Raw genomic sequence first — 72089 nt, forward strand, 5'->3', positions numbered from 1 at the left:
TGTAAAATACAAACATGTCCTTGGATCTGGTTCTTTTTGAGTTGATACTTATTATTACTTTTCCACTCACTAATATTGTACCTGATGATTTTTTCCATTTGTTTCTCATAGTAACCCTAAGAAAATCAGTATCCCCATTTTACAAATGAGAAAATTGAGGTAGAGTTTAAATGACTTATCTATTCACATGACTCAGAAGGGCTGGATGAGAAATTCCTGTCTAGTTAAAGTTGATCGACAGCATTTAACTCTTACTATGTATTGATTTGTCTTATAACAAATTCCTTCTAACTAAATCTATTTATACATGCTAAAAAAGTACTGCAGGTTTCAATGGTTTAAAAGGTGAGGGGGATGCTGGAGAGATGGCTCAGTGGTTAAAAGCACTTTTCCAGAGGTCCTGAGTTCAATTTCCAGCAACCACATAGTGATTCACAACCATCTGTAATGAGATCTGATGCCCTCTTCTGGTGTGTCTGAAGACAGCAACAGTATACTTACATACATGCATATAAACATACATACATACATACATAACTCTTTTTCAAAAAAAAAATGAATGGGTTTAGAGTCAGAGAGACATACATACTTAGTTGGTTAGTTAGTTAATTTGTTGTATATTTATGTGTGAAAGAGGGATGAGGGAAGAGATGGAGATAGAAGGGGACAGAGAGGAGAGAAAGAGAGAGAGAGAGAGAGAGAGAGAGAGAGAGAGAGAGAGAGAGAGAGAGAGAGAGAGAGAGAAAACATGCACTTCTGGAGGTCAAAGGACAACTTTGTTAAGTCAATCTCTTTTGCTTCTGTAATAGGCTAGCTGTCCCTTAAGCTTTCCAGTTGGTTCTCGTGTCTTTGCCTGCTATGTTTAAGTAGGAGAGCTACAATGTAAATCCCTCCTTTTACACATACACACATGAAAGGTAAGAACAAAGAAAATTAAAAGTCCAATCAACTAATAGAATAAAAGGCAATACAAGATCTCTATGACTGCAACAATTAGTCAATTTTGAGTTAACGGGTTCTCTGGAAGCCTATCAAAGAGTAGGTAAGGTTCTTCCATCTTTCTCAAACCCCATGTACCACACTTACTTTTCTATCTCACATTGCCACTTCCAAACTAACCTTCCCCCTTTCCTGCTCCATTCTTGTCTTTTAAGAGGCATACAATATACGTATATCAATGTTCCCTTCACTGAGTCTGTGTGTTGAGCACTGACCCATTTCTTTCCTATAGACTATATTCTAAGGTACTGTAACTGTCACACATCCTTGCATTATCTAAAAAGACTTCAGTGTTTGTGTGAGTAACCCACTTCCTATGTTCAACTGATGGTATCTAGATATTTTTTTAATACAGTGAATAAATCCCCGAACTGATGCAGCCACACACTCCTCTGGCCACATCTGAGCATCACCATGAGGCAAAATTGCTTTAGTTATTAAACATTGATTTACAAATCTCACTAAAGACAATGTGCCTCTAGCTCGCTTGTTACTTTCTCTGACCTGAGGTCATTCACATCCTCTCTTTATCTCAGGGTACAACTTGTCTTTTGTTTTACTTCCTTCTCTATCTAGTCTGAACGACTTGGGACTCACTTCAATTAGGCTTTTCCCTGAAATCTCAACAACCATTTGCTTTCATCCTGAAACATACATCCCCTAACAAAAACCTGACACTTTATGTTCTGCTGTACTGAAAAGTTGAAGTGCTAAGGTACTTGTGGAGGGGGCTGTCACTTCACAAACATTCAAGCTGACCACCCCCACCCCCAAGCCCTACCAAATAGGACTTCAGTGTTGCTCAGAAATTTTGGACAACACCTTCTTTCTTTATTCTTAGGAACAAGTAAAGATCCTTTTTTCTAATCCCTCACCACTACCTCCCTCTCTCTTTGAGCAGATGACATCATCTCCTACTCACCAGAGAAAAAACCAAGGTCACTAGGCAGAAACTTCCACAACTTCCGGACTCCAGCTCTACAGATTTATCTGTATCTGTAGCTGTTCTTTAAATCCTTTTCCCCTCGAGACTCACTGGGAAAAGGTATTTCTCCTACTCAACACTTGGATTCCTTGACAACCTTGCTGTGGTGTTTCCCATTTAACATATGAATTAAAGTATTTTCAGTCTAAAGAAAACCACAACAATAGGATCAAAAAAAAAAAAAAAAAAAAAGCCCAGTCCCCATTTTCTCCACTAATTTGCTCTGCCTTTGCTTTCCTTCACAGACTGACCTATGACCAACAATAGGCTGCCTCTGTGTCCTCAAAGGGATTCAGTCCTCAATATCCTTTCATTTAACTTTTGTTCTAAACATTGCTACCACAAAGCCACTGGTCACTCGAAGTTTCCAAATTCACTGGACTATTTTGTCCTTTTCCTTTTGTTTTTCTTAATTGTTTTTCATTCATTTAGTTATTTATTCACTTTATATCCGGATCGCAGCTCTCCCCTCCTCCTGGTCTCACACACACACACACACACACACACACACACACACATACAGCCCCTCCCCCATCCTTCCCTCTCTTTCTCAGCTGAGAAGGAGGAGACCCCTGGATCACCCACCCTGACACATCAAGTCACTGTAGGACTAGGCACATCCTCCTATTTTACTCAGAAGACTCCTTCACTCATTAGTAATTCACAATCAATCAAGACATTTCCTCTTCCTTGTGATGCCCTCCCTCTCTGCCTAGTAAGTGATTGGAATTCTTCATGGGCTCCTTCTAGTATGGATCCTTTACTCATTTTTCATTCAGTGATCCTCATTTGATAAGGATCCTGTCTAACTTTTTTCCTCATTAATTTACTTATTTATTCACTTTATAGCCTGATCTCAGCTCCACTCCCTCCTCTCCTTGCACCCTCTCTATGTAGCCCCTTTTCCCATCCATCTCCTCTTCTCCCCAGAGAAGGGGAGTCCCCCCTTCCATAGATACCAACCCACCCTGGGACATCAAGTCCCAGAAGAACCAAGTGCATCCTCTCCCACTGAGGTCAGACAAACCAGACCTGCTATGGGAAAGGGATGTAAATTTTGTTTGCAGAGCTCCAGACACAGTAGTTCACAATGTACTGCACACACCTACATCTCAAAGTGTCTAAACAGACAATTTCCTCACTGCCTCTATCTCAAAGTCACTCTTTGTCTTCTAGTACAGCCATTAGCGAAATCATGTACCCAATGACCCAAGGAAAAAATAAAAATCATGATATCATCCTGGTCATCTTTCCCCTTCCCTTCTAACTTTACGAACATATCTAATCTGTTTCCTCCTCTTCGTTCCCTGTATAGAAGTCAAGACCTGAATGTTTGTCATCTTGACTAATAAAAGCACCATAAATATTCTGCTCACTTCCTTTTCTCTTTTGTAAACCATTCCCTATAGAGCATTCAAAATAATCTCACTCAAGGCCAAATATGGTTGTTATTTAACAGCTTCAACTCCTCAGCATCCATGGGTAAGGTACAGAGCAACCTCAAATCCCTTCAAGCAGGAATGCAAAGCTTGCCGGCCAATGTTTTTCATCTGTTTCCCATAACGTGCAGCCATTTATAGGCATGCAGGAAATTCTTTCAGAGTTGGATTTGAAAAGAGACACAATCACTTTACCAAGTGAATTCCTTGCAAGGAGTCTTAACACTGTGATGAGCAGTTTTCTAGGAAATCATGTGATCAATCACATCATTCCTGGATCACAAAGTCATCTGAATTTTTAGCAACTGAATGAATACAACCAAGAAGCAAGGGTCTGGAGTTTTAAAGCTGTGGTGGAAGTTAGATACATTTCATGCTTCTTTCTTTAACTATCCTTAGAGATCCTTGTGTATCATAGTGAAATGACTGGCATTTTTCCTTTCTGGGCGATATGAGCAGTAACATTTTTAAAAAGCTGAAATTAGATTTGATGTAAATAACCTCAAGAAAGGTTTGACTATCTGATTTTGAATGTACTAATTTTTAAAATGCAGTCAATATGAATAAATGCATTTTGGTTTTGGAAATAAAAATCTGTATTATAGTCATATATACACTTGTATTTCAAAATTGAGATTTGTCCACTAGCTCTGTGGCCTGAAGCAAATGATTTAACATCATCTGTGAATTTCAATTTTCTACAAAAGAGATATGCTAATATTGTATCACTTTCATTATAGGCATCTTACGATGATTAACAGATTCAAACATATATGTAAGGAACCTTTAAGCACATAATAAAGAATCTAGTCTCCATACCTTTGCTTATCTTATACTATACTATGAGCACCCTCTCTATGTAGCCCCTTTTCCCACCCCTCTCCTCTTCTCCTCAGAGAAGGGGAGCCCCCCTTCCATAGATACCAACCCACCCTGGGACATCAAGTCCCAGAAGAACCAAGTGCATCCTCTCCTATATTATCTTATATTATACTACTATCTTATCTTATATTATCTTATACTATACTACTATCTAATAAAACTTAACAACATTTTTCTGAAAAAAAAAAAACAGAGAAAGAACTCATGGAAAGACAACACATTCTTGCACAGAAAAAAAGCAATAAATTAAATTGAATATAAATCTAAGTTGTTAAGACACAGAAAAAGGGAACAAGCTCACAACCTGTTGTGTTTTAAAACTCTTACATGTTCTTTCCAATGTGAATGTGAATACAAAGAGAGTAAGAATTGTTAAAGAAGCTTACTCAGTCCACAAATTCTCTGTCAACAGTTTGCTTCTGGGGCTGAAGAGATGTCTTAGTAATTGAAAGTGTATCCAGCTTTTACAGAGGACACAGGTTCGTTTCCCAACACCCATGGTGGCTCACAACCATTTATAACTCTAGTTCCAGGGGATCTGAAGTCTTCTGTCCTCTTCAGGCAACAGACATTCATATGGGACACATTTACACATGCAAATATTCATACACATTAAATACAAATAAGGGAAACACTTTTTAACAAATTTGATACCTAAAAGTTTGATGTACAAGATCATGTAAGATGGCTCTGGAGACGCACTTGATATACCATAGTATTACTCCACTCAGATGGATAATGGTGGGCATTACTATGAAGGCACACATCCTGTGAGTGCCATAGCACAAGAGATGGAGGACTTGTGAAAGTTTGACATTAAAGTTCCCATTTCCACTTTCTTTTTCTTTGCCAGGCCACACACAAACTGCAAACAACCAGTCTAGTCATGAAGTTCTCTAGACCAGAGTTACTAGAAAAAGGAAGCCTGTTCTATTTTAGATCTGTTTGGTCCCTGTAATCATACCAGTGGGTGATGGTGGGCTTGGGAAAATATGAAAGCTCCTTGGGGCTATGAGAGGAAAGAAGAGGAGGTAACCACACATGGAAATCGGCAAACAGAGAGGCTCATCCAAACTGCATAGTTACCTTCCACATCCAATCTGTTTTCTGTGTATTATGAAATGTCTGTTTCTAAGAGGCAAGCTTTTGCATTCAGAAAACATAAATTGGAAAATTGAAAGTAACAAATAAAACTAATCTGGCTTGCTGAGAAGATAAAAATCATTATTTTCCTACCTCTTCATTCAGAAGCATACTAGTAGAAGAAATAATATTCAAATAACATATTGAGTGATCCTTAGACTTGACAAGTGAAGTGATGTATATATGGTCTGGTTTTTTTGGTAGCTTTCTGACTATAATCAGGTACTTCTTAGAAGAAGGAGGAGGAGGAAAAAGAGAAAAGAGAAGGAGGAGGTAGAGGAGGAAGAAGAAAAGAAGACTTATTCATTCCATGGGAATGTGATCAATTCACATAACACACATTTTTTTTAAAGAAATCACTGTCCTCCAAAAGATCCAACAAGCAGCTGAAAGAGTCAGATGCAGATATTTGCACCCAACCAATGGACAGAAGCTGCTGGCCCCTGTGGTTGAATTAGGGAAAAGCTGGAAGAAGCTGAGGAGGTGGCAGACACTGTAGGAGGACCAGCAGTCTTAATTAACCTGAACCCCCCCCCCCGAGATCTTTCAGACACCTAGACACCAACCAAGCAGCATACACTAGCTGATATGAGGCCCCCAACACATATACAGCAGAGGATTTCTGGGTCTGGGTTTAGCCTCAAGAGACTGGAGGCCCCAGGGAGTTTAGAGGTCAGGTAGGGTGTGGGGGTGGTGGTGGGCCATCCTCATGGATTCAAGGGTCAGGGAGGAGGTATGGGATGTGAAACAGTTGGAGGGTGGAACAGGAGGGGAGTAAAGTCTGGAGTTTAAAACAAACAAACAAACAAACAAACAAAAGACTAAAAAATCAGACAGATTTCCTTTTCCATATCTTACTTTTACAGTGGTTCTCAACCTTTCTAATGCTGAGACCCTTTAATACAGTTCCTCATGTTGTGGTGATCACCCACCACAAAATTATTTTCATTGCTACTTTGTAACTGTAATTGTGCTACTGACCACTGCACTATTACAAGTCATATTATTGGCCTCAAATACTTGGTGTAAAACAGATCATATGTAATCTTTCCCTAGACAGTGTCTAGGGAAAAGAAACTGAACAGTAAATTCCTAAGTAAAACAATTCCCCCAAAGTTAGATTAGATAAATAAACAAACAAATGGAGGGGTTTTTCCCTGAACACAGTAGCTTTCATTCACATATAGGCATTATGTAGGATGGATGATGTATCCATTTGTATCCTCCACTCAGCTATGTGCTTTGACTATTTCATGACTAGTCATGGCTGGCTCCTTTCCTAGCTCGTTGACAAGAATGACATGCGGTTGACAGAGTTTATTTGTGTGATCTCTTTCTGTTTCACTGGGTGTTTTGGAAGCTAAGCTTAGGTTTTTCTGGTGGCATGACTGGAATGTTAAAGATGATAAAGAGTGATAAGAGAAATCAAAGGGTTATTGCTAAGTGAAGACAAAACAAAACACAATAGTGGGGAAAGGCTCTGCATTCATTTCTTGCCACTCTTTTACACTATATCCTTATGCACTTCAGTGATATACAGTAATCGCACATACCAGTAGGATACAGTGTTATAGTTAAATTCATGTGCATAACATGTAGTGATCAGATCAGAGTAGTTGGCATATTTATTACCTTAAACATTTGATGTTTCATTTTGGTGAATCCATTCAAACTTTTTCTTTTCATGGACCTTTGTAATTTATTTGTTTTATTTCTTTGAATGCATGCCTTCATTCATTTTTATACAGACTATTTATTTCAGGGCGTATTGTGTACTTTGCCCATGTTTACCCAATAGACCCCCTTTTTGTCTCCTTCCAGGACTGTACTTCCTTCTGCTAATCTACACACACACACACACACACACACACAGAGTAATGTACATGCACAAACATGGTTTTGTGTGCCTATATAAAATGTAAGACTCACAGATGAGAGTAGGTATGTGATATTTGTTGTTATGTGTCAAGATTAATTTCCCTTGCAAGGAGCAGGATGCCCAACATTAATCCCAGCACTCAGGAGCAGAATTAAGCAGGGCTCTCTGAATTCAAGGCCAACATGCTCTATATAGTGAATTTCAAGTCAGCCCAAGCTACAAGGTGAAACCCTTTTCCCAAAAAGAAGGAAAGAGAGATGGGAGAAAGGAAGAAAGGAGGAAAAAAGGAAAAAGAAAAAGAAAAAAGTATTTCACTTAATATGCTAACTTACAATTACATCATTCTCCAACATAAAGAATGAAGGACATAATTTTGTTCTTCTTTGTGTGTGAATAAAATTCCACTGTATATATGGAATAGTGTTTCAACAAACATAAATGTGCAAGTATCTCTGTGGCATCAAGTTATTATCATATGGATGGTTTTATGTTTATATCTCAGTTGTTTCTGAAATGGATTTTCAGGTCTTATGACAAAATAATGGATACAATCAGAGCTATCAATGACAAATTTTAAAGTTCTATCGCAGAAATTAGGGTAAGTGGATAAAATTCCTCTAAATAGGTAAATGAATGCAATTTAAGGTTACTGTATAGAAAGACAAAAATGAAAGTTTGAACATTATACTGAATTTGCCCAGTAGCTGAAAGTACAAGAATGTTTCAAGAAATAGACGAAACGCCTTATGAAATGGGGCATTCCATTTTGTGATAAGCATGGACTGAGGCTATAGTAGGGGATATTTACTGCATGTGTGACTAAATTTCTAATTAATTTCTTGGCTGTGAAAAATATGACTTGATTCTTCTTGCAGCCTACGCACTAATCAGTGAGACACAGTAGGTACCAATGATAGTGGTCTCTATACATGAAAGAGAAAGATATGTTTTAAGAATCAATATCTAATAAGTTAACCCTTTTCCCCATAAAGAAACCTGAACCTTTAAAAGAGAAGGGTCCTGTTTAGATCCATTTACCTATGAACTGCAAACTTCAAATCAATTTTTCTTATCTAATTTTCTATATTTACTTGCATAACTGCTTGGTATGTTTCCAACTCATCACTGATCAATATAATAATCTGATTGGGTAGAGATTATTTATTTTTCCCTTTTAAACTAAATAATTATTTATAGGTATGGAGTATAACTGTGCCATAGAAAGTCTGTGAAAGTCTAATCAGAAGACAATTTGTAAGCGTCAGTTCTCTCTTTCCAACATATAGCATCTGGAGATCGAATTCAGGCTATTGGGTTTGGTAGCAAGCATCCTAAACAGTCAGCCATCTTGGAAGTCTGATATTGCTATGTATTTTTTCACTTTTAATGAATAACTGGTATTCTAGAAATGTCAGGTTATTTAACAAAAAACATTAAGAAGATTATGTTTGGGCTGGAGAGAAGGCTCAGTGGTTAACAGCACTGACTGTTCTTCCAGAGGTTCTGAGTCCAATTCGCAGCTATCGATGGGGGCTCACAACCATCTGTAATGGGATCTGAAGCCCTCTTCTGGTGTGTCTGAAGACAGCTACAGTGTACTTACATATAAATTACATAAAAATAAATCTGAAGAAGAAGAAGAAGAAGAAGAAGAAGAAGAAGAAGAAGAAGAAGAAGAAGAAGAAGAAGATAATGTTTGAACCTGCATCTGAGTCCAACGTAAATTCTCTTCCTACTGTTTTGTTGTCCCTACATGCTAGTGAATTACAGAGTGTAACTGTCCAGTGAACTGTAGTTTTTAAATTCCCCTGGTTGTTTCCAGAGGGAATATGATCGTCTTTATCTCCATCCAGAAGAAACACCCTTAGAGTTTAATGCTTCTTTTCACCAGATCAATAAAACCCCTTCTCATAAACCATAGCCTGGGCCTTGGAAAGCCTTCTCATAGAGTGAATTTCTCACCACAAAGGCATTCCTCATGAAGGGATCTGTTAAATCCAAGAACAATGCCTAAAATTTGTCCTTTAAGAAAATATATGCACTATTGGCAATCTAGGATACAAAGTCCACAAGCTGGCAGCAATACTTCCAGGAAACTTTTGATAACTATGCTATTTGCAGAAACAAGGCAAGGGAACTTGAGAGACATTGAGACTCTTCATGTTTCTATTCCTTTCATGGTTCAGTTCTCTTGTCTAGTTCCTCGGCTCAGGTGCAACTAGGCATTTTCTGAACACTCAAGAAGTGACACATTTCCACAGTTAGTCCTACACAGATACTTACTGCACATGAAGCACAGATTTGCAGCTATTTTCATTTGCTTTTCCCTGAGGCAACCAATAGATAAATAGGAAGCAAGCATGAAGTATTTACACAAGGGGAGGAATTCAGAAGCAGACTCTGCAGAGAGTGAAAGCAGCAGTTACTTTCCACAGGCCTTAACCACTTATGAAGCCTCCGTGAATGGTTCAGAAAATGATCTCCAGAGAAAAGTAGAAGAAATAGATTATTGTATAACTTGTAGCCATTAATCTATCCCTTCTCCAAAACTTCTGCTTCACTACACCAGTGGACAAGAGCACCACTGAGTGATATTCTCACCTACACTTGGCTTTACTTGCTAAAGTAGCATCCTAACCTAAAGCTGCAGGAGCCCAGGAGTATCCCTTCTTCAGGATATATCAGAGTCAGCTCCAAGGTCAGAGTTGGGGCAAGCTTATATTCCACAGCTCTTGTAACCTTATAAATAGATACACAGGATGGTATCAATGGTGGCCTTGTTCCTGGGCAATGTAGAGACCTGTGTCTCTCCTAGGACAAAAAAAATAGTATCCAATAAATAAAATAATTAATAAATTTTTAAAAAAGAATAGAGTCCATCATGGAGAAGGCAGCCTGAGACCCCATTACAGTAGAAGCAGAAGAGGAAAGTGTAAGTTCAAAATATAGCCAAAGGCTACATACATGTACACATACACAGACTCAGGAAATATATACATACATATGTACATATATGCATAGATAAAGAAAAATAAAATAAAATAATTTTTAAAACATATTGACAATCGGCACTCACTCAAAGAAGTATGTATATATATGCATAGATAATGAAAAATAAAATAATTTTAAAAACATATTGACAATCAGCACTCAAAGAAGTACAATAAAAGTTACTTAATAGACCATAGGCTGGAAAATTGATTCAGAAATTATAGTCAATGACCCCTGAGTTCCTTGAAGTACATATCTTACAACATGGAACTTCGGTCTCATCTTTTCACAAAATAACCATTTATTGAGCACCCATTATTTACTTGATGAATTACGTCACAAAAAAAATCCATGTTCAATAGGAGAGGCAGAAAGACTTCTCATAATACAGTTATAGACATATAACTAAGAGTACAGAACAGCCAAGTAGTTCTACCTGAGCATAATGAAAAATACCTAATATCTGAACTTGGCTTTAAATGATAGTTATATATGACAAGTCTGACTAGATTCAAGGCCCTCTCCAACACAGAGAAACCATGTCTTACACTCTTAGGTGAGCAAGAACCAGAGACTAGATAGGCCATGGGCTTAAAGGATAACCAAATACTACTGTTCAGCCAAAAGAACATAGCAATAAACTGACTCCTAACTCAGGGACCATTGACTATAGTTTCTGAATCAATTTTCCAGCCTATGGTCTATTAAGTGACTTTTATTGTACTTCTTTGAGTGAACAACATTCTGATTTACTCATAGGTCAGTGCCTCACTCAGCCATCACCAGAGAAGCTTCCTCTTATAGTAGATGCCAAGTAACACAGAGACCCACAAGTGGACCATGTGCAGAGAGTAAGAGACCTTGGAATACTCACTTCTAAATGGGATGTCTCCATCAAAACCCTCCCCTTAGGGCCCAGGGAACTATGTGGAAAAGAAAATAGAGAAATCTGTAAGAGCCAGAGGGAATAAATGACACAAAGAAAAGAGTATCTTCCAGACAAATAAAGATGGACGGGCATATGAACTCACAAAGTGTAGCAGTATGCACAGGACCTAATGTGACAGGTTAATGCCAGATAGGGTTGCAGCACTGACACAGCAAAGTGGACACAAGCTCCACTAACAAAGAAGCTGTGTGCAACTAATATCCATCTGAAAAGGAAAAATTAGTTTTCTCCAATGGAGTCTCACTGAATATATAAAACACCTTTACGAGTAGGCCCTATGGCCAAAAGAATATGTCCATTACAACATGAACTTAGTGGTATTTTTATAGATATTTTTTAAGTCTCATATTGCTTTGTTTGGCCTTTTTTTTAATCTTACTGGTTCTTTGCTTGTTTATACTAGGGTTTTATTTTTTTAATTTTTTTATATGTGTTGGGTGTGTGTGTGTAGGGGTGTTTCTTATTCTTTTTCTTTGTTTTTTTTCTTCTTTCTTTGTATTTTTTTAGTTACCACTTTCTTTTTGTTTTCTTTTTTTTTCTAAAGACAGACAAATAAGGCAGAGACAACTTGGATAGCGGGGAAGATGGAGAGGATCTGGGAGAAGAAGGGAAAGCTGAAACTGATCAGGAAAAAGAACATGATTTTCAATTAAAAATGACTTTAAAATTAAATAAATACTTAACAATGAATGTTCACAACTTTGTTAAATAGATACTGCTAAGAATTTGACAGAAAGCAGAAACTGATCAGGAAAAAAAACATGATTTTCAATAAAAAAATGACTTTAAAATTAAATAAATACTTAACAATGAATGTTCACAACTTTGCTAAATAGATACTGCTAAGAATTTGACAGAGCACATCAGTGTGTTTTCTGTTAGTATCATGTAAAACCTGGTGCTGGGTATTTTCTCAGACAAGAGGATTATTTAGTTCACAGTTTGGGAGACAGAAAGTCCTAAGAGCACAGAGGTTCTGATAAGGATCCCCTTTGTTATCACTTGTGGCAGTTAGCATAATGGTGGAAAGCCATGCAAAAGTTAGCAATTACCTGATAATTTTGAAAGCCAGATGAAAGTGGGGTAGAGTGAGGACCAGGCCTGTTCAGTTAATAACAACCCTTACATGATAGGTGACTCAGAAGAGCTAGCTTAATATTTCTAGTCTCTCTCTCTCTCTCTCTCTCTCTCTCTCTCTTGGCACAACTCTAACTGGCCTCCGACTAGTCTTCATCTTCTAAGAGTCTACCATTTCAACACTGCCACTCTGAAGATCAGACTTCAACCAGATAGACTCTTGGGGCATAAAGTATAGCAAGGGTTACTCTATTCTATTGTTGATTTCCACTTTGACAGTGCATACAACATTTCATATAATATTTTGGCTTTCTAGAAAGGAAAAAAAGTTTCCTACTTCTAATATAGGAAATCAATCCTCACACCTTGTTTTCCTAAAAAAAAAAAAAAGTATTTCTTACAATCATTTATGGCTGATATAGCATTTCTACTTGCAACAAACTCTTTCAAATATTGTTGACAATCCATTAAAAATTACTTCTCAAAGACATATTGTACACATGCTTCTCATACAGATAGTCTACATAATTATAAATTATGATGTGTAAGTCTAGGAATACAATGTATACTAAACACTCACATATGCACAATACGTGGGCAGCAATTTTCATGATGACTGTCAAAAACATGCTTGAACACTACATAATTTGGAGCACAGAAAGCCTTAAATTTGATAGTTAAATTGGGGTTTGAACTTTTTTAGAGTCAACAAAAACAAGTATGTAAACCAATTCTGATGCTTTTGTACTCTATAATTTCATTTTAAGAAGTATTAATTTAATTTCTTTATAATTTACCATCTGGTAATTCAGTGAAGATGGCTATTTTTTTTATTAGCTTTAATTGCTGAGCCTTGTTCTTCAACTCAGTCAAAGAGTTTTGTAGTCATGCTTTTTAACCACTCACTGTAGCTCAACCCCAGCTTGCAGCTTAGCAGACACATGCCATTTGTCACAGAGGGCTGGGAATGGCAGAGTAAGCAGTTCATAGAAATCCATCTCAGTTTGAGAACAGCTAATCCCCAGGCATGCTCGGCTTTAGGGGGAGGTGTGTCAGGCACTCCCCATAACAAAACTTAAACATGAAGCCAGAAATGGCCCAGAACAAACTGAAGCTGTGTAAAATATACCTGCAAGTGTTTTGGCTCAACAAGAACTGGGCGAATTATCAGTGGTGCCAAAAGTCTTCATGACAAATCAGATAACACTACTGATCTCTGAATTTTCATGTTTCTCTTCTTGAAAGTAATCTGGATACAAACTGGAAGAGTGGTCAGAAAACTAGGTCGTTTCCAGTTAGTGCTAAAGAGATAAGCACCTTCAGTCAAGAGACAGCTAGAGAGAAGAGAGGACCCCAAGAACATGCTCATCTGATTAACCAAGAAACAACTTGTGTGTCCTTCAAGCTCTGGCCAGCTCACAATTCACGTTTGTTCGAAAACAGGCAGCTATACATTTTCCATATAAATTCCAATGAGGCACTGTTCATTTGCATCCCCTCCCTCACTACAAGCCATGCCAGTTCCTCTGAGGTTAGCTGACCAGCAGCTGCGAAGAGACCTTTTCGCCATGAATGCATAATTGGTCATTGATGAATGAACAGGCACTCACTCAGTCTACCTGACCTAGGGGAAAAAAAATCCCTGACCATCATTCCAGATGTCCATGTTGGTCAACACAATCTCCATATAATTTATAAGGTATTAAATATCAAAAATAATGGATCTTTTCAGTTAGCATCTTGGCAGATGATGATAGCAGTGCATTTTATTTGAGAAGCCAGCACAGACTTCTCACAGTAAAACTGCAAACAGAAAACTGTGAGCATTGGCCCCAGATTCTCCTAGAAAAAGGCTGCCATTATACTCCATTACAGTTGAGGCTATGTATGTGCCTCCTGGATGGCATCCAATTACATGGCACTTTCCCCTCCCTTCTTGCTTGCTTTTACTTTTTTCCCCTTCCTTTTTAGTAAAAACATGTTCTCTGAATGGCTAGACAGTGGTTTATAGTAAAGAAATAGCTTGCAAATCGACTAGAGGAATGTGTGCTAAAAGGAACGAGAGCTTTTCAGAATTACCAGTAACAAGATCCTTCTTTGTAGTCAACTTTATGTGCTATGTGACATGCCATATGGACTGAAGGTTCCAGTCTAATATATAACTCCAAGTGTCAGCAAGTGCCAGGGAGGACAAATTAAATGCAGGGAAACTTCGAAAGGAAAGGTGGAGTTATTTGCTTGGGATCTGAATACAGCTTAAGAGTTTTAAATACACTTAAAACCTGTCCTTCTTTGAGCTCTTCCTTTAACTTCTAATTTGAGAACTGCTGAATTCTGCAGAAAAATGCCAAGAAAGATAGATTAGTGAATACAATTTATCTAGGAGCTACAGTTGCCAACTGGAGTGTAAAGCAGATACTATTCTCTTCAACATTCATGTTCTTAGGCATAAAGGAGTTGGAAATGATGTTGCAGTCAGAAGAAGAAGAAAAAAAGAAGAGTCAAGGAATAAATTGAAAGGCAGTAGAGTGTGCATCAAGGCTTCTAACATCACAGAGACCTGACTTCTAGAATTTCTGATTTTATTCCTCTCAAAAGTATGACTTAAACACTGCTTGTATTGGATAATGTACAAAAAACAAAAAACTTGGTTTCCATCATGGAGCTGACAGTTAATTAGGGAAGTTGCTTAAGCAACCAATGAAAAAGAATCAGAGATGAAAGAAAAGGTATCATGGAGCACTAAGAAGAAAATGAAAATAGTGTTACATTTTACTCAGGGTGTCTACCAAGCAAGCATATCTGAAAAGGTGGCATTTGAACCTGAATGATGAGAGGTAGCCACAAGTAGACCTGGTAGGAAAGTATTCCATACAAAGGGAACAGAAAATACAACAGGACTAAACCAAGAATGAACTTCATTCTAATGATCAGCAAGACAATTAGTGTATGTGGGCTTTGAGGTGAAGGCAGTAGCGTAGTAACATACACAGTGGACCAAGGGGAAAATTCTAGATCATTGGGTTCTTCTTTTAATTATGGAGTATACTTCATACCAGTACTAGTTTACAAGTTGTCAGAGTTTCAGCACATTTCTTAACTCCCAGTGTCTTCTGTTCCTCTACTTATAGAGAGAATAAAAGTACCAACTTCACATAACTCTCCACAGTTGGTGGCTTCTGGCAGAGGTGAGGGTGCAGAAAGACTCTGTTGTCTTTAAGGGGCTGGACACTGGAAGTGTGGCCATGCCTACTAAGTGAATATATAGGCAACATAAACTGGACTTAGTGTATTCTCTCTCTCTCTCTCTCTCTCTCTCTCTCTCTCTCTCTCTCTCTCTCTCTCTCTCTCTCTCTCTCTCTCTCATAACAGTGGGAGAAATGGATCTGAGAGTACTGGGAAGTGAGTGTGATCAGAATACATTATGTAAAATGCCCAAATAGTCAATAAACATGTTATGCTGGTGGGGGAAGTACCCACTTAGTCATTCTTTAGTAACGTTTAAAGCAAAGAAGGTATTTTAAGACAGAACCTAATGTATGTGTGCATTCAATAAATCTTAGCTGTTGTTATTTTCTGTTAGAAAGAAAGAAGACTCTACGCATGCCTTGCTGAGGCTTAGAATCCAAAGGCTCCTAAGTATGAACTAACCAGTACCCCTAGAGCTCCCTGGGACTAAACCACCAAAGAAAACACATAGTGGGACTCGTGTCTCTAGCTGCATATGTAGCAGAGGATGGCCTAGTTGGTCATTAATGGGAGGAGAGTCCCTTGGTCCTGTGAAGGTTCTATGCCCCAGTATAGGGGAATGCCAGGGCCAAGAAGCAGGAGTGGGTAGGTTGGGGTGCAGGGAAAGGGGGAGGGGATAGGGGATTTTGGAGGCGAAACTAGGAAAGGGGAAAACATTTGAAATGTAAGTAAAAAAGAAAATATTTAATAATTTTTTTTTAAAAAAGGGCTCCTAAGGTCCTGCTCTTATTGAAGTCCTGTTCTTGCAGTTTATTAACTGTACTACATGGCAAGATACTTAGGCTTCCTAAACCTTAATTTTTCATAAATAGCAACAATATGATGAATACATTCAGAATTCTATATATGCTACTTTCAGACATATATGAACACTTTTAAATGTATGTATTAATATTGTTGTTATTATTCAAACTCTTTCTGGTCTCTCTGTAAGTCAGAGTAAGCATCCAACTTGTGAAATGTTTTCAAAAGAGGATGGAGAGACTTTTATTCCTCTTATTCATGGCTACATTTCTACCATTAAAAACTTATTTCTGTTTAACATGGTGGCACACACCTATAACCCTAACATTTGGAAGGCTGAAGAAAAAGGACTGTAAGTTTGAATATATAGTAAGACCCTGACATTAAAAAAACAAAACAAAACAAAACAAAACAACCTGTTCCTGAAGTAGCAACCTCAGTCGGCATAGGTCTGGGTAAGTCTTCTGCATAGATGTTCTGGTTGTGTTGCTTGGTATTCTTGTGGGATTCCCTACAATGGGAATGGGGGATGTCTCTGACTATTTTGCCTGTGCTTGAGACCCCTTTTCTCCTATAGGGTTGCCTCATCCAGTCTTGATATGAAGGTTTGTGCCAAGTTTTACTGTAACTTGTTATGTCATGTTCAGTTGATATCCCTGGGAGGCCTGTGCTTTTCCCAATGGAAATGCAGAAGTGGATGCCAGGGAGAAGGGTTTGGGGGGAGAGGGATACTGGAAGGAATGGAGGGAGGTGAAGTTGTAATCAAGAGGCATTGTATGAGAGAAGAATAAAACCATTCCTTAAAATTTGTAGCTATGAATGGATGCAAAGTACATGCTTAACTGACACACAAACCTATGCTCAAATCAGACTCTGTCTAACTAGCCCCGTGTTTAGTTTAAGATCCTTCAGTGTTTTGAGTCTCAATTTTGCCACCTACAGAAAGTGGCCTCCTTCATAGAATGGAGATGAAGTAATGAATTGCTTAATATAATATCTAACATGCAGTGAACACTACCATCCATGTACCCCAAACTAATAAGCAGCATTAGTTCTGACTCCATAGCAATGTGCTCAGTGTTTCAGGAACTTCAGAGGTGATGTAGGGATCCTTTTTCTAATAGATGGATTCAGACACAAAGTGAGAGAAATATCTGCCTAAATGAATAGACTTATCAACCAACCAGTACCTCCAGAGCTCCCAGGGACTAAACCACCAACCAAAGAGTACATATGGAGGGACCCATGGCTCCAGCAGCATATGTAGCAGAGGATGGCCTTGTCTGGCATCAATGGGAGGGGAGGCCCTTTGTCCTATGAAGGTTTGATGTGCCAGCATAGGGGAATGCTAGGGTAGTGAGATGGGAGTGGGTGGGTGTGGGAATACCGTTATAGAAGCAGGGGGGCCAGGAGGGGATAGAGGGGCTCCAGACGGGAAACCTGGAAAGGGGATAACATTTGAAATGTAAATAAATAAATAAAATATCCAAAAGAAAAAGAAAAAAAGAATAAAATTTTAGGCTTTTAGCTCAAGTCTCTTTATTACAGCACTGAGTTAGTTAACTAGCATTCAATACTTCTCTAATACCACACTTTGCTGAAAGGGAATGGGACATAAGCACTCAACATATACAGACTCAGTACAGATTTTGAACAACAGCTGTTCAGAGTTTTATAAGCAACTTGAAAACAAAAATTAGCTCTTGTGAATGATACAATAATGAAGCATCTCTGTTGTAATGCTGATTTGCATTCTTTAGTTATCTATCCAGGAATGGTAGAACTGGATCACGTGGTAGCTCTAGCATTCTCTGCCAAAAATGATCATAGAGACTATAGTCACAAAGCTCTGCTCCTGTTTTTGATGGTACTTAGTCAGAAATATAAAAATTATTTTCAGGCTGGTAAGATGGCTCAGTGGTTAAGAGCATTGAGCCATCTTAAGGTCGTGAGTTCAAATCCCAGCAACCACATGGTGGCTCACAACCTTCTGTAATGAGATCTGATGCCCCCTTCTTTTTTTTTTTTGGAATGTATCAAAGCCCCCATATTTTGAGAAAGGCCCAAGGCTTAAATGCACAAGCAAAAGGGGAAGTACAGATACTTATCAGTGGGAGGGGTAGGGCAATACAAGCAAAAGGAGAAGTACTTATGGGAGGGGGGACAATAGAAATTCTTTCTTTTGGCAGCTACATGGGGAAGCAGGAACTTGGTGGTATCAGGGTGTGGTCAGGACATCGGTGATGGCTTAGGGCTGGAACATCGGTAGGGCTGGAACATTCTCAATCGGTGTGGCGGTGGCCCGCTTTTGACCCCCTTTTCTTCTCGGGGGGAGAGGCCCAATTCAGAGATCAAGAGTTGTCTTAATAGCTCCCAACATCTCCCCCGTTTTAATATTTTTATAAAGGCATATTGTATAATAAATTTGTAGCCACGTTTTTAACGATTGCCTAAACGTCTGTTTGCTCACCGGGTGATTCTCTTAAAACCACGAAGGACACAAGGACAAGTCATCTATGAGGCTTGAATTAATGGTCCCAGTGGGTTGGATATAACCTGGGCCAGCCAAGGGATTTAGGAACGAAGCAAGCTCCGTGGGTAGAGGTAGAGGTCTGATCCCCAGTGTGCAATGTTAGGGGCTATGTACGGGATTGACTCTTAGGCCCACAGACTTCTACCCAGTGCCGTTTTTCCTGGGGGAAGGACCCTAGGGCACTCAACCTTCATGCAATCAGACATGCCTCTCAGAGACTAACAGCTTCCAGACTAATCTCTGTGCAGTACTTAATCTTACAACTCTCACGGGCGACGGCTTCAAGTTCCAACTTTTCGATGTGTCTAGCCTGGGATGACTGTTTAGTTTCCAGTGTGGCGAGAATGTATATTACCATGTGGGAAGCACAGACTACGGCAATCTATAAATGATTTGTGGCATGAGACTGATGGCCGAATTTAGGGGGAGGGGAATGATCTTACTTAAGCATTTTATGGAAATTGAGTCTCTCTCCCAGAGAAGAGGGTGATGAAGGGGTATCCACCTCTGCCTCTCCTCCAGTAAGCTGCTTGTAATCGCCAACGTCCAGCAGATGGTAATGAACTGAAACAAATACACTTGAAAGAGATGAATCAATTTGAGATTTAACAAATCGGGTCAATTTCTGAAATGCCCAAGGACCGAAGGAAATCAATAGTAGGAGTCCCAATAGGGGCCCGAAAAGGGAGGGCAGCAAGGTCGAAAGCCAGGGGGAGGTTGAAAAACCAGTTTGGGTAGTCTACCTTTCTCCTAGGCCATTGTAAATATGTGTGTATGGGTGTAACTTAGCTATCTATAGCTCTAAGTATCTACTCTGGTTCCTCTTTAGGTCTTAAACTTTCTACTTCCTAGATGATGGTAAATTCCTGTGTAAGACAGTGGCCTAGCTTTTATTTAAAGTGATAGTGTAATGCCAGAGGCAATTCTGAATGTCACTGAATAGGCAACACTCTCCCTGAATTCCACGCCCATGGTCAGCTCAAGGACTTTCTAGGACAGTGGAACACCAGTCAAGGCTTGGTTATGTCTGAAATTTCCACCTTTCTAGCCTTAATATATGTTATATCCTGTCTTCTTACTAAGACTACTACTTCTAAGACATCTTTTGCCTCTAAATTTTTATCTATATAATATGTTGGTCTGACAAAGCTATGCAAATATTTCTATGCTTATCATTAACAAAATGCTGATGCCCCCTTCTTGTGTGTCTGAAGACTGCTACAGTGCACTTACATATAACAATAAATAAATCTTTAAAAAAAAATTTTATATGCCCCAGTACAGGGTAATGCCAGGTCCAAGAATTGGGAATGGGTGGGTAGGGGAGCAGGGCGGGGAGAGGGTATAGGGAACTTTCGGGATAGCATTTGAAGTGTATATAGAGAAAATATCTAATAAAATAAAATAAAATAGATTTTTTCCTCTAAACCTCTAAACTTTTGAGCATTTTTTATCATGCCTGAGGAGCACTGACTTGCACCCTCTTTGCATGAATGTACTGCCTCTCATGATGCTCACTGAAAGAAAAGGACTTAGAAAGCCATTATAGTTGGACACGCATGCGCCTATGAATATGACTGGAATATGGTTCCATCATAGCGATCTACTTTATTGCATTCCCCTTCAATTATTCTAGTAACGATGGCTGTTAGGACAACACAGTCATTTAAATTTCCTAATTATGTACAATTCACCCTTGTATTAATAAATATTTCTTTTGCTTAGTTAAAAAAAAAAAAGATGGAAAGAAAGGTGCATTGTTGAGGCCCTACCATGAAACAAGGGAAGCTGAGGTTCAACAGATGACTTTTACTATTTACTGTGGCAGTCCTTTCTTCCCAGCACAACCTCATTGGCCCAGTTTTTAGTCCTCTGAATTAGTGGCATGCCCTTTCTAAGATGCAAAGCTGACAGAAAGAAGAAAAACAATAGGAGACAAAGGAAGGGGCAGTCATTCACAACTCTGCCGCTGTATTAACACCACTTCATATATCACTTGCTTACCAGGCAGCAGTAGTTAATTCTGTAGGTGAAATTATTGGAGGGTAAAAAAGCCATAGGGAAAATAAGTGGATTGCATGAAATGTAGCCAATCATGTTTAAGGTGTAGGGGGTTAGAAGCAGAGAAAGAAAGTAGAAGAAAATAGATGTGAAGCAAATAGCTTCTGGTACCATGTTTTTTAAAGACTTGGCCTAGGAGTTAATTAAAAATTGTACATTTTAAGCTTTTTCTCAAAGGATGGGAAGAAGATAAAGGATAGATATCTTTAGGTGCCCTAAGAATGAAGACTTGAATAAATACATAACTGACCAAAGTATAATACCTTAATAATCCAAATATGTTTTATTATATTTAATAAAAATTTAAATGGAAGTTGTAATTACAGCTGAAGGATTACCTGTGTTTATAAATGTAAAATACATTCAACTTTACAATTAGGTATACATTACAAATTGTTGGTTACATTATTCACATCACCATTTTTATTACTAGCAAGTTATATTAAATATAAAACATGAAAATTAACCCAAGATATGGTAATATGAAAGAGTAAGCATCATTAAACATGGAAATTATGCAAAACACAAATAATTTTTAAATGTATTTCATGTGAATTCAGTTAACATCCAATTCAATGATTTGATACCATAATACTAAAATTTCATAATTTTAACAGCTAAGAGTACAGAATTCACATATAGTTCAATATAAAAAAAGAAAAAAAATGCTGAAGGAAACAAGCAAGTTTTTATACTTGGATTTCTAGTCTGAACTTACAGTAATAACCTAACAACTGAACTTCATCTAACTTAACCTACTTTTGTCTAACTGAGCCTACAGCCTTATGTATTCCAACAATTACCTTTCTTTGCAAGACAATATAACGCATAGTTATTTTTAGGCATTTAAATCATGAATTCATTTTTACTATTGTTCTATTGTTTTAGCAATGTTTTTTTTTAGCTAGTTCCTAACCCAAGCCCAAATTCAGCAGCCTTTAACACTGCATTATGTGCACTAATTTTTAATTTAACTTTTATTATTATTTTTAAGCCTACATATCACTAGAAAGAAACACAGATTATGGAATTTCAAGAATTTGCTCATTGTTTTGGATTTCTTTTTTTTACCATTTTATCCTTGTTTTGTGGTTTTTAATTTAACCACTCTCTGGCACAAGTTCAGCAATATACAAGATGTGTTATTCCTGGACTTTTACTTGAAAATTCTGGGCATTTTTTAATTGCCACATTTTGTACATATTATTTAAACTGACTGATGCATATTTAAGGTACATCTACTATTTACATCAGAAAAACAACATTTTGAAGATTCTTGTTTGTGTTGTTCAAGTGAGTTACAAAAAGGATTCTTTTATAAATTTTATTTTTTGTTATATATTTTTATTAGATTTTTTTTTCATTTAAAATGATGTTTTTATTCATTTCCTCTCAAACTTGGTGACAGTTGAGCAGTTGCCTAGCTGCATTTTGATACAAGGCATCATCTCTAAATTGTAGCACTTTGAGTTTTATAAATTATGTATTTTTCTATAATTCAATCCTGTCCAGACACAATTTTATCAGATTTCTAATAGAATTATGCTAAAATGCTTATTAAAATGGCATAGTATTTTTAATTTTATAGAACTTTAAAAATAATAAAACAAAAAAGCATGTGTTAGGAACTATTTTTTTTTCTTATTTGTTTTTTTCTTTTCTTTTCTAGTTTTGTGGGGTATTTTTGTTAATTTTTCTTTTCTTTCTTTTTTTTTTTTATGTACACATCTTTTTCAATATGCTCCCGACCTGAGCACAAATTCAGCAGCGCCTTGGCTACAATGTGCTCCAAAATGTACAGAAGAGAGTATGGATTTCAAAGTTACAGCTATCTAACTACCACCTTAAAAACTACTAATATAAGCTCTAAGATATCTTGCTGCTACTATTCTATTCACTTACTTTTTCAATTTACTCCTGACCTGGGCACAAATACTGTAGCTCTCTGGCTGTAATGTGTCCCCAACATTTAACATGAAGAATAAATATTTTCTACAAGCCAATCCCCACCCCCATCAAGGATAAATGAAAATCTTAAGAAATAATATAGTGTTGCTTAAAGTTTTTTTTTAATTGACATTGTTAATTTTATGAGTTTTCCATTTTATACCTGCCAGGCACATAAGTAGCACCTTTCAGGATTAACAATTTCATATGAAAATTCTAGAAATATTTTAAAAAGAAAGTTTTAAAAGCTGACACTAATTGTGGTTATTATAAATGTGTAAATGTTGTCTAAATTCCAAATTTCCCACCCATATTCATTCAAACACTTCATTTAGGTTTTTAAAATCTAGGTAAAATTTGCCAATCCTTTAAAATTCAACACATTTCTCTTTCTCAGCATGTCTTATTAAGATTAGGTAAAAATAGTTCTTTTTTTTTTTTAAATAAATTCAATGATAATTCAAAAAAGGAAAAAATACTAGCATATATCAGTAGTAACACAGATATTTTTAAATAATCCCTGAATTTGTTCTATATTTATAGGCCCAACCCAATTACCAAAATTACTGGAATGCCTTTTTTTAAGTTTTAAAATAACCCTCACGTCACTAAAAATCAAGACCACTGGTCATTTAGGTAATGAAAAGTCAACTGAACAGAAGAAGCTGTTCTGTTTTGGTTGTGTAATTAGACTTGACCTATAATTACTGAACAAAACAGAATATGTACAATAGTGTTCAAACAAATGTATCTGACTGCATTTGGTACATTAATCTATTCTCAGTATCATTAGCTTCAATTTGTTTCTCTTATTTATAGCATAGGAAAAAAATCATAAGAGACACTGTAGCTGAACCTGAAAGACAATTCTGGTACCTAGAAGGTGGATTCCAGCATTAATTCACCACCATTATTTGTTGTTTGATCACTAACTTCCTCTTGGATAGCTGGAAGGGAAGGTTTGGGGGTCAGAGGTGTCTCAGTCTTAAACAGTGACTCCATCCTTATATGTGTATTGATATAAAAGGACTTCTGAAAGGATTCAAGAGTGAAGTAATAGATAAAAGGATCAAAGCAACAATTCAGAGTTGCAAGGCACAAGGTAATTGGGTACATGATCTTTGCAAACCTTTCCAATAAGCAATTAGTAATGGCTTGGGAGCGTACCAAGGCATATAAAAAGAGAACAGAGTTGTATGGTACAAAGCATACCACAAACACTGCCATATGCACTGTGATCATCTTCAACACTTTTTTCTTATTGGTCCCAATCTGAGACAATGTTGCTGGCTTGCGGAGGGTTCTAAGCACCACAGAAGAACAAGAAACATTCAATATCAGAGGAATGATGAATCCAACAACTTCAATGAATATAGTGATCTTGGACAGGTATGTCTTCCAGACACGTTTGGAGAAGCCTTCAAAGCAAGTGGTGGTCGCATTGTTGACATTAGTGGTGGAGAACAAAGAAGCTGAAATACCACCACTGAGGACTAGGATCCAGACTCCAGCGCACACAATGGCGGAATTCCTCCTGGTCCTGATGGTACGAGATCGGAAGGGATAGACAATGGCTAGGAAACGATCCACACTGATGCAGGTGAGGAAGAGCATGCTCCCGTAGATGTTGGTGAGGAACGCAGTCCCTGAGATCTTACAGAGGGTGTCACCAAAAGGCCAGTGGCGATTAAAGTTGTAAAATATTTTGAAAGGTAGGGTACAAACAAAAAGCAAATCAGAGAGGGCCAGGTTGGTGATGAAAATAGCGGTCTCACTTCTCATTTTCATGCGGAAGCAGAAGACAAACAGGGAGGCACTGTTGGTTATTAGACCCAAGATGAATACAACACTATAGACAGCACCATTCAAATTATACTTGAAGGAATCATCAACAATGCAAGTATTATTGGCAGTTGCATTTCCCAACCTGGGTCTGAGACTTGAATTTAAATCTTGGAATTGGAAGTCAATAAATCTTCTGTCACCCATGGATTTTTTTTTCCCAGAGAGCCTGCTAGGTGCAGGGGTTCACCACTCTTAAGACTGAGGACCAGTAGAGAATGCTTTCTTCCTATAGGAAACAAGATAGAATGAGTCACCAAATCTGCTTTCCTTCTAAGATTTCTATGGAATAAAATATATTCTCACCCAGGCAAGAAAATATATGTGTTCTATTTGACTTGAGAAGTACTGTTTGATCACATACCACATCTAAATGGCACAACAAAGAGTATATTGTGGATATGGCAGAGATCACACAATACAATAAATATATCATTAGAGTAAACATGGATAAATTATATATTCCTCAAAGTACACTTACTAGCTAAGATGCTGCTAATGTGGAATTTGCAGATCCATTTTCATCTTCGAAAATACATTGGAATTGGAAGATGATTTGAATGATACATTCATTTAAACCCAGAAATTACATCTTTGATTCCTAAACCATAACATTTTTCAAGTTACCCAATTTGTATTGTTTGTTCTCCAATATTACTAAAGTACCTTGCCCAATTATTGACTCCTTTGTATAAGACAGCAGGTAGGTCTCTAGTGCATGCTCTAAACAGTTATCAATAAACTATTAAAGCAATTTATTGGTTCACCTTTTAATTCTAAAACAGAAGCTCAGAAGACAAGATCCCTTAGTTAATTAAATCTGACAGCTAAGATTTTTTACTCTTCTACCTTACCACAAAATCGACTCCATTGTTTTTGCTTGTTTGCTTTATTTTGTTCTGTTTTTTAAGAGAGAAAGAATATGAATTTGGATAGTTAGGGGTTGGGAACTGGGGAGGAATTGGGAGAGGAAAAAGAATATAATCAAAATACACTATATGAAAAATATTTCAAGATTAAAAATAAATAAGTTCCTTCACCATGTTATGTCACTTGGCCATTCTGAGGAAGACATTAAAATATCAAACTCATTTCCTTCCAGCACTACATGATTCTCTTTCCAGCTACACCCTAAGCCTGGCATGGATATATACCTCACTTCTTTTCCCATCAGCCACACCCATGCCTTCATCTACTAAAATAGACCTACTCAATATCGACTTTTCTCATCAAACACAAACACAACTGACAACAGAGTGTAGTTGATTGTGCCTATAACCCCAAACACTTGGAAAGGTCTAAACAGTGAAATTCATGTATGTTTGAGGCCATCCTGAGCTACAGAGTGAGTTCTAGGTCAGCTTAGACTACATATTCAATCCCTGTCTCTACATAAAAAAAAAAAAATCCAAATGAGATGTGAAAATTAAGGATCTGAACAGCCTCTTCATTCTTTGTACAAAATCTGATCTGGCCATTTAGATGCTTTCTTTCCAACAGTTTTATATATAGTAGCCATTAACTCAGTTGTCTGTTTAAATATTTAGGTCAACAACATTTGAAAATACATGTAGAAATCTTACCAACTTTCTCCTGGATTAATAGCTACTATTGGCTAGTCTGTCTTTCGAATGTGTCAAATAATACACTGTGGATAAGTAACTGTTGAATGATTCTTTTGAGTAGGAATATGAAATGAAAGTGGCCTTTGTTCCCTGACATACCCAGTAATGGGTTTTCACATGATTATGCTGTAAAATACAAATAACTGTTTTCTGAAGTGATTCTTTTTTCACTTTTCCCTTCAAGACACCAAGGAAACAAGTCAACAAACACCTGTATGTATTCTGGAAAGGAGTAGAATAGAAATCCACTAGAAATACAGAGGACTAAAGTCACCTCTCTGAGTGCCCGACTTGAGAAAAACATACTTAGCTTGAGTCATTCATTGAAGTACCCAGAGGGAGGGATAACTTCCATAACATGGGGAAAAGCAATAGTGTTATCACTGTACTAGTGTTCCAGTTACAATTAAAACTTGCCATACCGAACTGTCCTTCCATAAGTCTTCATGGAGTCACCAAAAATCATGTTCCTTCTTGGCCATTTCATCATATAGACCTAGTTCAACTTTTCCCCAAAGCAACCCTGATATGCAAAAAGCAAAGTAATAATACAGACCAAGTAAAGTCTAACAGGGGTGCTCCAGATAAGGAATACATTAAAAAAGAGGCAGGGAAGTCAGAAAAAATGAAAAAGAATGTGCCAGAGAAAGAGAAACAGAAGTATGGAGTGAAATAGGGGAAGAGAAGGTCAGGAAAACTGAACCTTTTTGAGGCATCTATTTTGTATTAAGAATCTTAGGAGGAGTTCCTCTAATCTCATCCTCACTACTTTATTTTATCCCTTCCATTTTTCCAGACAGTGGGATGGTTTTCAAGTGCTGTATTTAAAACACTGAAGCCAATCAGCTGAAAGAACCTCAAAGCAGGAAGAACCTCAGAAATCTCAGCCCATAGTGCTCATAGCTACAGACACAGTTTTTGTTGTTTCTGATTTAATGTATATCCATGTTCACCAATGCAGTGGTAGGAAAAACATGCAAATGCCACACTTCTCAATCTCTTCAGTCATTTCATTTACTATTTTGACATTGTTATTATCTAGTAGTCCAGAAGACTCATTTACACTGAAAATACTATTTACATTTTAAAAATCCATTGCTGGAAGAAATCAAGAAAACAGTGAAAGAGAATAATTTCCCATTAACCTAGTGATATACTTTTAAGAATGTATGAGACTTTAAAACTCAACATTAAAACCAGACTTTATTCATAATCTCTTGCATCTACTTTATACAATAAGTACTGCTAGCAACTTTATTTTACTTAGCAAAGAATTTCATATTAGAAGGCTTCTCACCTTTTCCCAGAGCCCCCTCCAGCCTTACCCCCTGGTTATATCTATGCCAAGAATGCCACAAGCTCCCTGGCTATATTTTATTTTGTACTTTATTTTGTACTAAATTAGTATTCTGAATCACTGAGTTTTGTATCCTATTTCTACAATCAGTTTTTTTCAGAAATAACAATCATTTCATTTTATTTCTTAATTCACATTGTTCAAAATTTTAATATCACAATAACTGCATTATGTTTGTGTAGTACAATGTGATTTATAAATGAATCAATACATATTTATATTAATGTAATATAAGGTGATTAAATCAAGTTGATTGATACACTCATCACCATACTTCAGTTTTATAGCCCCCAGAACATACCCACTATACCCACAGCAGGCAGTCTGTAAATGCATGACACTTCTACTCTATTGCTTTGGGTAATCAAAACCTGTGGGATAGAGAGGACCACAGACAAGAAAGCAGTACAGTCTCACTCCTAAAGAGAGGGCATGGGAAAAATGCCACTATGGCCCTATTCATAGCTCTCCCTTGCTTGAACACACACCACCTTTGCTGTCTAGCAGGGAGGGTGTGGTGTCGGGTCTTAACACAGCACTGGAAGCAGAAAGATCTATTTCTGACTCAGACACAGTTCACTCTGTAACTTGGCTATACTGTTTTCCCTTTCCTGTATAAACATTACCACTGAGCCTCACAGTGGTAATGCTAGGAAGATTCAACAGGGCTATGAGAAGTTTGATGAGCTTGCCAGTTCTAGCCTTACCACAAAAGAACATTATAGAAGTCCATTCCTTTCATCCATGACTAGAAATTTCTGTCTTTCTTGGTATCTTTAATTTTGTATTAGAAATGTATCCTTCCATCAATTCCTTGTACAGCAAAAAAGTTTCTTCTTGGGTTTGAAACCTTAACTATACTATTTATTCATAAGAGAGCAATCCTGGAAGGGGCCCCCATTGAACAACCTACAATAACTGCAGGTTTTTAAAATAAGAATTGTATTTGCCTCTTGAGCTAACTCTAAAGAATAAAAAATACTCAAGAAACAGGGCCTGTTTTCTTTTTTCCTAAATGTCTAATATACTGTCCACTAAATGTATAGGTCAATACTTGAGTGTTCAAAGAGACAAGGAAAAATAGCCTATATAGTTAATTGTATTTTCTTCTATGAGCATAAGACTACTGTCTTGTAAAGATGTTTATAACCAATTATTCCAACATAATGGACTAAATGAGGGATCGATATTAGATAGACATATTTTGATTCATCAAAATGGTCAAAAGGCAGGTCACCTGGAGGTTGGTCAAGAAGAGGTTCAAAGGGGCAACAAAATGACTTAGCAGAAAAAGGCACCTACCACCAAATTTGACCATCTGAGTTCAATCCCTGGGGCCCCATATGGTGAAAGGAAGGAAAGAGCTAACAGCATTTAGATATGTGCATGTGTGAGCAAACACACACATGTACACACATGCAAATGTTCTCTCTCTCTCTCTCTCTCTCTCTCTCACACACACACACACACACACACACATACATGCATGCACATACAAGCAGAGAGCAAGAGACACATAGGTAGAGACAAAGAAGGAGAGTAAAGTGTAAAAAAAAAACAAGAAATCTGAGAGTAAAGGTCAATATGAAGAAATAGAAGAGAGAATAATGTGGAGGTGAATGTGATCAAAGTGTTATACATATCCATGAAAATGTCATGAAGAAATTCATCATTTTGTGCAATTGATAGACAATAATATTTTATACAATAAGAAATCTGACCATTATTTTTTAACTCTGACTTCCAGAGCCCATTCAGATAATTCATAATAATGTCCATATTTTTCTCATGCCTAACAATAATGGCGGATACCATGTTTGGACCACTAGACAAAGAAAAGACACTTTTTGGCCTTATAAGGATTTTTAAGTACATAGATTATTTCATAACCTACTAAAATTTCATAAGTTCTGTTGAAAACAAAATTATAAATTCTGGCATAAATCCAATACCCTAGAAAGCTTTGACTTACTTTATTCCTAGCCAAACACAGTCCAGAGTCCAGGGAAAAAAGCCCCAAAGGCAGAGTACACTCAAATTGTCTTGCTTTGCTCCATTTTTAATGAAGTTAGATCAAGTCAGAGTGCTTGTGATCCCTAAAGCATTTGCTTTTTCTGCTTTGGGCAAAGTTTATGAAAGCTAATACAAAGTAAACTGAAGCCTAATGTGCCCTTGACTATAGCCCTGTTGTAGTGAATCAAATCTAAAAATACACAAATATCATAAAAATAGAATTGAAGACCATTCTGGTGGAGCAATAGGAACTAGATCCAGACTTCTGTTCCACAAATTCCTGAAGGCAACAGTGTAGGCAAGTCACCTGCAGCATAGGTCACCTGCATCCAAATGATGTTCCTATGCACTAGCTAATGTTGATCCGTATCAGTCATGTTTTGATACAATTAGAATTTCTTTTAAAGTAGCTTATTATATAGAACCTGATTTTCACTGAGATAATTAAGGGTATTCTGTCCCCATGGCCAATGAATCTGAAAACATCAAGAAAGGGCAGAAGCTCTAATGTGATCAGAATGCACCTTCAGTGACTAAATTCATCATCTTTTTATTTTTTACCAAAAGAACTAGTGTTTCCTACTAACCCTTCACCTGATGGCACAGGCCAAGCCTTAGGGAGTATTGTGGTCTAATGTTCAGTATGATGTGACTAAAGATTGCATCAGAGCTACTGAAGCAGAATTTTCCCTAGTACCTAGTTATAGAGTAAGAAAGCTGCAGAGGAATTGCACAATCTAATATGATGAAATTGTCTAGAGTTTTAAGTCTCAATATCTCATCTTAATAGAAGCCCTAGATATTTAAAGAACAATATTGGGTATTCTGGAAAGATCTTATTTCCAAATTCTGCAAGACTTATAATGCCAACAGAACTCAGATTTATCCCTGTATACAAACACACAAAGTATAAATCAGTATGAACACAAATTCATTTGCTATGCTAGGATACTAATACTGATCATGAGAATGAAAGCATGCCTCACATCTATCTATCTTCTATCTGTCTGTCATCTATCTATCTTCTATCTCTTAATGACAAAGAAGGATTAAGTTAAAGAATGTTGAAGAACATTCATCTTCAACAAAATTGCCTGGGTCATAAAATAACCATAACACCTCTACTTCCTCTATTTAATCTGGAACTTTGAATCACATGATCTGTAATGATATAAAAGCAGTAGTTTAAAAAAAAGGAAGAATAAAATGAAAACAAGGTGAAGTCTGAGCAATGGTACTCACATTAGTTAGTTCAAACCAAACTCTGGCACCAGATTTATCTGAGACTTGGATAATCAATGAATTTTCTGGAGGCAGACGATCAGAGTGTTCCTCAATTGAGTGCTGCGGAATAAAATATCACAATACTGTTCCATAAAGAAAACTTCTCAATAAACTGTATGCCAAGATCATAATATAGATGAAATAATTACATAATATAAACCAAAGTGTGTAAGAGCCAACTTATTTCCAGATGATATTAAATATATTTGACTTTGTAATAATACAATTGAAGATAGCAATTAGACTCCAAATCTACCAGTGCTGTACACATACCATATTAATAGTATTGACTGAAGCCTAAAATCTGTATGAGTAACAAAATCACTTAAAGATAACTAGTGAGAAGAGGCTTATATACTCTCATTTCCATGCATTGAAAACTGATAAATGAACAAAGATTTCTTTGATGGCCTAAAGTTATATTGGTATGTTTTGTTGTTGTTGTCTTTTTCCTTTTCCTTTCTTGTCCTCTGGTAACAACTGTTATGATTGGACAAAAGGAAAAAGGAAGGAAGCCTGGGACAACAGGTGAGGACTCCATTGCCTTGTTCCTATCCTGAAACCCCATTAAATTTCTTTCCTTCCAGAACTGTGTGAGAAAGGCTTTCACTACTAGATATTTGTATATCTACTGAGACTCACATGTCTTCATAAAGATGCTTAAACATAACTAACATAGCATTTATGTACATTAAAAATCATTAACTCTGCACAGCATTCTCATATAAAACAAGTTAGACATGGTGCTAGGATTCATACAAGGGGCACCTACATTTGGATCCTTCTTATTGTAGTACTTGTAACCCATAATTATCTGCTAATACAGACTAATACCATTCTTACAGTCCACCCTTTTCTGAACAAAAGTTAGCCTACAATAAAAGCAGGGTGATAAATGGACCAACAACCCTCTTGAAATAATATTTCTTCACATTAAAAAAAACAAAATAAACAAATAAAACAGACAACTTTAAGTCACAGAGATCAACTTATTACTAAAAAGAATTGATTTCCATTGTCTTCCAGACAGGAATATTCCTGAAATTAAATCAATATTGTACTGGTTTGCATTAAAAGAAGACAGGGATTATTAGCATTTCTTTCTTTCATGTTTTTTTTTTCTTGATGTAGACTATACATAAGAGTCTCTTTTTTGGAATACAAGAAAATTAGAAAGTTAAATAACCAAGGTTTGCATAATTAAGATTGATTTAGTATCCTCATCACAAGTAAACTGTGGGACAGTTAGCAAAAGTTATTTTCAAGGCCTCAGTTTCTCTTCACTTTCCATATTGGGCCCTGACTGAAAAAAAGCCTTCAACTGGGGCCACAGTAGTGTCTTCACAGGCTGTTCCTGTCTGTCAGTTATTTTCACCTGCTTCTGCTTGTCATGACAAAAAATAAAATAATTAATTAAAAAATAAAAAAGACCAAAAGCCTGGAGTAAGAGTCATTAAATTTTATTAGACCCAATGCAACAATTTAAGTTAATATGAATGTCAGAAATAAATAGTATTAATTACTGCCCAAAGCTTAAATTTATAGAGCAAGGTGACATTTACATCCTAAATTCCTACATTCCTCATGCCCTCATCTTCCCTGTCCTCTGTATTGCCTATTCAATATCAACTTTAATTGTGGAGGTCTCAGCTCTTTAGTCCCCCCTACCTGAATACCTTGCCCTTAAAGTGTGGGGTCAACAGCCTACCCCAGAATAGAACTCTGCACAATAAAGACTATTTATGCACTGTTCTTATCAGTTGTTTATCCCCAAAAAGCTGAAAATGGATTCTCAGAGCTGAGTGGCCTTTTATGAAGTTCCCAATTTTTAGTACCAATATTGACAATTATAAGGGTTTTTTTTTCTTCCCACTCCAGAGGGCCAAGAACAGATTGTATATGTTGACAGACAGAGAATAAAAGGCAGTGACCAAATCACAGCAAGAGCAACAAACCTCAGGGCATTTTCTCCCACAAAGGGAATTGAATAGATTAAACTTTGTCTAAGCCTGGCTAGAGTGGTGCTATAAGGCATCTTCCCAGTCCTCCCTTTAACTTAGAGAATACACATTCTGAAAGGCTGCCCTGATTGTTCCAAAAGGGCTTTCATTCACATCTCTGATTGGCAGTCAGGAGGTGCTTTAGAATGTAGGAGCCATGAGGTTTATCAGCTGAGCTCATCCTTTGCAAGAATGCAACTTCTCATTTGCAACAAGGCAAAAGGATTTATAATCTATTTTTGTTGGGGCAAGCTGTTGTGAGTTTGCTCTGAAAAAATAAACATGTGAAAAAGCCACTGGATAACTTTGATTGTAAGTTACTATTGAAGCTTTTATGTTACTCAAGGAAAAGAAAGATGCATTATTTGGTAAAGCAGCAAAGTGAATAACATTATCAAGCTTTTTGACATACTCAATTTTTTTCAATTTCTCTGGTCTCCCCCCCCCACACACAAAAAAATCATGATAAATTACAATGCTGTATTTGCTTCCCAAACAGAAATTACCTAGCATACAATACTAATTAATTCAACAAGTCTTTTTCACTAAAAATATTTAAAATATTCATAATATGCAAGAGAACTTTAGACATGTCACATTGTGTTGCATTTACATGGCAAATAGCAAGTAATTTCACAAATAATAGAAAATTCTATTTATGCTAGAATTCAGTTTTCATTCAAACATGATTCCTCCTTTATGGGCAGTTCATGAATTATTCAATATAGCAAATGTCACATTCTCCATAAATCAATTAAGCATCAAAGGCATGTAGTGTATAGTTTTACTAGAAGAAACCTCATCATAATAAAAGCCAAGTTAGCTCACAATCTTTTGTAAACCAAAGAAATATAATGCTAGCCAAAAGACTTTCTAACTTATTCTACCATGTGATTTTGAATCAGCTCTTTAGGACTGTGTTTACATGAAACAACAGCCTGAAAATCCTGTCTCTCTTCCACTGAAACAGTATTTATTGTCAAAACAATAGAAATTCTTGGGTTTTTTTTTTTTTTTTTTTTTTTTTTTTACCATTCAACACGATGATCCTTGTTCAGTACTTCAGAGCTGAAGTCTAACTTCTTTTCCCAAACACTCAAAGCATCAGCGTTTCGATTGAAGTTTCTTACACCATCCCCCACCCCCAAACGCCAAAATCAAATCTTTCTCAAAGAGACTTACCCCAAGAAAGAGTGTGCTAGATGAGAGAATGTGCTCATGCCTGTAGATAGTTAGCTAATAAACTTGTAAACTGGCAACTCGCACTTTGGAAGCGCATATTTTTATCCATAAAAAAAAAAAAAAACAAAACAAAAAACAAAAAAACAGGGAAAGGTTAGCCCAGCCCAAAAAGAGCAGACTCTGGGCTGCCGCAGCTCCTTACTGCAAACCGCTCATTCTGAAAATGTGAGCTTATTTACATTTATCTCTTTCCCTTTGTTAAGGACTAGCCCTCTTTAATGCTGTAGCCCGCATGCCTTTAACAAACAGGACACAAGAAAAGGCCCAAAGTCCTTGCTGGAGCCGAGGGCCGCCAGGGGAACTCTTGGGGGTCTCAATAGGAAATGCTTTTCATTGGATAAGGAGGCATTATTAGGAGCCGTGATCCCGCCCAATCCCCTGTGCTTCATAGTTCCCTTAGTCACCAATCGCTGGACTGAAGAAGTTTTTCCTTAAAGAGCATTGCCCAGGAAAAGCAGTTTCACAGTCAAGAATTAGTGGCTTAAGTGCCACTTGACAATATAAAAAGTGTCTTTCCTGACCAATTAATTCACAGAGAAAGCTTGTCTGCCTGTCTTTGCAGCAGGACCGCTACCCTCTTACAATTCTAATGAGAAGGAGGAGGAGACAAAACTCCAAACTGGGAGGAGCAGCCCTGTTTGCTCCTAAGTTTTTTAAAACAATCACAGAAAATATTAGTAAGAATTAAGGAGAGGGCAGGGGGAAAGGCAAAAGAAACTGGAAATACATGGTTATCACAGTTTGCATAATTGAATTTCTGTCACTCTCCAAAACAAAATTCAATTCAATACCATAGTCACTTACTTAAGCCAGAAAAAAGAAATAAAAAATGCCTTCAGACTGTCCTAGTGAAGTTGCCCAGAGCTATAATACTCGCCTTACATGATCCAGGCAATGCTCAGTAGCAAAAGGAAAGCCATTTCTCTTAAATAACTGCATGGCAGGAAGTGTAATTGCCATGAAATTTTCGGAGGTTTACTAAAAGTAAATAGTTCAGATGCAATTTGTTCATAGAGAGCCGTTACCTTCTACTCTGCCCCACGTTTGCCCTAGACAAGTTCTGAACCTTATAGGTGGACTGGACTGCCTTGGTCAACCACACTGCTTCCCCCTTGGCCTCCAGTTTTCTTTCTTCTCCTCCCTCTCCCTGATCTGAGTTTGTTGTGGAAACTTCTCTTTTGTAACAGCCATTGCTAGCCTTTCCCTACTACCAGAAACTCCTCCCCTTGCCCATCCCTTTCTCCTCTACCTCCACACACTGCCAACACCACCACCAACAGCAACGTCCTGCCCCTTCTTAGGAATGAAACCCCTTGGCAGGGATACGTTGCTTCCCTTTTTCTGGGCAGAACCATGGCCCCCAGGTGAATGGGAGAACCTCCATCTGCTTCATAACTTCAATCTACATAGTTAAGCTACATCCCAAATTAAATGTGTACCATGCTTGTTTATCTTCATGTTCCCTTCAGACCTGTTTTGGAGCTTCCCTTACTAACCATCTGTAACAGGTTATTGTGAAGTTGACACTAGCCTTACTGACTCTGGAAAAAAAAAATCTCTTTTCTACAGCTTCCTCTTCCACATCCCTGTTTTCTGTTACTTCCTGCCTGCCTCAGGTTAGCTTATTTCTATCTCTTGCTGGCACTGACTATATCATCACTCGTTGTCTTCCTTCTCATTTACTCTGGGCCTAGAGCAGCTTGTGATAGGCTAAAAAAAGTTAAAGATGAAATCACTCTCCTGCAGAACTTCATAATCTACTTGAAGGCAGAAAGACATACAGAGTAGTGAGATACCAAAGTGATTTCAAAAACAAAAACTATTCAAGTAGTTACAAGGAGGGTGAGTTCTGCCGTAGTTCAGGGAATGAAAACAAAGTGCCAGAGTGAGTGCCAAAAGTACTTCCCAGATAATGTGAGGTTTGAATAGAGTCTTAGCGTCGCCCAGAGCTTAAGTAACACAAACATGAAAAGGGGCAACTTTCCAGGCTCTTTGTGAGAAATGGTTAAATGGAGAAAATGAGGAGTGACCAGAGATAAGGAGCTTGGTTGTAAAAAGAAAAGAAAGGTAAGGAGAAGAACCTTTCCGGAAACAAGCTTTTGAAGCGCTAGGTGCAATAGTGACGGGCGCCTTTATCTCTAGTAATGCTCACTGTCTCTCAGCAAAACCAGCTCACTACCATTCCTCTCTTGGGATAAATTTTCCTCAGTCTTCCATTTCATCTCTCTCCTTCTCCCTGTGGGGTGTCTGTATCTTTCTGATGTATCTCCCAAATCATTTCTTATATGATATTTAAGGTATCACGTGCCCTCAGAGTATCACTCCTTCTCCGGCTAAACTTTGCTTTCAAAGAATCACTTCTATCTCCTAGAGTCATTTCTGATTTCTCTCACTATGCACATTTCCATCTCTCCTCTCTGACTGGAACACTCTCCTCATCCATAATAGTTCCTTCCCAACTGTAATTCTTACTCTTTCAGATACTTTTCGAGTAACCATGACTTTGTGGAACTCTCCCTTGATCCCTAGTTTAGGTCAAATATTCAATTATATGCATTATAATATTACAGACTTTTTTTCACTGTGTTTATTGCAGACATAACATCAAATGCTTTATGTGACCTATTTGCATGACAGTTTGACTATTGCTAATCTCTCCCCACCTAAACTCCGAAATTCCTTATTTGCTTATTTGCAGATTATCATTCATAGAAGTCCCTCTTCCTGATCCTTTCTCTTGACCAACAGAAGCAACTGTTTTGTTGTTATTGCTACTGCTGCTGCTCGATTTTCCTGCTGAAAACCATGTTATTTCATTTACTCCGGGCCTAGAGTAGCTTGTGATAGGCTAAAAAAAAAGTTAAAGGTGAAATCACTCTCCTGCAAAACTTCATACTCTACTTGAAGGCAGAAAGACCCCCAAGTGATTTCAAAAACAAAAACTATTCAAGTAGTTACAAGGAGGGTGTTGTCTAAGGACAAACAAAACTCCTTTGACAAGAAACTAAAACTTATAATCTACCATCTCCTTTCCATGCTGCAAATTGTAGATTTGCTTGCTTTGGTATCTGAAAGGCAGAAGGAGGGGAACTGAAAGCTTTTTCAGGGTGTTTTCCAAACAGCCCCAGTTTACAGCCACACTACTTAATCCAAAATATCCTTTTAAACAGGCCTTCTTTGAGGTGCTGATGTTTGTTCCGCAGGGGGTGGAGGAAGAATATGCAGCTGAAAAGAGCTTTCAAAATGACTTGAGAAAGAATATGGTTCACTTTCTTATCTGTTGGTGGGGAAAAGTAACTGAAATATTACTAAGTTCCAAATAAGAATTTACAAACTTTAATCAAAACAGTCCAGACACTTAGGACCTTCACACTCCAAACCTAAATCAAGTTTTCTTTTCTTTTCTTTTCTTTTCTTTTCTTTTCTTTTCTTTTCTTTTCTTTTCTTTTCTTTTCTTTTCTTTTCTTTTCTTTTCTTTTCTTTTCTTTTCTTCTTTTCTCTTCTGTTCTGTTCTGTTCTCTTCTCTTCTCTTCTTTTCTTTTCTTTTCTTTTTTTCTGCCAACCATATCAAAAAGCTGGGAAAATTCTAAGTGCCAGCAGCTCAAGACCATGCTAGTTTCCCCTAGAAACAGTTCAAATGGAAGTAAAGGATTTTAACTATGCCTCTGGATTCGAGTCTAGCTAACCATTTTGGTAACTTTTGAAATCTGTAAGATACATAGTGCCTATGCAAAGCCCTAAGCAAAGTTCTAGGGAGAGGGAGCTGATTAATTGCTAACTTTGCACTAATTAGCTACACAACCTTTTGCAAATACCTTGAAACCTTTCAGAAAACAAAGAGTCCTCTGGCCACTCTTTTGTATACAGTCTTCTTTTGTTTCAAGGAGGGGAAGATCAAGAGGTCAGACTCCCCACCAGTTCATTTAGGACACTGCTTCCTTGAAAGAACAGGAAAACAATTTTTCAAACACAGTCTCTGGAAGATTTTTTTTTTAACCTCAGCCTTTTTACTAGGTCACCTTCATCTCTCTCTTTGCTGTTTTTCAAACAGATGGGCTTTCCTTCTTCATAACTGAAGATCACTAATAAGGTCCTATTGCTTAGAGGCAAGGTTGGTAGAGAAAATGCGCTTCCTGAGCAATTTAAGCAAAGAACCTGGTAATCTTGAACGCTTGGCAGAAACTAGAAATATTTCAAGGTGGCAATAAACAATATAAAAATTTCCTAAGCAAACTATACTCTAGTGTAAGAATTATATTGATACTTCATCCTCTATGCACGGCACTCCACGGTGTAATTACTGTTCTTCCTGGTTTATACCTGGGAAAATAAGGTACAGAGAGGTGAACTCATGTGCAAAGATGAATTGAATTAATTTGCAAAGACTCACACAACTACTAATTTTTCTTTGAATTCTGATCATTTTTACCTATTCACCATCTTCATATTTTTCTTTGATACAGCGTTCAGATCTCCCCCTATATGATCTTATTAAAAAACGAGAGTCAGTATTCTATCCTTTGTGACTCAAACTGCTTGCTAGAAATTTAGAAATCTCACAACATGTAGCTGAAGAACTTTTCAAAAGTGTTACAAATAAATTTAAAAAACTCTAAGGATCTGTTTTGAGAGCTAAAGTCACTAGCTGAATTAAAAAAAAAAACAAATATAAAGGGTTTTTTTAATTGATTAAATTTGTTCTTTAACCATTTCACACCTGTACATAATACATACTAACCACTGTCACACTGCCCACTTTCTTCACCTCCCTACCCCTCTATCTACTTTCTTTATAAAACTCTTTCACACATTCCTCTCTATCTGTTTGCTTTTGAGACAGTGAGTTTAACCAGGGCCTTCTGAGTGATTATGGATTTGGAGGTATGTGTTGGAGCCTTGTGGGCTCAGCAGTGGGTACAAATAATAACAAAGATTATACTTCTCCCAGAAACCCCCAACAGTCAACAGTTTAACATTAAAGTGTGAGGGTGATGTGAGCCACTCCTTTCCCCATGATTGATTGTTGAGAGGGACTGCCTTGTGTGTGGCAATCAAGGTAGCTACAGTTGTGAGTTCACAATTGCAATGGTCATGTTGAGTCTAAAGAATGGCATTTCACAGCCTTTTACCCTGTCTTCTGGCTCTTATACACCTCTTACTCCCTCTGCGATAGTCTCTAAGACTTAAGGTGATGGAAATGTCTTATTTACAGATGAACCATCAACAGTCACTTATTCTCAGAATCTTGGACAACCATGAGTCATGACATTCACTGTAGTCCAGTTTAAAGAGAGGCTTCTCTGATTAGGATTGAGAGTAGACTTTTTCTATGATATATATATGGAAAGCAGTCCGATGCTGTGTCAATTAAAATATAATAATATGTTCCTCAGACCTGGGTTGTTGACCAGACTTACACTCCAAGGAGCAGGCCTCCAATCCAATCAGAAAACAGCTGGACAACATTTGTATCACCCGAATATTGGGTTTTTGATTCACAGCCTTCAAAGATGAGCAAAACCAATGATGTGTTTTCTCATCCAAGCACACACTGACTCTTAGAGATGGTGATGAGGGATGAAGTAAAGGAGGGAGATTGCAGGGAAGATATAAATTTTCCTAACAATACTAATGACTAGGTCTACCAAGCCAAATTCAAGTAATCTAAAATCATGTTTAGTAAACATATTATGTATGTTTGAGTATAAGCTATATATTGGAAAACCTAAAACAGCCACAAAAGAAACATGCAATATAAAAGAAAGAAAGAAAGAAAGAAAGAGAGAGAGAGAGAGAGAGAGAGAGAGAGAGAGAGAGAGAAAGAAAGAAAGAAAGAAAGAAAGAAAGAAAGAAAGTAAGTCACCAAAACGATTAATGAAAAAGTACAGTACAAAGTAACCCCTTTGAAAATTGAGAGGAATATAGGACAAAAATAGTTGTGAAATATATATTTTTTAAAAAGGCAAAATGTCATGTATGAATATAAACATATCAGCAATAGCATGATTGAGTAGAAAACCAAACCAAATGGGCAAATTGTGAGACTGAATTGTAACACAAAATCCTTGGGTGGGGCTATACTCAGTAGTATAGGACTTGTCTAGCAAGCAAGCAAAGGCCTTGATTCAATCCTTAGCACTTAAGCACTTAGGAGGCTGAGATAGGAGAATTGCCATAAATTTGAGGCCAGCTTAAGATACATAGTGAGTTACAGGCCAACCTGAACTACAGTGCAAGATCTTATCACCAAATGACAAAAAAAAGATCTACTTAGATCTATAAGGCACGTTTAAAATAATAATAGTAATAAGCAAATAAATTGAATGTAAAAGAACAGAAAAAATATACCTTAAAATAATGAACAAAAATGAGCTAGAATCTTTACATTTGCATTAGGAAAATAGATTTTAAAATAAAGAAATGAACATCTGCTATTAAAGATTAATGGATATTTTTAAAATTTATTTGTGTATATGAGTAAACTGTAGCTGTCTTCAGACACACCAGAAGAGGGCATCAGATCCCATTACAGATGGTTGTGAGCCACCATGTGGGTGCTGGGATGTGAACTCAGGACCTCTGGAAGAGCAGTCAGTGCTCTTAACCGCTAAGCCATCTCTCCAGCCCAAATAAATGGATATTTGTACATATAAGTAGAAAGACAAGATACAAGACAACAGCTTATGTATATAAAGAGATAAGTGGACAATTCATCAATATTGAATAAAAACTTCACCACTGTTAATAGTGGATAAAATTACCACACAAGTAATCAAAATAGTTCTAGAATATTAAAAAATATTAAACAATTAGATCTACAATAAATATGTAGAACACAAAACAACATAGACTTATACATCTCTTCAAGTGCACAATATTATAGGTAGACCACATTCTTAGACCATAGAAAATAAGATTAAAATTGTGAAAAATATTGATAACCCTAGAGAAATTAGAGATAACCAACAGAAATTTGGGGAATTAAAATCTTGTGAAGATTAAATAATATAGTTCTAATTACCAGTATGTCAAAAAGGAATCATCATAGAAAGTAATTTTAAATTGATAAACATGAAAATGTATAAAAAAAAACCTTTAATAATGCAGCTAAAACACTTCCTTCCCTGAAGGATATTTATATCTGCAAATAATGAATTAGACAACAATAAGTAACTAAAAAAATGTCTACTCTTTCACAAGAATAGACAAATGACAGATATTAGGTAGAGATAGATAGGTAGATAGATAGATAACTCAAATACAAAGAAACTACATGAAAAGAATTAACAATTATTGTATATAAAATAATAAAATTCTTAGTAGAAAAAAATGGAAAAAAATCATGAAATTAAAATTCACTTTTGACTAAATTAACAAAATTGACAAACTTAGCTAGACAAAATCAGAGGTCAAAGAGTAAACATAACTATTATTGTCCTTACAAAATAGAAGTATTGCCAGGCGGTGGTGGCGCACGCCTTTAATTCCAGCACTTGGGAGGCAGTGGCAGGCGGATTTCTGACTTCAAGGCCAGCCTGGTCTACAAAGTGAGTTCCATGACAGCCAGGGCTACACAGAGAAACCCTGTCTCGAAAAACCAAAAACAAAAAAAAAGTATTATAATTGAAAGTATTATAATTACATGTTAAATTTGAAATCTAAATCAAATGAATTCTTAGAAATACACCAATTATCAACATTAGAAATAAATTAAAAATGTGCATAGATAAAGACCCAAAAGGGGGTCTAAATTATTGTGTAAGGATTAGAATATGCTAAGGAAAAGATGTCTTTACTGGTAGATTTTCCTATCATTTAGGGAATAATCAATCCTCACATACTTCCTTAAAATATAAAAGAAAGAAACATTCAATCTACCCTGTAAGACTAGAGGTTTTTTTCATGTGTGTGTGTGTGTGTGTGTGTGTGTGTGTGTGTGTGTGTGTGTGTATGTGTAGGCTGGAGAGATGGTTCAGTGGTTAAGAGCATGGCCTCTCACAGCCATTTGTAACTCCAGTTCCAGAACATCTGACATCCTTTCCTGGCCTCTGCAGGTGCTGCATGAATATAGTGCACAAACATACATAGTACAAAGTAACTAAACACATAAAAGGAAATAGTTTTTAAAAATTAAAATTATCAAGAAGCATATAAAAATGATTTTTCATGACCAAGTAAGGTATGTACTGAAATACAAGGTTGTTTCGACATATGAAAAATCAGAGTAATTCATCATATTTGCAGGATAAAGGACAAACTATATTACAGACAAAACAGCAAAAATAATTGACACAATTCAGTAGACATTCAAGAACACACACTAAACAGACTAAGGATAGAACAGAAACTCAGTATGCTGAAGAACATCTTTAAAAAACAAAATCCAGAGCTAATGTCATACTCAATAACAAAAGACTGAAAACATTCTCCCCCAAATTAACACCAAGAATGAATGTCTATTTTAAGTATTTTCCTCAATATAGTACTAGAAAAAAAAACGAACAATTAGGCAAGGAACAGAAATAAATATCATTCAACTAAGAAAAAGAGTAAAGTATTCAAACAGCATGACCTTGTATTCTTAAAACATTGCAGAGATTCAGAGCAAAACTATCAAGAATAAACAAGACCACAGGGTTTCAAGATATAAGATTAATATATAAAATAATTACTTTCTATAAACTAGTAATGAGCAATGTATTAGTGAAACCAAGAGAACAATTTCATTTACATTCACAATAGCAAAATTCTAAAGAAAATACTTGGGGGTTCATCAGGTAAAAGTGCATACTGCTCTTAGAGAGGACCCAAAGATGCTACAGCTTATAACTAGGCAGAATTGAGATAGTTGGGGTTGGTGTTCCTGTCCTTGGGGTAGGAGGAGATCATAAAGGGGAGAAAAAGGTTGCTAGAGGCCTAAGATGCCATGGCTTAGAAGTCAAGAAAGTATGGCCCTGAGGGCTGGCCAATTGGGGTTAAGAGCAGCCCAGATGGAAAATAGTAAATAACAACTCGGGATTATTGATAGGAAACAGATTTTAAAAGCATAGAGATGGGGCTGGAGAGATGGCTCAGCAGTTAAGAGCACTGACTGATCTTCCGAAGGTCTTGAGTTCAAATCCCAGCAACTACATGGTGGTTCACAACCATCAATAATGAGATCTGACGCCCTCTTCTGGTGCTGTCTGAAGACAGCTTAGATATAATTATAAATATATAAATATATAATAATAAATATTTTAAAAAGCATAGAGGGTAGATATATAGCCAGCTCTAGTGCTGGTTAAGGCGTATTGTAAATATTAAAGATTGTGTATGTCTTTTATCTGTGAACTAAATAGTCAAAGATGAGGCAGAAACCCTAGACTGAGATTAAATTTGCTACAACAGCAGAAATAATTACCTTTAAACAATACATGCTTTATATTAAGAAATGCTTTTTTAATTAGTATTTTTGGTTTTAAATTTTTATATGATGTTATATGAATCTGTAGATGTTCTTTCAAAGAGTCAAATAAATTCTTAAAAGAGTATAAAGATGTTACATAGAGTTAACATGTGTACAAGTAACATCACTCTTTGAAATATATTCAAAGAAATGAAATGCGTATCTGTCCAAAAACCTATACACTGTTATTTGTAGTAGACCCAAATGGCAAAACACAAATAAATGTTCATCAATTCATAAATAAAAACATAAAATGTGACACATCCATACAACGGAATATAATTTAGCTTCATAAAAACTAAGTACTAGAGGGACAAGGTAGCACATGCCTTAAATCTCAGCACTCTAGAGACAGAAGTAGGTAGATCTCTGGGTTCAAGGCCAACCAAGTGTACATAGTGATCTCCAGGACAGCCCAACCTCTACAGAAAGACTCTGCCTCAAAAGGAAATGAAGTATTGATATATCCATTAAAGATTAAAATATTCTGCTACGAAAAAGATAGTCATAAAGGATCACAGATTGTCATATTGCAGTTTTATGAAATGTCTGAAATACAGAGATCTCTAGAGACAGAAAATTAGTTGTGTGGGGCCCACATTGGTAGAAGGAACAGAATATGTAGTGACTATTACTGAGTTCTAAATCCCCTTTAAGGTACTAACCCCTATTAAATCAGGCTATTTTGACAATTATACTGTTAAGGAGTTATATGAACAGCAGAATACTATTCTTTAAGTGGTAAAATTTAGTGATGTATAAATTATACATAAGTAAAATATGTCAAAAAAAAAGAAAAATAAAATCTAAAATCTTAAGGGCTTTCAATTTTTGGAGTTTGTTCTTAAATCTAACCAATTGTATCCTCATGACTATTCTTTCTTGTCTATTTTGTTTGTGAAACATTCTACTGAGTTCTTTTGAACTCAAAATAAAATGACCATTCAAAAATTCCATTACAGTTTCTATCCATAATTGCTACCAAATCTATTTACCATTCATTTCTGAAATATTTTTCCCCTTTTCTTTCTCCCTCTTGCTCTAGCCCCCTCTTGTCCCGGGTCCTGCTCAGGTTGCTGAGATTTTAATTTATGACCTCCAGAAGAGCAGTCAGTGCTCTTAACTGCTGAGCCATCTCACCAGTCCTTCTGAAATATTCTTAATGCACAAGACACAGTAGGTGCTGTAAATGATAGAGTTCAGTATTTGACTCTCCAACCATCTGGCAGATTTGAAACCAAAATGCTGTACCACAAGTCAAGACAGAGGGAAATCCAGATGAATGTATCAGAGGAAAATTGACGGAGAAACTTTCCAGCCTGGATGATGAAGAGGCATTTGGTTTGGTGCAATGGCACTCCAGACTGGGGGGGGGGGGGAGGAAAACAGAAATATAGGCAGAAAAGAAATTCCCTGCAAGTTCCTAGACTATACAACTGCCAGGATAACTTCAGTTACCGGAAGTACTGGAACGTCATAAAGTATAGTTCCTTTTAAATATATGACAATTCATATTCCCCATCTCTAACCTCAAGTATATTTGAATCAGTGAGGCATTCTTGTGTTCCTCCTTATACTACTCTGCCTCATAGTTGTTAAAGAGCTCAGTTTTCATGGTCCCATGGGGTAATAAAGTAATTCATTATTTTTTGAGGTCAAAATTGATACAGTGCCTCAGGAGGTAGCCCAAAAGTAAAATTAAAAAACATTCTAAGCCCTCTCATCTCAGATACATACACACACACACACACACACACACTCAAAAACTCCCCTGATGATTTTTTACTTCAAGAGTTTTAAATTATTATGCTTCACAATTTAAAATAGTTTCAGGTTTACAGAAAAATTGAACAGAAAGTACAGAGAGTTCCGACATACTAACTCCACCCACCAAACCCAGTTCCCTTTATTACTAACATCTTGCATTACTATGGTTCATTTGTTCCAAGTGATGAACTAATATTGATACATTATTATTATCTAAAATGTATAATTTATAATAATGCTCATTTTGTTTATTACACAATTCTGTGATCTTTATAAATGCATAATGGCATATCTACCATTATAGTGTTATACAAAACAGTTCCACTGTACTGATTATTCCCTGTGCTCCATCCCTTCTCTCTTCCCCCCACCTTCTTGAACCCTTGGCAGCTACAGATAGTCCTACTGGCTCTGTATTTAATCTTTACCAAAATGTAATGTAGTTGGAATTATTCAATATGTAGACTTTCAGACTGATGCTTTCATTTAGCAATATGAATTTAATATTCCTTAGCTTTAAAAAAAACTAGGTGTACTTATGCTATCATGAGTGTTTTATCTTCATGTATGCATGTGTATCACATCCATGTACAGTGCTCATGGAGGTCAGAAGAGAGCTTCAGATACAGCTAAACTAGAGATACAGGTGGGTTTGAGCCACCATGTGGCTACAGGGAAAAACTCAGGTCCTTTTCAAAAAACAACAAAGGTTCTTAACCACTTAACTGTCTCTTCAACCCCTTCCTCCATGTCTTTAGTGGTATATTTCCATACCTTATTTCTTTCTGACACTAAACAATATCCTGTCAAATAGATGGATTATGGTTTATTGTTTTACTACTGTAAAACATCTTAGTCACCTTCAACTTTCAGGAGCTATGAAGAAGTTTACTCTGAATGCCCATGGGCAAGTGTTTGAAGGTAAATTTGCAGCTGATGTAGGTAGAGAGTTCCTACATACTACCTCCACCCACCAACCCCAGTATGGTATATACTACTATATACTATGATAAAGTTGTTTGTTGAGGGGTATATTAAAAAGACCGGCATGTTCCTGCACTATGCCGGGTCCATGGCTCCAGCGGGGTGTTCTCAACTCAGCAGTCTCTAGCCCAGAGCTCCCAAAATGTCTGTACCCAACTCACTAAGTTCCCTTGGTTGGTCGCTGTCACACCAGCCCCACACAATGACCACCCACCCCGTGGTCAGCTGCCACAACACCCAGCAAACTGGTAGAAACAAAACTCTTGAATCTTATAACTAAACAGTCACATTTATATATCAATAAATTCTCAATTTACAAGATGCCCACATAATAATTTCAGGGCCAACTGAAAATGGTACAAGCTGCCCACCTAGATGAGACAAGTTACCCCAATTATTCTATGTCTATATGACAACATATCTACCTGTGACTATTTAAAGCCACGCTGGTTCTGAATCATCCTGTCTACCACCCTCCATCTTGCTTGCTTCCCTCTCTCCTGAGTGGCTTTCTGTCCTTGCAACACTTAGCTCCACCTCCCTTTTCCCTGTCCAATCACAGGCCTCCTGCTGCACTAATATTTTAATGTAATTGGACAGGGAAAATCCTGCCACAGTTGTTTACCTTCTCTTGGCCATTCATGGTTAATTCTATATCTAATTAATAACCAAAGAGCATGTATTGGTTATGTTATCATCACTGAGACAAAATGCTCTCAGGGATGAACTATTTATTTTAGCTTATGGTTCCACAAACTTTCCTCCATCCTCACTTGGTCTCATGCTCTTGACAACAGCAGTGAGTGATGGAAGAGTTTCTTCAATTCATTTCAGACAGACAACAGACAGAGTGGATATAGCCCCCAAGGGACATGTCCCTAAGGACCTACATTCCGCAAGTAGGCACTGCGTCCTAATATTGCCACCATATTATTAATTTTTCAGAGAATTAATGCATCAGTTATATCAGAGCCCTCATGGCCAGACCCTCTCTGGCAATGTCTTGTAAGCATACCCAAAGATATGTGTCATTCATCTCCTAGGAGTTTCTGTATCCAATTAAGATAACAATCAAGATTAACTACAAAACCATCCCAAGTCAGGTACAGTATTCACACACGCAATCCCATCATTTTGGTAGCAGATCCATGAGAATTGTAGTTCTAGCCTGTACCACATACTGAAATCCTATCTCAAAAAAATTATAGACTAGCCACTACAGAGGATAATCCAGATTGTGTAGTTTTCTATTGGAATTCATGAGGATCCAATAATAAATTTTAAATTGTTTCTTATATATAGTTTTAAGATTATAATATAATTCCACCACTTTCCCCTTCCCTTTCCTCCTTCCAACTCTCCTCCATGGACTATTCCTTGCTTTTTTTTTTTCTTCAAATTAATGACTACTTTTTCCCCCTTAATTTTTATTACATACATTGGAGGTATATATATATATATATATATATATTTCTAAACACATAAATACGGCTTGTCCAGCCTGTATATTGTTATATATACATGTGTTTCAGGGCTAACTATTTAGTATCGGCCAACAAATTACAAATTGGTGTGCTCTTCCCTAGGGAAACTATTTCTCTTGCCCTTAGCATTCCTTAGTGCCTTTAATTATTTGTGTAGGATTGAAGTCTCATGGGCTTCCTAATCCACATTGGCATATTCATTGCTGTCATCTTTATTAAGCTCACATTTGGCAGTCATATTGGTGAGACTTTATGGATGTAGCTTCTGACACTCCTAGGAAACAAAATCACACAGGAGACTCTCTCCCTGGCTTTTATAATCTTTCCAACCTCTCTTCTGCAATGCTTACTGACCCTTAGGTACAAGAGCTGTTTCATAGATATATTCATTAAGACTGTACTCTACAATTCTGCATTTTGATTGATTGTGGGATTCTATAATGGATACTGTTGCAAAGAGACATTTTCTTGATGGTAGATGATGACTACACTTATCTATGGACAAAAGAATAAATATTCAGAATGTATTTAGGGATATGTTGGTGCAATAAAATGGTACTTTTAGAATCTCCTCCAGGATCCATGACTTCATTAGTCCTGGGTAGTTGACTAGATTTCTAGTATCAGTCATGATTTTCCTTCTGTTTAGCCAATCTTAAGTCCAATTAGAGAGCTGTTGGATATTACCATGGTATGTGTGTCAATACTGTACCCTTCATGTTATTGTGCCATGTCAGTCATTGTTATGGTTCACAAATCTCATACTTGGGTAGGACTGTTGGTTGCTTCTCTCATTTGAAAACGTATATGCTACCTTCTGGTACCATAAAAGCTAGTCCTCAGGGAGAAACTGCATTCCTATCAGTTTCAACTCAGTCAGAGGGAGGTATCTGGATCCTATGTCTGAAGTGCATTGTGTCTTCAGCAATAGGAACTTACATTTCAGCACTGGGGGACAACCAAGGGTAATTACAATATCCGGTAATGCTTTGGGAGTCTCTGGGACAATGACCAACAACTCAAAAGAGAGATTCTCTCATGTCTGATATTAGGGTTTTGTTAGATGATCTTTGGCTCCTAGAGGGAACATTGTCAGCCCAGATGAGAAAATTTTATTTCAACTAAATTTATATCATTTATATGCATATTTATACACAGACTTACTTGTAGAATTCTTTAAGGATGATAGTAGTCAACTAAAAGGAGCAACAGGCAAATATGTGTCTCAAAGGGAATTATAGATACATACTAATTTAAAGATATGACTTGTAGGGACTTGAATAAGGTTAGTAGTGGAGCACTGATAAGTGATAATCTGAATTTTGCTACCTACAAGCTGTTTGGCCTTAAGCAACTGTTTTATTGATCTGTGCTTCAACTTTTCCATCCACTCATCAAATAATTATTTTTGCCTTATAACTTATAATAATTAAGTAAAATATTATCTATAAATAGCTGAGAAGAATGACTGGTACATAATGATTATTTTATAAATCTTAAACATGACATTGTTAATTGTTTACACAACTTGTTTCCTACGTATGAACATAGGTCTCTACCCCATGGCTATATATTTCATAGCCAAACTTTAAGTCCAAAGGGTCCCATACAATCACATAATCCTGTGTCATTTCACATTCGATGTATAACAAGGTGAATAGTTGAAACCTTCAGACTTTGAGAAGGTAAATCATAGGGAACCAAGATTGAGCTGAGAGAATTACATCTACTCATTAGAGGAACAGAAGCTAAGAAGCAATCACTAAGAAACAAAGAACATACTGTGACTCCCAATTTATCAAATGCTTTCAAATAAAGGTCTTACCTTTGCTTGAAATACCTTCATTATTTGTTAAATGTTGAAGAAAACCTGTTTTGCTTGGGTTTGGCTGTCAGAGACAAAAACTGGATCATTGATGACCTTTTAAAATAATTAATTCTGTGAAGCCACAGGAAATCGGTATGGGATGCACCATGTCATCAGGTGGGGAAATTACTGAAGGAAAAAACTATGAAAAATGACTCCAGAAAAATAATAGAATCAAATAAAATAGCTATTTTTTGCCACCCAAAACATTGACAGAGTTTCCTTGGATCTTCTCAGGGGAAAAAAAAAATCTGCTCTTACCTTTAAGTGCTTACATACACCAAGCATGCAAGCTACTGTAACATACTCAAAATATTTGATGGCCTAATTTCTAAAATGTCAATTTTCTATTTTATAAAAGGTTCGGTGAAATAACATTAATTATGCTGTTATGTATTTAAAGGCACTTGTGTATATTATACACAAATGCTCTATTGGACAGTAATCAAGTAATGTCTGATTTTTTTAAATTTTTAATTTTTAAAATTGTGTTGACTGCTTATCATCACTCTTCTGATAATTTTTTCAAGAGTTCTGTAAATATTGTTATTGAGTGTGCATTCTCATGGTTTATGCCTATGCTACACTAATTTGTAAAACTCAGAGCAGAATCCATCTTTTACTACTTCTTGAATCCTTCAATTACTTGGCACAAGTCTTGCACATAGTGGAAACAACTTAATATGTTGCATATATGTATGTGATATGCAAGCATTTGTGTGCACGTTCACATGCTTATTATCACACATGTGTGCATACATATGAAAGCTTAAAATTGATGTCAGTGTCTTTCTTGATTATTCTACATTTTATTTACTAAGACAGGGCTTCTCAACAGAACTAATAGCTCAATAATTCTGGCTAGTCTAGCTAACCAGTTTACCACAGGGATTTCCAGTCTCTGCCTCCCCCCAGTGCTGGGATTGCAGGAGTTGCTATGCCCATCCCACAATTGGGCAGCAAGAGTTTTATCCAATGATGCATCACCTTCATCTAGAAAACAATTAATGATTATTTCTTCACTTGGTTTTTAAAACAGCCTGTAATTTTTTTCTGATCCTACCCACCCAACTCCATGTTCTTTCTCTTCCTGAGAGGGAAGTCTCCCCTCGTATCTCCTCTCCCCCATTCCACTCCCACCCCCACCCCACCCCACCCCACTCCCCACCCCCGCATCAAGTCTCTGTAAGATTAGGCCCATTGTCTCCCACTGAAACCAGCCATGGCAGTCTGCTACATATGTGCCTAGGATACCTAAACTTTTTAATCTTACTGTTCAAAGAGTCCACTGATGTATTTTCCTGTTGTGAACATTTTTATTTTCATACTATACATTCTGAAATTCTTAAATATCCAGTTCCTGTATTTATATGAGAAAGGCTGTCTATTCCCTATTTTCGTTTGTTTGTTTTTTGTTTTTTTTTTTTTTTAAATTATTATTAGTTTTGGTTTTTTTGAGACAGTGTTTCTCTGTGCAGCCCTGGCTGTCCTGGAACTCACTCTGTAGACCAGGCTGGCCTTGAAATAAAAAATCTGCCTGCCTCTGCCTCCCAAGTGCTGGGATTAAAGGCGTGCGCCACCACGCCCGGCCTATTCCCTATTTTCAAAACGAATCTGTACCAAAAGCTATATAAGAAAATATTCATGAATTTGCTAACAAACAGTATGGAAAATAATAAGGGGCTTAACTCATAATACTTGAATCTGGGTAGCAAGTTGTCTCAACTTGCATCTAAAAACACAATGAAAATTAAATATGTACAAACAATGTGCTAGTCTAAAAGAATTGATTTGTGAATCAAGAGCTATAAGTATACATTCTCCTCAAAGCATAATGAAAGAATACCTCCATCCCATATACAGTCACCAAACCCGAAAGCTATTGTGGATGCTGGGAAGTGCTTGCTGATAGAAGCCTGAGAGGCTCTGACAGATCTGGACAAATACATAGGCGGTTGCTCCCAGCCAACCATTGGACTGAGCACGGGGAGCACGGGGAGCACGGGGTTCCCGATGGAGGAGTTGGAGAAGGGACTGAAGGAGCTGAGGGGGTTTGCAGCCCCATGGGGTGGGGAGCAACAGTGTGAACCTGCCAGACCCGCTGGACCACCAACCAAAAAGTACCCATGGAGGGACACATGGCTCCAGCCACATGTGTGGCAGAGGATGGTCTTGTTGAATGTCAATGGGAGGAGAGGCCCTTGGGTCTGAGGGTGTTCGATGCCCCAGTGTAGGGGAATGCCAGGATGTGAAGACAGGAATTGGTGGGTGGGTGAGGGAACAAGTTCACAGAGGCAGGGGGAGGGGGGATGGGATAGGGGGTTTCCGAAGGGGAGACCCGGAAAGGGGGAAACAATTGATGTGTAAATAAAGGAAATATCCAAATTAAAAAAAAAGACATAAGGGGAACAAAAAAGATATTAGCCCTGATGTTTTTTGTTTTTTGTTTTTAGATTGTTAACAAAGAATTTGTTCAGAGACAACAAAAAGAAAACTGGAGAACACTTAACTCTCTGAGTTATTTCTACTTTTTCCCCTTAATTTTCCTAGGAGACATTTTTTTAATTTTTAATTTTTTGCAGTTTAAGCATCCTGAATCTGAAAATCCCAAACCAAAAGTGACCCAAAATCTAAATGTTTTAGTTGCCAGCATGTCACAGGTAAAAATGGCATGCCTGGCCTTATGAGATGACTTTCAGACAAAGTTTAGATAACTATAAATATTGCATAAAATACCCTTCAGGCTAAATGATTAAGACATACATGAAATATAAATGAATTTCATTCTGAGACTCTCATCCTCAAGCTATGTATACACAAATATCCCACCCTCCTACAGAAAATACCAAATTTGACCCTTGAGGGCTCCCAGAGATTGAACAACCAACCAAAGAGCAAGCATAAGCTAGACCTAGACCCCCATTCTGCATGCACATATATAGCAGATGGACAGCTTGGTCTTCATGTGAGACCCCCAACAACCAGAGCAAGGGCTGTCCCTGAATCTGTTGCCTGCCTATGTATTCCATTCCCTTAACTTGGCTGCTTTGGCTATTATAAATAAGGCTGCTGCCTGGCATGGTGGCACACACCTTTAATCCCAGCACTTGGGAGGCAGAGGCAGGCAGATTTCTGAGTTTGAGACCAGCCTGGTCTACAAAGTGAGTTCCAGGACAGGCAGGGCTATACAGAGAAACCCTGTCTCTAAAAACCAAATAAATAAATAAATAAATAAATAAATAAATAAATAAATAAGGCTGCTATGAACATAGTGGAGCATGTGTTCTTATTACCAGTTGGAAAAAAACCCAGATGTCCCTCAACAGAGGAATAGATACAGAAAATGTGGTACATTTACACAATGGAGTACTACTCAGCTATTAAAAACAATGAATTTATGAAATTCCTAGGCAAATGGATGGATCTGAAGGGTATCATCCTGAGTGAGGTAACCCAGTCACAAAAGAACTCACATGATATGTACTCACCGATAAGTGGATATTAGCCCATAAACTTAGAATACCCAAGATACAGTTTGTAAAACACATGAAACTCAAGAAGAACGAAGACCAAAGTGTGGATACTTTGCTCCTTCTTAGAATTGGGAACAAAACACCCATGGAAGGAGTTACAGAGACAAAGTTTGGCCGGGCGGTGGTGGTACACGCCTTTAATCCCAGCACTTGGGAGGCAGAAGCAGGCGGATTTCTGAGGTCGAGGCTAGCCTGGTCTACAGAGTGAGTTCTAGGACAGCCAGCAGGGCTCTACAGAGAAACCCTGTCTCGAAAAACCAAACCAAACCAAACCAAACCAAACCAAACCAAAACAAAACAAAACAGAGACAAAGTTTGGAGCTGATACGAAAGGAGGACCATCCAGAGACTGCCCCATGCCCCACCCAGGAATCCATCCCATAATCAGCCACCAAACCCAGACACTATTGCATACACCAGCAAGATTTTGCTGAAAGGACCCTGTCTCTTGTGAGGCTATGCCAGTGCCTGGCAAGCACAGAAGTGAATGTTCATAGTCAGCTATTGGATGAAACACAGGGCCCCCAATGGAGGAGCTAGAGAAAGTACCCAAGGAGCCGAAGGGGTCTGCAACCCTATAGGTGGAACAACAATATGAACTAATCAGTACCCCCAGAGCTCGTGTCTCTAACTGCATATGTAGCAGAAGATGGCCTAGTCGTCCATTATTGGGAAGAGAGGCCCCTTGGTCTTGCAAACTTTATATGCCCCAGTACAGGGGAACGCCAGGGCCAAGAAGTGGGAGTGGGTGCATAGGAGAGCAGGGGGTGGGGAGGGTATAGGGGTATATAGGGATAGCATTTGAAATGTAAATAAAAAAAATACCTAATAAAAAATTGGAAAAAAAAAAAAAAAAAACCTTGGCTGCTTTGTCTGGCCTCAGTGGGAGAGGATGTGCCTAGTCCTGCAGGGACTTGAAGTGGCACTAGTGGGGTGGGGAAGTTGGGGGATACCCAGAGTAACTACCCATCCTCAGAGAAGAAGGCGAGGGGGAATGGGAGGAGAATCAGTGTGAGGGGCAACTGGGAGGAAAGGGGAGCTGATATTGAGATGTAAACTGAATAAATAATTTGTTAAAAGAAAATCCTAAATCTAAAACACTAAACATTTCAGATATAAGATATTCAATCTGTATCTACCAAACCCCAACTAAGGAACCCCTTCTCTGAGAGGTAAGAGAAAATTTAAGGTTCTCACTAAGCTATAAGACATTTCAACGTTTACAAGATAATTTTACTTACTTACAGAGATAGAGAAAGTGAAGGAAATACTGTACAATTTTTTATTTACCCTAAGAATTTGACTTTTTGAAAAAATAAGAGAGGTGATTTCAACCACAAATTGTGTATATCTTGGCTTCACGACAAGGAAAATATTCATAAAATAAGCAATTTTTCTATGTATAAGCTAGACACATTGGTGTATGCTTCACTGTCTATTTGATAGCTTTAGTCTTCAATTGTATTTAGATCCAAAATCAAATTCCCACCAATTTAACAAATTTCTTTGAGTATCTGGAGTAATAAATGACTAAGGGGCCCAGAAATAAATGAGACATTATCTCTGATTCATGAAACCTACAGATTTCTAATTGGAAAACTGGTTAGGCATGGGTCTGAATATCTTACCTCTGATGACAAATTATATAATTAATTAAGAGAAAGGTAGGACGTAAAACCATTTTAGAGGGGAAGACAAGTTCAGTATGCCTATAGCACAATTTGGTGGATAATTTTAGTTTATACATAGGTAGTCTGGGGAACAGGAAGAATTCAAGAGTAAAGATACAGAATATTAAGCTATGGTCTTTTTTTCCTTTTCCTTTTTTCTCTTTCTTTCTTTCTTTCTTTCTTTTTTTTTTTTATTTATTTTTTGGTTTTTCGAGACAGGGTTTCTCTGTGTAGCCCTGGCTGTCCTGGAACTCACTCTGTAGACCAGGCTGGCCTCGAACTCAGAAGTCTGCCTGCCTCTGCCTCCCAAGTGCTGGGATCAAAGGCGTGCGGCATCACTACCTGGCTTTAAGCTATGTTTTTAAAAGACACATTTATCTGGGCATGGTGAATATGCCTTTAATTCCCAACACTTGGGAGGGAGAGGCAGGCAGATTACTGTGAGTTTGAGGCCAACCTGGTCTATATAGTTCTAAGATAGCTAGGACTCCATAGAGAAACCCTTTCTCAATCAAAACAAAACAAAATAGAAAAGAATCTTTTAAATGAAGGGGTGAATCTTATCACTCAAGAGAACAGAATAGAATGAGGCAGGAAACTTAAAGCAGTTTTCTGAGAGATAGCCATGAAAGAGGAAGGCAGGATAATAGGAGCAGCAGAAAGGAGCCAGATCTAAAGAAATGTCCCTGATTCAACCTGAAGGATCCAATTTGTTTCTACACTGAAAACACATTGATGCAATAATAATGTATTTTCATAACCATAAATCCACAAAAGCAAAGAAAACAAGAGAAGTGACCACTGAGTTTGAGATACTGGAGAGCAGGGATCTTCTTGGTGACTAATGTCACAGCTGCAAGCACTGAGCATGATTGTTTATGGAAAACAAAGCAGATGGGGGGAAATGTAAGGGGATTACTGATTTTTATGACTCTGTGGAAAGCCTAATCAAAATCAGGAAGCCAACTGCTAAAATAGGTTGAGAAGTAAATTGATGGTAAATGATTATTGATGTCTTACACTAATCATTGCTTCAATAAGTCCGGATACAAAAAGAAATGGGACAAATAAAGACTTGGGTGTAAAGAGAAGAAATAAAAAAATGGTGTTTGTTCCAAAATCTTTGATACTGTAACAAATTTCTTATCTGTGAGAACACACAGATACAATACAGGGGAGGAAACGGTAAAAGATGAATGGTTATCAGGACATTAGCTGAGAAGATGGGAGAGGGCTGTCACCTTATGGAAGTTTTAAAAGAACTAGAAATGTAGGTCATCTGCTTAAAGTGAAGAAGCCAAAAGTGGGGCTCTGAGAAAAGAAATGAAGGTTTGGAACAGCTGCTGTGGGAAACACTAGCAGGAGCCAGCTATGGATGAGAAAAGGATTAAGGATAAGAGTTGAGGGTCCAGCTGAGGTTGAAAAGCATGTATTTGTAGTGGAGCCAATGAGCATGGATATGCAATTTTCCCCAGATAGGTCTTCATCAGCCTGGGAACAAGAACAGGCAAAGTGGACCACAAAACTGAGCCAGGACTGGGCAGGGATTGCCAAAGCTGTGATATGGAAGGTGAAGGAGTCAAAGGAATGGAAAATGCTTATGAGTGTCATTGAAATGGAGTCCAGAATAGGGAGGAAGGGAGAAGACAGGATGTGGCTGCTGGCCTAAGAGATTAAGTAAGGAAGAAAGGAATAGAGCTCCAAAGAAAAACAATTTGATTGATCACAAGGCCATTTCTTGGTGTTTGGGATATAAAATTCAGGTGACTATTGCCTGTGCAACCAAACCCTGAACATTTTTGGCTAGATACCTGCCAGTTTTCCACACAAGTACAGCGTTCATCAGGCTTAAATGACTGGTTTCTACTCTGAGTTAGTTCCCTGCAGTGCTCTTTAGTCCAGTTTTGCCATTGTTTTTAAGGTATTTCTTGCAACTAATCTTGGCCAATTCAGCCTGGGTGGGGGAAGGGGCTGAGGCACAATGAGGGGAAGTATGTATTTAATAATTTCCTTTTGTGGATGGCTCTGGGTCTGGCTCTGCCTCAAAGACCCTTTACTCTAAGGAACACAAAGAACATTTGGAAGCTATCAAGTTGCTGAGGGTCCCAAAGTGCAGCCTGCCCTGAAAAGAAAGCTCAGTTAATCTCCTTTCCAGCCCTCCTCTAGAGGGCAGCTGCTTCCCTCCTCAGTTTGGAAGCCCACAGCTTCTTGTCCACATAGCTGTTCACCATGTGTAGGCTGTGATTTTACAACAGTAGAGAGGGGCCAGTAGGGTAGAAATATTTACTCATGGAACAGAGAACACAGAAAACTTAAGGTCTGCCAATCTCCAACCCATAGAGGCTCCCTTCAGACCTCTGAATCATATCAGCAAAGAGAATCTTGTATTGATACCCACAAAGCTAGAGTGGATTCAAACATTTGCATTCATAATAATTGCTCTGTCTGCCATAAAGAACATATACAATGTCTTTGATTCCCTAGTTATGAATAAATTTCCCATACCTACTGATTCTAGTTCCTTGTTATTAAGTGGTTTAAAATTATAAAATGTTTCTGTTGGCGGGGGAGTGTTTCCAATGATTTTAAGTTTCCTAACTTTAGTTTATGGCAACATAAAGTATAATAGCTACATCTTCTGTTTTCAGGGACGAAACCTTATACTACAGAAGCTGCAGTGTAATTACGGTTTGTCACATTTGTCCTGATCTTCTTCACTGTTGGAAAACTAGAATTTACCAGGACTCTGTTAACAAGAACTTACCAGGACTCAGCAAACAATGGACTTCTCAAACAAGAATTTGTCAGGACTTCTCAAACAGATTATCTGTGCTAATGTTTCTTATTTATCAAATGGTGACCCTCCCCTCTCATACACATATATTGATATTCTATCATTTCTCATTATAAAACTCTGCTCTGATTTTATGCTCCAAAGCATAAATGTTCTGAATGTCTCTCTCCCCATTTTAGCCCCAAATTTTGTAATTTGATCATATTTATCTAATTAAAAAGTAAGACCAAGACAAGGCTTTCAAAGGGAAAAAACATTAAAGTTCTGTGAAACAGCTGTTCAAGAAAGAAGCACTTTGACTACGACTCTTGCATTTTTTGCTGGGGGGATATAAAGAGCTAATTTTGATATTAATACGTGAGTTTTTTAAAAAGAGAAATGTGTTGAGGGAAATATTTTAAGAGACCATAGCTATCATAGAATATAGGTTGTCTGAGCATTTTGAAGAATCTATGATTAAAATGTCAGAAGTATGACTATAAGTTTACATAAAAGAGGTACTATGTCCAGTTTTACCCATTTACACCAAACCATAGCAATCTTATTTAAGACAAAGACCTTTGACTCTCTTGGTGGTAAAATTAAACTTCCTAAAATAAATGCTCTTTGAAGACTTATTAAAATATCCCACGGAACAAGATCTGAAGAGTGTGCAAGAAGAAAACTGCTGCTTAGTAACTAGTTTGTTTACTAATTCAAACCTATATACATCTTTCCATTTTGCTCTCTCTTTATAAAAGAAATTATATAAAATAAGTTTCTGTGAGCATGAATATATGCTGCACATTCTGCTTTAAGTTTAAGGTACAAGGAAAATATGTTCTTTTATTATCTCACCCCCCTGGGGGCTGTCTTTAGCTGCTTTCATTTTATTTCATTTTGGATTCTTATATCCTGTTACTTCTTTCAGGTAAATGTTTGTAACCTTGGCATCTCTTTCCATAGCAGCGCCTTTGGTTTATGAGCTTTCATGCCCCAAAGTGCAGCACACTCAGAAGAAAAAGGTCTTTCAAAAGTCTGACATAAAGAGGTTCTGGACTATAGAGAGAGCCATTCTAAGACATGGTCATTAAAAAAATTCTCTCTTACCATAAACCAGAACATGCCAGTGACTAGGAGTTGGGGGAAGAAGCTCTCCAGCTGCACTGTTTATAATTGTAAAGAAAGAAAGACAGCAGTCACTTTGAGATAAATATGTGCATGTTGCAGCATTTGTCAGGCTTACTTGGCAGCTCCAAGAAAATAAATTTAAACAATTTGAAAATGTTAGGAAGATTACAAGACTACTATATTTTAAAATGTTTATAGGTTAGTTTTTGCAGAGAAAAAAAAAGAAAACAGCATCATTTAATGGAACAAGAGCATTTATTGCAAAAGAAGCCAAGAAGTCTGTTTTTCAAGAATATTTGCAATAGGAAAAAGTACCCAAAAGACAGCCCTTTTTGTAGCAAAGCTGGAAACCTTTTCTGGGTGATTTAAAATGCTCTCCAGTGAACCATGGCCAATTTATGATTAAAAGCAGAAATAAAAACTGAATAAAATTGCAAAGTGTCTTTTTGGTAGAGTTTTCTTTTTCAGAAATCTATAATAGGTCTGATTTATGTCTTATCCAGATCCAAAATGCTGGTAAGTCACTAAAATTGCCTTTAAAGAGGCAATTTATTAAGGACTCAATCCCTAACTATAAGGCCATAGTAAACTAGTATTCAAAATAGCTGCCAGTCCAGCTGGTAGCAGGCTATTTTAATACCTCGAAAGTGGAAAAGGCAGCATATCTTGACAATGGGCAACTCACTTCTTAGGCCAAATAGATACTCTTGTATATGGTATGAAACCTAAAAATTTTCATAAAACTATTCTGACCCAAAATATATCCCCAGGAGCCTGATTTGTTGATTTAAATTTTCACCATGACAGTCTCTACTTGAGGTTCAGGATACTGTTCTAACTTTGAAAAATAGCATGCAAATAACTATAGAAAAAATTGTAGGCTCATTATGTGTCCCTTTGCAGAGGGAAGAACTTGAACAATAACAGAATACTAACACTGTGTGTGTATGATAAAATAATGGATGGTGGGTAAAAGAAATTCTGAGTTTGCAGTTGGTTCCGACTTAAGAGATGAACCTGCATGCTAAGGACATGGGGACTGGGGAGATTAAGATACCATGTGGAAGAAAGAACCCTGACTTGAGTTAAAACACATAGCTCTAGTCTCCTTCCTATAAACATTCTGTGACATTAGATAATGTGCTTGCCCTTTCCTACATTCAAATTTCTCCATCTATCTTAAGGTGATTAAGTAGAAAATTAACCTTTGAAATCCTATTCAACTTTCTCCTACCTAGAAAAGCAAGTATAGAAAAAAAAAACTGGATATTTGACCATCTTATCCAGTGCCCACATCAACTCCTGAGCATCAAATAACCTTCTGTGAAGATACTACAGAAATAAAGTGCATCAGTGGGACCCATTTCAAAAGAGTAGCAACTCTTTCTGTCAAGGAATCAACTTTCTCCCACTGTTCTTAGGCTGTCATGATTTCAAATACTAAAGACAAGTATTATCCTCATAAAAAAAATTGGGGCCAGTTTTCTCAACGTGACACAGCAAATACACAACAAACTCAGGCCACATTTTTTTCTATCTTTATTTTATTATATTTTGTTTAACTTAAGACCTCAAGTGTATCAAAACATCAAATACCTTTATTTTCCTAAGAAAATTCTCAAATATGTGATGTAATAAGACAATAAAAACATGGAAGTGATCATAAGGCTGACAGGCTAAGTAAAAAGATAGAAAACACTTAGGGGCTGATGAATTTCTTCTTGGCAATATGGGATTGCCTTCTATGGTTAGCCTTCAAGAATGTTGCACAATCTATGTTGAAATGCCCTGTTATGCTGTCACATCTCCTTAGAGACTAGGCCTTAATTTAAAAGAGTTCACTAGCAAGAAATTTAACTCAGATTAAGCCCACAATACCCAAGACTTTTTATCCCATGCTTTTGCATTAAACATCGAGCAATAGTGAAAAACAACTCACCACTACCACCTGCTTTTCAAAACTTTTCAGAGCTGTAAGGCTAAGCATCACAGTTGAATCCACTTTCTTTGTTCTGCATTCTTTCAGCTCATTAACCTAATCTTATCTTGACCATCTTGTTTGATTTAGATTTGCTTTGGCCCCTTCTTATTGGACAATAAAACATGTTCAGGCTTATCCATTGTCATTAGCAGGTGGTTAGTTCCTGCTGATAATTCTGAGTTGTTTCAGCAAATCTATTCCCTGCATTTAAACTGCATTTTAGTAGTTCATCTTGCAAAAGAAAGGCACTCTCTTTGTAAGAGAGAAGGTCAGAAGCTTTGGTTGGGATACAACTTAAAGGAAAAATGTTACTATGCTCAAAGTACATTATGTGTTTCTATGAAAGTATCCTTATGAAATCTGTCACCAGTACAATGAATATATATCAGTTACAAATACTATTAAAATTGTTTCATTTTTGACGGTTTACTGCCATTTTACCACTATAATGTATTTAGCCTACTGAAAACATTTACCCCAGTTGCTTATTTATGTGGGGATATAACTGAATAAGAAACTAGAAAATGGGGATTTTTATTATTTTACTTATTTACACTTCAAATGTTGTCCTCCTTTCCTGTCTCCCCTCCACAATACCCCTCCCCTGTCCTGTTCTACCTGCCCTCTCCTTTGCCTTTAAAAGGGTACTCCCCCACCCACCTACCCACCCACTCCAGCCTCACTGCTCTAACATCCCACTTCTCCGGAGCCTCAAGCCTTCACAGAACCAAGTGCCTCCCTTGATGCCAGATAAGGCAACCCTCTGCTGTGTAGCTGGAGCCATGGATCCACCCATGTATTAGTTTCGGTTGATGGTTTAGACCATGGGAGGTCTCAGGGGTCAAGTTAGTTGATATTGTTGTTCATCCTATGGGGTTGCAATCCCCTTCAGCTCCTTCAATTCTTGCATATCTCTTCCATTGGGGTCCCTGAGCTCAGTCCAAGGATTGGCTGTGAGTGTCTACATCTGTCTTAGTCAGATGCTGGTGAAGCCTCTCAGAGAAGAGCCTTATTGGGCTTCTGTCTGCAAGTAGTTCTTGACATCAGCAATAGTGTCAGGGTTTGGTGTCTGAGAAAGGGATATATCTCAAGGTAGGGTAATCTCTGGATGGTGTTTCCTTCAGGCTCTGTTCCCTATTTTGTCCCTGCAGTTCTTTTAGACAGGAACAATTCTAATTCAAAAATTTTGAGATGGGTGAGTGGCCCCTTCCCTCAACTTGGGGTCATGCCTATCTACTGGGGGTGTGTGTGTCTATCTCCCCTCTCTGGGTATTTCTGCTTATGCCATCAACATTGAGTTCTGAGAGCCTTTCAAATACCTGGTGTCTGGGACTTTCTAGTGGTAGTCCCATTCACCTCCCCACCCCAATGCTACATATTTCTATTCATCCTCCTGGTCCTCTGAACTTCTCTCCTGTATCTTCCCATACCCGAAGTTGCCCCCCCTTTTCCCTCCACCTCCCCTCTTCCACCCAGAACCCTTCCTCTGCCTCCAATGATTATTTTGGTCCCCCTTCTAAAGGGGATTGGGACATCCATACTTGACCTGTATATTGGTGAGAGTGGGGTGTTGAAGTTTCCCATTATTATTGTTTGAGGTTCAATATGTGCTTTGAGCTTTAGTAAAGTTTCTTTTATGAATGTGTATGCCCTTGAATTTGGGGCATAAATGTTCAGAATTGAGATTTCATCTTGGTGGATGTTTCCTGTGATAAATATGAAGTGTCCTTCCCCATCTCACTTGATAATGTTTGGTTGAAAGTCTATTTTATTGCATATTAGAAAGGCAACTCCCCAGGACCACAGGCCTCTTCCGGCTGGACCAGCACCGGGGTAGCTAGAGCGCAGGGTCGGCTGACACCCGCCAGCTACCCACGACCCCCACCACAGGATTTTGAGACTGCTGGTGAGTGGAAAACAGCTTCTGCTCCAGTCCAATCACGCGGGACCTGAGACTGCTTTGGTTGGGGAGGCAGAAATCTGGCCTGAATAGGGCCACAAGCCTCTCCGGTCAGAAAAGCTCCGGGGTAGCTAGGGCGCAGGGTCGGCTGACACCCTCCAGCTACCCACAACACCCGCCACAGGATCTTAAGACTTCTGGTGAGTGGAACACAGCTTCTGCTCCAATCCAATTGTGCGCAGGACCTGAGACTGCATTAGTTAGGGAAGCAGAAAACCGGCCTGAGTAGGACCACAGGCCTCTTCCGGCCGGACCAGCACCAGGGTAGCTAGAGCACAGGGTCGGCTGACACCCGCCAGCTACCCACGACCCCCGCCACAGGATTTTGAGACTGCTGGTGAGTGGAACACAGCTTCTGCTCCAATCTTTAAACAGTGACAACGACAACAACTAACCCCAGAGATTACCAGATGGCGAAAGGTAAACGTAATAATCTTACTAACAGAAACCAAGACCACTCACCATCATCAGAACCCAGCACTCCCACTTCGCCCAGTCCAGGGCACCCCAACACACCGGAAAAGCTAGACACTGATCTAAAAGCATATCTCATGATGATGGTAGAGGACTTCAAGAAGGACTTTAATAACACACTTAAAGAAATACAAAGGAACACTGGTAAACAGGTAGAAGACAGTAAAGAGGAAGCACAAAAATCCCTTAAAGAATTGCAGGAGAACACTGCTAAAGAGTTACAAATCCTTAAAGAAAAACAGGATAACATAATCAAACAGGTAGAAGTCCTTACAGAAAAACAGGAAAACACATCCAAACAGATGATGGAAATGAACAAAACCATACTAGACCTAAAAAGGGAAGTAGACACAATAAAGAAAACCCAAAATGAGGCAACACTGGAGATAGAAACCCTAGGAAAGAAATCTGGAACCATAGATACGAGCATCAGCAACAGAATACAAGAGATGGAAGAGAGAATCTCAGGTGCAGAGGATTCCATATAGAACATCAGCACAACAATCAAGGAAAATGTAAAATGCAAAAAGATCCTAACTCAAAACATCCAAGAAATACAGGACACAATGAGAAGACCAAACCTACGGATAATAGGAGTGGATGAGAATGAAGATTTTCAACTCAAAGGACCAGCAAACATCTTCAACAAAATTATAGAAGAAAACTTCCCAAATCTAAAGAAAGAGATGCCCATGAACATACAAGAAGCCTACAGAACTCCAAATAGACTGGACCAGAAAAGAAATACCTCCCGACACATAATAATCAGAACAACAAATGCTCTAAATAAAGATAGAATACTAAAAGCAGTAAGAGAAAAAGGCCAAGTAACATATAAAGGCAAGCCTATCAGAATCACACCAGATTTTTCACCAGAGACTATGAAAGCCAGAAGATCCTGGACAGATGTTATACAGACACTAAAAGAACACAAACTCCAGCCCAGGCTACTATACCCAGCCAAACTCTCAATTAACATAGATGGAGAAACCAAAGTATTCCACGACCAAACCAAATTCACACATTATCTCTCCACAAATCCAGCCCTTCAAAGGATAATAACAGAAAAAAACCAAGACAAGGACAGGAACCACGCCCTAGAAACAACAAGAAGGTAATCCCTCAACAAACCTAAAAGAAGACAGTCACAAGAACAGAATGCCAACTTTAACAACAAAAATAACAGGAAACAACAATTACTTTTCCTTAATATCTCTTAATATCAATGGACTCAACTCCCCGATAAAAAGACATAGACTAACAAGCTGGCTACACAAACAAGACCCAACATTTTGCTGCTTACAGGAAACTCATCTCAGAGAAAAAGATAGACACTACCTCAGAATGAAAGGCTGGAAAACAATTTTCCAAGCAAATGGTATGAAGAAACAAGCTGGAGTAGCCATTCTAATATCTGATAAGATTGACTTCCAACCCAAAGTCATTAAAAAAGACAGAGAGGGACACTTCATACTCATCAAAGGTAAAATCCTCCAAGAGGAACTATCAATCCTGAATATCTATGCTCCAAATACAAAGGCAGCCACATTCATTAAAGAAACTTTAGTAAATCTCAAAGCACACATTGCACCTCATACAATAATAGTGGGAGACTTCAACACACCACTTTCACCAATGGACAGATCATGGAAACAGAAACTAAACAGGGACACAGTGAAACTAACAGAAATTATGAATCAAATGGATCTGGCAGATATCTACAGAACATTCTATCCTAAAACAAAAGGATATACCTTCTTTTCAGCACCTCATGGTACCTTCTCCAAAATTGACCACATAATTGGTCACAAAACAGGCCTCAACAGATACAAAAATATTGAAATTGTCCCATGCATCCTATCAGATCATCATGGACTAAGGCTGATCTTCAATAACAAAATAAATAATAGAAAGCCAACCTTCACGTGGAAACTGAACAACACTCTTCTCAATGATACCTTGGTCAAGGAAGGAATAAAGAAAGAAATTAAGGACTTTTTAGAGTTCAATGAAAATGAAGCCACAACATACCCAAACTTATGGGACACAATGAAAGCATTTCTAAGAGGAAAACTCATAGCTCTGAGTGCGTCCAAAAGGAAACTAGAAGGAGCACATATTAGCAGCTTGACAACATACCTAAAAGCACTAGAACAAAAGGAAGCAAATTCACCCAAGAGGAGTAGACGGCAGGAAATAATCAAACTCAGGGGCAAAATCAACCAAGTGGAAACAAGAAGAACTATTCAAAGAATCAAACAATCAAGGAGCTGGTTCTTTGAGAAAATCAACAAGATAGATAAACCCTTAGCCAGACTCACTAGAGGGCAAAGGGAAAGCATCCTAATTAACAAAATCAGAAATGAAAAAGGAGACATAACAACAGATCCTGAAGACATCCAAAACACAATCAGATCCTTCTACCAAAGGCTATACTCAAGAAAACTGGAGAACCTGGATGAAATGGAGAAGTTCCTAGACAGATACCAGGTAACAAAGTTGAATCAAGATCAGGTTAATGATCTAAACAGCCCTATATCCCCCAAAGAAATAGAAGCAGTCATTAATAGTCTCCCAACCAAAAAAAGCCCAGGACCAGATGGGTTTAGTGCAGAGTTCTATCAGACCTTCAAAGAAGATCTAATCCCAGTTCTTCACAAACTATTCCACAAAATAGAAACAGAAGGTACTCTATCCAACTCATTCTATGAAGCCACAATTACTCTGATACCTAAACCACAAAAAGACCCAACAAAGATAGAAAACTTCAGACCAATATCCCTTATGAATATTGAAACACCCTTCTCAATAGTCACAAATAATATAAAATATCTTGGTGTGACTCTAACTAAGGAAGTGAAAAATCTGTATAATAAAAACTTCAAGTCTCTGAAGAAAGAAATTATAGAAGATCTCAGAAGATGGAAAGATCTCCCATGCTCATGGATTGGCAGGATCAACATTGTAAAAATGGCTATCTTGCCAAAAGCAATCTACAGATTCAATGCAATCCCCATCAAAATTCCAAATCAATTCTTCAACGAATTAGAAAGTGCAATCTGCAAATTCATCTGGAATAACAAAAAACCTAGGATAGCAAAAACTCTTCTCAAGGATAAAAGAACCTCTGGTGGAATCACCATGCCGGACCTAAAGCTTTACTACAGAGCAATTGTGATAAAAACTGCATGGTACTGGTATAGTGACAGACAAATAGACCAATGGAATAGAATTGAAGACCCAGAAATGAACCCACACACCTACGGTCACTTGATCTTCGACAAGAGAGCTAAAAACATCCAGTGGAAGAAAGACAGCATTTTCAACAAATGGTGCTGGCACAACTGGTTGTTAACATGTAGAAGAATGCGAATCGATCCATTCCTATCTCCTTGTACTAAGGTCAAGTCTAAGTGGATCAAGGAACTTCACATAAAACCAGAGACACTGAAACTTATAGAGGAGAAAGTGGGGAAAAGCCTTGAAGATATGGGCACAGGGGAAAAATTCTTGAATAGAACAGTAATGGCTTGTGCTGTAAGATCGAGAATTGACAAGTGGGACCTCATGAAACTGCAAAGCTTCTGCAAGGCTAAAGACACCATCAATAAGACAAAAAAACCACCAACAGATTGGGAAAGGATCTTCACCTACCCTAAATCAGATAAGGGACTAATATCCAATATATATAAAGAACTCAAGAAGGTGGACTCCAGAAAGTCAAATAACACCATTAAAAAATGGGGCTCAGAACTGAACAAAGAATTCTCACCTGAGGAATACCGAATGGCAGAGAAACACCTGAAAAAATGTTCAACATCCTTAATCATCAGGGAAATGCAAATCAAAACAACCCTGAGATTCCACCTCACACCAGTCAGAATGGCTAAGATCAAAAATTCAGGTGACAGCAGATGCTGGCGAGGATGTGGAGAAAGAGGAACACTCCTCCATTGTTGGTGGGATTGCAAGCTTGTACAACCACTCTGGAAATCAGTCTGGCGGTTCCTCAGAAAATTGGACATAGTACTACCGGAGGATCCAGCAATACCTCTCCTGGGCATATATCCAGAAGATGTCCCAACCGGTAAAAAGGACACATGCTCCACTATGTTCATAGCAGCCCTATTTATAATAGCCAGAAGCTGGAAAGAACCCAGATGTCCCTCAACAGAGGAATGGATACAGAAATTATGGTACATTTACACAATGGTGTACTACTCAGCTATTAAAAAGAATGAATTTATGAAATTCCTAGCCAAATGGATGGACCTGGAGGGCATCATCTTGAGTGAAGTAACACAATCACAAAAGAACTCACACAATATGTATTCACTGATAAGTGGATATTAGCCCAAAACTTAGGATAGCCAAGATATAAGATACAATTTGCTAAACGCATGAAACTCAAGAAGAATGAAGACCAAAGTGTGGACATTGTGCACCTTCTTAGAATTGGGAACAAAACACCCAGGGAAGGAGTTACAGAGACAAAGTTAGTAGCTGTGATGAAAGGATGGACCATTTAGAGCCTGCCATATCCAGGGATCCATCCCATAAGCAGCTTCTAAACGCTGACACCATTGCATACACTAGCAAGATTTTGCTGAAAGGACCCAAATATAGCTGTCTCTTGTGAGACAATGCCGGGGCCTAGCAAACACAGGAGTGGATGTTCACAGTCAGCTATTGGATGTATCACAGGGCTCCCAATGGAGAAGCTAGAGAAAGTACCCAAGGAGCTAAAGGGATCTGCAACCCTATTGTTGGAACAACATGATGTACTAACCAGAACCCCGGAGCTCTTGTCTCTAGCTGCATATGTATCGAAAGATGGCCTAGTCGGCCATCAATGGAAAGAGAGTCCCATTGGACTTGCAAACTTTATATGCCCCAATATAGGGGAATGCCAGGGCCAAAAGAATGGGAATGAGTGGGTAGGGAAGGGGGGGCGCTATGGGGGACTTTTGGGATAGCATTGGAAATGTAATTGAGGAAAATATGTAATAAAAATATTAAAAATTAAAAAAAAAAGAAAGGCAACTCCTGCTTCTTTCTTGGAACCATTTACTTGGAAAACTTTTTTCCAGCCTTTTACTCTAAGGTAGTCTTTGTCTTTGTCGTTGAGGTGTTTCTTGAATGCAGCAAAATGCTAGATCCTGCTTGCATATCCAGTCTCTTAGCCTATGTCTTTTTTATTAGGGAATTGAGTTCATTGATGTTGAGGGATATTAAAGACAGATGATAGTTCCTGTTATGTTTGTTGTTGGAAGTGGAATTATATGTGTGTGACTCTCTCCTTTTGGATTTTTTTTTGTAAGATGATTAATTTCTTTTTTTTTTCTTTAGTGTAGATACTCTCCTTGTATTGGAGTTTTCCTTCTAGGATCATCTGTAGGGGTGGATTAGTAGATACATATTTTCCAAATTTGGTTTTGTCATGGAATATTTTGTCCCTCCAGCTATGATGATCGAGAATTTTGCTGTGATAGTAGCCTGAATTGCCATTTGTGTTCTCTTAGGGTCTTCATGACCTCTGTCAAGGATCATCTGGCTTTTAGGGTATCTATTGAGAAATTTGGTATAATTCTGCATTTATAGTTTTTTGGCATTTTTCTGCTGCAGCTTTTAATATTCTTTCTTTGTTCTGTGGATTTAGTGTTTTGATTATTATGTGACAGGAGGATTTTCTTTTCTGGGTCCAATCTATTTGGAGTTCTGTAGGCTTCTTGTAAATTTATGCCCATCTCTTTCTTTAGGTTGCATAAGTTTTCTTCTATGATTCTATTGAGGATGTTTTCCGGCCCTTTGAGCTTGGAATCTTCATTCTCTTCTATGGCTATTATTCTTAGGTTTGTTATTTTCACTGTGTCCTATATTTCCTAGATATTTTGGGTTAGGAGTGTTTTATTGTTTATATTTTCTTTAGCTGTTATGTTAGTGTTTTCTATCTCTTCTATTCTGTTGTTGATGCTTGCATCTGTAGCTCCTGACTGCTTTTCTAAGACTTCCATTTCCAGAGTTGCTTCTATTTGTGATTTCTTTATTGTTTCTACTTCCATTTTTGTGTCTTGGACTGCTTTGTTCATTTCCTTCACCTGTTTGATTGTGTTTTCCTGTATTTCTTTAAGGGATTTATTTGTTTTCTCTTTAAGGGCCTCTCCCTGTTTACCTGTGTTTTCCTGTATTTCTTTAAGTGATTTATTTATATCCATCTGAAAAGTCTCTATTAGCTTCATGATATCAAATTTTAGGTCAGTATCACGCTTTTCAGGTATATTGAGAGTATTCATGACTTTCTGTGATGGCAAAGCTGGGCTCTGATGGTGTCAAAGTATATTGGCTTCTATTGCTTATGGTCTTGCACTTGCCTCTTGCCATCTGGTTATCTCTGTTGTTAGTTGGCCTGAGTGACTCTGTGTGGAGCTGCCTCCTGTGTCCCTGGGTTGCTGCAGATCTCCTGGGGATCTGTGGCCCTAGCTGCAGCCAACCTCTGAGAGACTTACAGACTGCTGCCCTGGCTACAGCAGATTTCCTGGGAGTTCTGCAGACTGTACAGTGTTGAGAGATAGGGGTGCCAGTCAGATATGCCCCCAAGCAGGTGCAGACCTGAAAGAAGGTGGCTTTCCAACATAGTGGGGGGGGGGGGATATTCTGCATCAGCTAAGCACCTGAGGTGCCCAGCTGCTGCAGTTCTTTAAGCAGCTAACCCACTTGTTACAGCAGTTCTACTGGGAGCCCTGCAGACTGTGTGGTGATGGGGAGACAGGCTGATCTGCCCCCCAAGCACTAGAAAATGGTTTTGAAAGTATTATTTTATGAAAGAAAACATTTAAAATTGTCTTAGGATTTTACTACTATGGACAGACACTATGACCAAAGCAACTCTCATAAGGACAACATTAAATTGGGGCTGTCTTACAAGTTCAGAGGTTCAGTCCATTATCATCAAGGCAGGAACATGGCAGCATCCAGGTAGTCATGATGCAGGAGGAGTTAAGAGTTCTACACCTTCATCTAAAGACTGATAGCAGAATAATGGCTTCAAGACAGCTAGGATGAGGATTTTTTCAAGATTTATTTATTATTTTTATGTAAGTACACTGTAGCTGTGTTCAGACACTCCAAGAGAGAGCATCAGATGTCATTATAGATGGTTCTGAGCCACCATGTGGTTGCTGGGATTTGAACTCAGGACCCTCAGAAGAGCAGTCAGTGCTCTTACCCACTGAGCCATCTCTCCAGCCCCTAGGATGAGGGTCTTAATGCCCATACCCACAGTCACATATCTACTCTAACAGGCTCACACCTTCTAAAAGTGCCACTCCCTGGGCCGAGCATATACGAACCATCACAAAAATGATCCTTCCTAGTGCATTTAAAGTTAAATTTGTCTTGGTTTCTTCTTCTTGGATAATAAAATATGTTCAGGCTTATTTGTTGTAATTAGCAGATGTTTGGTTCTTGTTAATAACCAATGGAGTACATACATAGGTGAATCAATGACTGGGTAAAGTCTTAAGAATATTGTATAAATTTGGAGACTGATGCTTCTTCCTTAAGAATAAGTAAGTCAATATATTATTCTATAATATGAACAATAAAACATAGTTTCAGTATGAAGAAGAGGCAGCCCTAGATAACTGACCATTTGTTGCCATATTCTTGCCAGTTCACATACATCTTGGATAGATGTTTTTTGTTCTTCTTCGTGACCTTTAGATAAAATATCAACTTTGAAATCATCATGAGAGGTTAGAATCAGACTCTGGAAGAGGTAAAAGAAAGCACTCTCATTGGTCATATCTGGAGTGTCACAGTGACAAAGTATATTCATATTGTGTTGTAAATGAATATGTGCTGTCCCAAATACATAGCTGACTGTATGTGACAATTTGATTCTGCAGGGTGATGATCTCCTCTTTTGCTCTAAAAGCTTGCTTTGGAGATTAGGGATCTCTGTTTACTGTAACTCTTCCCATATAAGTTAATGTCTGTATAATCTGAAACACATCGCACTCACATACATGTCATATACACACAATAATGTAAATTAAATTAAACTTCTAGATGTATTTTCAGCAAAGGAAAGTGATATTCATCCTCATTTGCAGGTTACTAAGATTAGCCTGGAACTTTCTCTCCAGGCTAACCCATTTTCCTAATCAGCTTCCTGTATTTTTATTCCATCTAAATACAGTATATTCTTAGTAACTCAATTATAAACAGAGCCAGTTGTTTATTTTACAAGAACCATATTACTTTAGTTTCTGAGTTAATGCCTTCTCAAAAATCTAATGCATTAACTTCTACTTTGCAATTAGATACTTCTTGGGGCTACATGTTCTTGTTTTATGAATGCCCTCTGCAGAAATGAAGTTTTTTACAAAGTTAAGCTTTCTCACTGAGGTTTCACTTTATACCTCTATTGAATACTATGAATATTTTAAATATTTACCAAGAACTACAAATATAAACAATTAATTTTAGATACTACATAAATTTTTTTAAATGACAAGATTTTTAGCCTTAGAATAACATAGTGTTTGCTGGAAAGTATTTTGAGATGAAGCGTACCTACATTTTTATTTCTGTACTGTTATGATAAAACTGACTAACTTTTTATGTTTGCAAGTTTTCTAGTAGACTATAGATAAAAAATTAAAGTTACTTAAAAATCTATGAAGATTCTGATTCCTACTAATTCCTCCCATGACAAAAAGGAGGAAAAATGAAAATGGAAGTGAAGAGAAGCAATATAATTTACTTTGCATTA

The 72089-nt window shown here is 37.6% G+C and overlaps 1 protein-coding gene across 1 annotated transcript; it reads right to left on the bottom strand.

Annotated features, from left to right (window-relative positions):
* Positions 1–23313: 23313 nt before the first annotated feature.
* On the bottom strand, positions 23314–31039 carry LOC110287196 (lysophosphatidic acid receptor 4). Its single transcript, XM_085837626.1, has 2 exons — positions 30958–31039; positions 23314–24949 (listed from the first exon to the last, which is right to left on the bottom strand). Exon 2 carries the CDS (start codon positions 24865–24867, stop codon positions 23755–23757), a length of 1113 nt encoding a protein of 370 aa, XP_085693752.1. The 5' UTR covers positions 24868–24949; positions 30958–31039; the 3' UTR covers positions 23314–23754.
* Between the last annotated feature and the right edge of the window lie 41050 nt (positions 31040–72089).

The sequence above is a fragment of the Mus caroli genome, unplaced genomic scaffold (genome assembly GCF_978045245.1).
Source record: "Mus caroli unplaced genomic scaffold, Mus_caroli_1 scaffold_5, whole genome shotgun sequence".
Classification (NCBI taxonomy): domain Eukaryota; kingdom Metazoa; phylum Chordata; class Mammalia; order Rodentia; family Muridae; genus Mus; species Mus caroli.

Coding starts and splice junctions, on each gene's coding strand:
- LOC110287196 (XM_085837626.1), bottom strand. CDS start 24,867: ATGGGTGACAGAAGATTTATTGACTTCCAATTCCAAGATTTAAATTCA.